The 55,718-nt window shown below is 39.4% G+C and overlaps 1 protein-coding gene across 1 annotated transcript; it reads right to left on the reverse strand.

The window, feature by feature from the left end:
• Positions 1 to 6,115: 6,115 nt before the first annotated feature.
• LOC120533233 (zinc finger protein 585A-like) lies at positions 6,116 to 41,370 on the reverse strand. Its single transcript, XM_039760015.1, has 4 exons — positions 41,222 to 41,370; positions 33,508 to 34,536; positions 21,815 to 23,654; positions 6,116 to 8,816 (listed from the first exon to the last, which is right to left on the reverse strand). Exons 2-4 carry the CDS (start codon positions 33,854 to 33,856, stop codon positions 7,493 to 7,495), a joined length of 3,513 nt encoding a protein of 1,170 aa, XP_039615949.1. The 5' UTR covers positions 33,857 to 34,536; positions 41,222 to 41,370; the 3' UTR covers positions 6,116 to 7,492.
• Between the last annotated feature and the right edge of the window lie 14,348 nt (positions 41,371 to 55,718).

Genomic DNA, 55,718 nt, shown 5'->3' on the forward strand with positions numbered 1-55,718 from the left:
GTGGGCTGGCGCACTGCCCAGGGTTTGTTTTCTGCCTTGCACCCTATGTTGACTCAAGCAGAACCCCATGACCCTGTACTTAGGATATAGTGGGTTGGATACTGGATGGATGATAAATCAAAAAGCAATAATTAGCAAACAAACAAAGATAACAGTGCAAAATTCACAATTGGCATGCCAGTTTGAAATGAAAAGTTTTGAGGGCAGTTTTAAAATGTGTTATTGAATCAAGTTGAGGAGCACTATGAGAGACGCTCGAGCTCCCATAGTTTGATGTGCGGTGCAGAAAGTCGAGCTGCAGATGAGGATCTGAGTGAGCGAGAGGAGTGCAAGTCTGGAGGAGATCACTGAGGTTGTGGAGAGCTTTAAATGTTCAGAGCGGTATTTAGTATTGTATTCTGTAATTAACAGAGAGCCAGTGACATTGAGCGAGAATAGGTGTAATATCCATCCATCTATCCATTATCCAACCCACTATATCCTAACTACAGGGTCACGGGGGTCTGCTGGAACCAATCCCAGCCAACACAGGGTGCAAGGCAGGAAACAAACCCTGGGCAGGGCGCCAGCCCACCACAGGGCACACACACACACACCCCCCAAGTACACACTAAGGACAATTTAGAATCGCCAATCCACTTAACCTGCATGTCTTTGGACTGTGGGAGGAAACCAGAGCACACGGAGGAAACCCACACAGACACGGGGAGAACATCCAAACTCCAGGCAGGGAGGACCCAGGAAGCGAACTCGGGTCCCCTAATTGCAAGGCAGCAGCGCTACCCACTGTGCCACCATGCGTGTAACATGTTCAGTGGATTTAGAACAGCAGGTTATTATCCTGGCAACAGAATTTTGAAGAAGTTGCAAGCGATGGACACGTTTTTGTGGGATGCCAGATAGAATAGCATTACAGTAATCTATATATTGAGGTGACTCGGGCATTAACTGATACTTCAGTACTGTGTTGTGTAAGAACAGGGCGAAGTCTAGAAATGTTTCGGAGATGGAAGAAGGCAGTCCAAGAAATTATACTTATATGGGAGGAATTATTTAATAATAATAATTATTATTATTTAACAATTGCCATTTTGAGTGTATAATAATATAAATAATTGCATGTAAATAATTCACCAAAATGTATTGTATGTAAATGTTACTGTTTTAAACATTATTGTTTTTTCATCAGAAAACCCTAATTTCCACGTCTACCTGTATTAGTTTAAATGGCACTTTTGCCACTCGCAATATGGCGGATGCGCTGACGTATCGTGTCGACTGGGTAACACAGTACACCTATTCTCTCTCAGCTTCACTGGTTCCCTGTTCACTACAGAATACAATACACAATATCGCTCTTAACATGTAAAGCTCTCCACAACGTCACTGATCTCCTCCAGACTTGCACTCCTCTCGCTCACTCAGATCCTCATCTGCAGCTCGACTCTCTGTACCACACGTCAGACTCTGTGCTATGGGAGCTCGAGCATCTCTCATGGTGCGCCTCAACTCGGGAATTCTCTTCCCTCTTATATCCATCAGCTCGATTCAATAACACATTTTAAAACTGCCCTCAAAACTTATCATTTAAAACTGGCCCACCAATTGGGAATTTTGCACTGTTACTGCCAGTTATCTTTGTTTGTTTGCTAATTATTGCTTTTTGATTTACCATTCTCTTGTTTTAATTTTACTAATGTTGTTTAATTTTATTGTAAGATGACCTTGAGTGCTAACATTATACAACGGGATTTTCTAATGGCCAAATATAACCAGAACAATAGTTCAGCCATACCTATGAAATGTAATCTCCCGAGATCTGGTTTGGAGCGTACAGCAGTTTCTACAATCGCAAGCAGCACATTATTTATTACTTCACTCCACAGCAGTGCCACTCGCAATATGGCAGCGACGTTGACGTATGATGCTGCTGGTCATGCGGCATCTAGTAATTCTATGTCCATGGTGGAAACAACCACGCTTTCTCGTTCTTCCTGCTACCCACAGTACTTCACTCAGCGGAAGGCAGCATCTACGTCCGTCCTCCTGATGACTGAACTCTGCCTTTCAGACACGCTCTCTTCTAATTCTTCCATTTGCGATGTCTTCTAACAATGCTAAAGCAGTTATGGTAGTTGGAATAGTTTGGCCATTCCGTGCACCGTTACATTATTACAGATTGATTACAATCAATTGCTTTAAATTTGTAAGCAATATGCAATTAATTTTGGTGTATTTGATAAAGCCAATGTCATGGATGTGAATCTAAAGAAGGAAAGGAAATGACGTAGAAATAGTAGCACTGCTTTGACGCTAGGTGCCGCCCGTTTACAAAACTGAGCACAAAGTTGCATGAGCACAATCTGATGCTGTCGTGTCATTGTGCGTAGCTTTACACCAAATTTACACGGGCATACATAAGATTTTTGTGCGGACACACCATTTATACATGAGGCCCCACATCCCCTTTCCTTTAAAAAAAAAAAAAGTTGAACATTTTATTATTTACTAAAGCCTAACTTCTTGCTGTCAATGCACATTTACACTATATACACATATTTAAATAAATTCTTTTACACATGATTACATTTTTTTCTTGTCTTTCACTACAAACAATATAGATAAAAAAAAAAAAACAACTGATGGAGCAATCCTTCAAACCTGTTTAGTCTCAAGCACAGGTGACTCCATATGTATAAAATCCTCAAAAGCATCAATCAAATGAATCCAGGTGATTTTTTTTTCAATTAAATAGCCAATGTCAAACTTGTGGACACTAGTAAAAAAAATAAGACTGAAGCTAGAAAACACTTGTTATGGTGTATAAAATCTGTACATTTTGGTTTCTATTATATTTTGTTCAAGACAAGACAACAGATGAACTAAGACCAATTAAAGCAGGTTTTCTTCCCTTACACCTTACTTTTTTTCATAGCTTAGTGCTAATTTGGTTTATTGCCTGGGAAAGGATGCTGAGCTGGTACCTCAGGCTATTGATTACTTTATGGATGCCTGGGAAAGGATGCTGAGCTGGTACCTCAGGCTATTGATCACTTTATGGATGGACATCTGGAACAACAATTTGCTTTATAGCCTGGGACAGGAAGAACTACTGATACCTCAAAGTACATCAAAGGTTTTGTTGTGTGGGAAAACGGACATTGAATTAATTCATCAATCATTTGGACAGCCAGCCAATCAGGTGCATGTGTTGTGAAACCAAGGCTTGACATTTCATAATAAATATGCCTTGGTTTGGAAAGAAGAAAGAGAAGCAAAAGAAGAAGAAAGAGAAGCAAAGGGAGAAGAAGAAAGAAGAAGAGGAACGGACAAAGACGGCCCTGGTCATCAGAAAGGCATCATGAACATCGATTGCTAAATCAAACGCCTCCCTGGGACATTCATCCTTGTCATCTGTAACTTTTTCGTAAGCTTTTTCTAAAGACTATATATATTCAGACTTTCCTATCACTACCTATTTTCTAGTATTCTTTGTTCTTGTGGTATTATTATTATTATTCTTGTAATAAATACCATGCTGCTTTTAACTTTCAATGCTTTGTCTTAATGTCTAGAGTGATTGAAGTAATAAGTTAGATTTCTTTGAGCACCTGGTGACAGCCGGATTTTTGCCATTATTTCTGTGCTGCGAGGTTTATATGGCTGAGAGTGAAGAGCGCTATACTCAACAGAAGGAACAAATATGAGAAAGAAGGTATTCTTGGCTGATGAATGGCTTATAGTCAAGAGTGCTGAGTCTTTGTATGTTTAAATGTATTCTTGTAGACCAAAAGTAATATTTAGGTCTGAGATATCATTAAAACATCGTATTGTTGTTCGTGCCGAAAATAAGTAAGTCTCTTGAAGTGCTGAATGACAGGCTGTTATTCCTATAGCACTTGTGTGGTTTAAAGTGCTAAGGGTTAATCAGCGTGTGTGTGTCATTCATGGAGCACTGTTGTGGTTAGGGTCTGTGTGTGTGTGTTCATCTTAAAGTGCAACAGTAGACCAACCCGATAACGAACTTGACGAGAACCCTTACCCTTGAGGAAACAGGTAAAAGGGCAAGTGGAGGGAAATACCACGATAATACAACACTTCTTCTTAAAAATAGATGTGGGAATCTGGAACAAACAACCGAGTCATGGAGTTGAAGCAGAAACCTTTTAAGAGGTATCAAGGTGAGATATTGGCATGGCTTAGCTATTAGCTAACCAAGAGAGCTTGAGGAACTGAATGATCTCCTTCTTATGTTCTTACGAAACACTTCCATATGTGCTGTTGATTGATGGTGTAGGATAGCAGCTCAGTTTGGGTGGCTTTTATACTTGTAAAGCAACTGCAGTGATGTTTTTCATTGCAGCATTAACACAATTTTTCAACATAACCTTATCTTGGTACAACAGCGATTGCCACTTAAACTGGTCATTTGGGCACCACCGTCCAGATTTGAAGTCTTCTGGATTATAGTAGTTGTGAATTTAATACTCGTAGTGTCTCTCTATACTTGGCCTATCCAAACCATTCAAAGTTTGCTTTGGGGTTTGGTCCTCTTATCTGTGGATAACTTTTGCTTTCCTTTAATTCCAAATAATACATCCTGTAACTTTTCCTTCTGGTTTTTGTGCCTCAATTTTTATGCATCATTTGAGCTTCTGTATTTGTTTCTGCAGTTGTAAATATCAGGTGCCTCGGGAATCAGAAAATAATAATGTACTCAACCTGTTCCATTTGACTTTGGACCTCAAACCCTTTGCTCTTAGATCAACGCTGCCTCCCTGTAGTAGTTTTTATTTTTTCTTCTGTTTACATTTTCCAAGGAGGACACCATATTTCTTGATTTTTCTTTACTCTAACAGTAAAAACTTGAAAGATCAAAAGTCTAGTAGCCATACCGCATGCACTTCAGAGCAGATCCTCCACCTGAAGCTAAGCATGTTCAGGCCTGGCAAGTACTTGGATGGGAGACCATCTTGGAAAAGCTTGGGTTGCTGCTAAAATAGGCCATTAGGAGGCTCTTACCCTGTGTCTGAATTTGGATCCCAATACCCCATTGCACTGACGGGGACACCATGCTGTAAAAATGGTGCTGTCCTTCAGATGAGATGTAAAACTGAGGTTCTGGTTTGCTGTGGTCATTAAAGATCCCTGGGCATCCTTCATAAAGAGCAGGGTGTTATCCTGGTGTCATAAATTGGCCACCACAGCCAAGTCATTCTCAACCCAAAATCATCCCGTCTCTAATTGGCTAATCTCCCTCTCACTTCACCACCAAACCGCTAATGTGTGGTAAGTATACTGGCACAAAAATGGCTGCCGTCACATCATCCAGGTGGATGCTACACATTAGTGACGGCTGAAGTGGCTCCCCACTCACTCACTAAAGCACTTTGAGTAGTGAAAAAAATATAATTTAAGTAATTATTCTTATTAAAAGGAGGACCTGTATAGTATGAAAACTTATTTACTGTCCTTTCCTTTTTATGGAAAGTGTTTTATTTTATTATTATTGTATTGTTAGCATTAAATATAAATGTAACATCCTAGAAGTTCGTCTGTTCATTATTTCGGTTCGCCTATGCCACACAATCATAGCTAACTGTGTGTCACGCATACATATCTGCGGACCACTCTCCAGGATCATCTGAAGTATGTAATACCACTCCAGGTTGAGAGGGGGCGCTGAAACTAACATTCTCCTCTCTTGTTCCCTCTGCAGCACAAAGAAGACACCCAGTAAGGGCAACTGACTCCACCCCTTAATGGTCCCTGAGCTATAAATCCCGCTGCTGACGGAAGGAGGTATTCAGTCCTGCACCAGACCCAACACAGCAAAATAAGACCAATCAGCTTTGCATGAGGAGACCAAATAGTTGCTTTCAAACCCGATTGCCACTTAACACCTGTGCCATTTAGCAAAGCAGATGCCCGCTAACCATGCTGCTTTTATTCCCCCAAAGGTGCCCCTTCTAGCCCCTTAGGGAATATGGTAAGCACCCACACTTTTAGATAGATAGATAGATAGATAGATAGATTACTATAACATGACCCAATATAGACAGAATAAAAATAATAAAATTCAATAAAACCAATAACAGCAAAAAAATGTAGGAAACATATTTTAAAAGAGTGTTATTGAAGGATACTTTTTTTAAAGAACACAGATGATGAGTCCTTTCAAATCTGGCTGCTTGAAAATGCCCACAGAGGTCTTATATCCTGCCAAACTTAAAGGGAGAAGCAGATGTCTTCTCAAGGTGGTGCTGAAGATTCTTCTGTCCTTTGTCAAGCATGCATTCCATACTTAAAGTCCTCTCCCCACACGGGCTTAACAATAATTTCAGAAATGACCAATAATTTTAAAACAACTATATATGTTCGTATTGCAAAATTGTGTTCTTTTCCGAGGCTGATGTCCATGCTAATCTTTATCTACCCCAGGCTGATACATAAGGTCATTGTTGCATGTTCTAGCAGTCTGTTTTTGGGGATTCAAAACAAAAATAAATAAATGTATAAATACAAGGTAAAGCAGCAGCTTGTTTGAGCACTTCATTGAGCCATCTTTAGTGTGTCTTGTTTTACATATCACATTTCAGTGTAGCTTGTATAATCACTTACCAGCATGGCTTGTTTACATCAACATGCAATAAGGTTGCATTCAGTGCGATTTTATTTTTGGTACACTGATTTAATTCCCCAGGGAAAAGTGTCATTTTGCATTACCTGTGGAGGTCAGAGACCTGGATCAGCCATTGTACAGTGTCACAGGAGCAATTTTCATGATATCCTCTGGAACGTCCTCTCTGCTTGTCTGTCTTGAGGAAATCCAGAAGACCGTGTTTCATTTCCTGGATCATTTTGTTCTGTACTGATGGTGATGTTCCTACTTTTTAAGTGTGCCCCTTGATTTTTCTTTTTTCCCATAATTTCTGGACATACACATGTAGGCAGTGTTTTTAATCTTTTCTTTTTCTAGTCTTTCCTTGTATGTTATCAGAGATCATCTTCACTCATGATGCCTGCGTAATCTGTGCACAACTGTTTGAGATGTCACTGCCACTTTAAAATCAACTGTGCTTTCTTAATCCCATACATCACTGATCTTTTTTGCTGCTATAGTGACTTTCATTATTATGCTCTTTTTTGAATTCAATTAATTTCTACATCATAATTATATTTCTAGGGTATTCCATCATGTTTGGCTGCTTAGTTCTGAATTTATTCTCTTCTGTGTGAATTATTTGTGTCTTTAAACTCTACTACTGCTGAAGTCTTGTTTGCCACATTCAGAACAGCAGCAGCATGGCTTCTATCACACTATCCTAAAGGGTTTAATGTGCTAACTGTTAAAACAGGAGTGAATCCCACTCTTTAGTTATGATGTGATGTAGCACACTCTTTTTGTTTTTTTAGTGAATTTCTCCTGGTACTTTGTAATATTTACTCTCCTTTCTCAACCCTGAGTACTCATTTGAACCTGAAACATTCATTATATACACTTCTTCTGATTGTTTTCCTTTGCACCAGTGTGAATTGTTGCGTGTAACTGAAGCCTGCATTTTTTTGAGAATTGTTTGCCACACTCACAGCAACAAAATGGTTTCTCTCCAGTGTGAATTCTTGCATGAGTTTGAAGGTTGACCCTTTGTGAGAATCGTTTGCCACATTCAGAACAGGCATACGGCTTCTCGCCAGTATGAATTCTTCTGTGAATCTGAAGATTGCCTCTTCGTAAGAATTGTTTCCCACAATCAGAGCAGCAATATAGTTTCTCTTCAGTGTGAATTTTTGCATGGTTCTGATGATGACGACTGGTGCTGAATTGTTTACCACATTCAGAACAAAAGTATGGCTTCTTTCCATTGTGAATTCTGGTGTGTAACTGAAGTTCAAGTTTTTTAGAGAATTGTCTGCCACATTCAGAGCACACATATGGCTTCTCTTCAGCGTGTGTTCTTGCATGGGTCTGAAGATTGATTCTTTGTGAGAATTGTTTGCCACAGTCAGAGCAAGAATATGGCTTTTCACCAGTGTGAATTCTTCTGTGAGTCTGAAGATTGCCTCGTCGTGAGAACTGTTTGCCACAATCAGAACAGTAATATGGTTTCTCTCCAGTGTGAATTCTTGCATGGATCTGATAATGACGACTGGTGGTGAATTGTTTACCACATTCAGAACAGCAGTAAGGCTTCTCTCCAGTGTGAATTCTTGTGTGTAACTGAAGGTTGAATTTTGCAGAAAACTGCTTGCCACATTCAGAGCAGCAATATGGCTTTTCTCCCGTGTGAATTCTTGCATGGTTCTGAAGACCGCCTCTTTGTGAGAATAGTTTGCCACAGTCAGAACAGCAAAATGGTTTCTCCCCAGTATGAATTCTTCTGTGGATCTGAAGATGGCTATTGGTGATAAATCGTTTGCCGCATTCACCACAGCAATATGGTTTAACTCCACTGTGACTTATCATGTGTTTCTGAAGATAGCCTCTTTGTGAGAATTGCTTACCACATTCAGTGCAGCAATATGGCTTCTCACCAGTGTGAATTCTTGTGTGTAACTGAAGGCTGCGTTTTGCAGAAAACTGTTTACCACATTCGGAACAGCAATATGGTCTCTCCCCAGCGTGAATTCTTTTGTGGGTCTGCAGATTGCTATTCTTGGAGAACTGTTTGCCACATTCATTGCAGCAGTATGGCTTCTCTCCAGTATGAATTCTTGTGTGAGCCTCAAGATGGCCTCTTCGTAAGAACTGTTTTCCACAATCAGAACAGCAATATGGCTTTTCTCCACTGTGAATTTTTTTATGCGAATAAAGACTGTCATGGTCAGAGAATTCTTTTCCACATTTACAACAGGACAGCTTTTCTCTGTAATGTTTAGATTTTTGTGTAGTTCTCCTCTGCTCTTGACCAACATACAAAGCAGCTGATCTTGTGTCATGAACCTGTTGTTGAGTGTTGTTTGCATCTATTCTTATTGATGTAATTTTTTCTAGGTTTTCATTTTGATGTGGTCTAGAGTGAAAAGAAGTCTCAGGAAATGGAGTGGACAGGGTGACATGTTCTTCTGCAGAATCTGAAGAAATATAAAATGCACAATTTCATTTATAAGAAGTTAGAAGAGAGAATCATTTACTGTGCAACATCATATTCATTTTGAAATAACCCTGCAACAAAATGATATGTCAGTCCGAGTATCGTCATTTTATTGTGACCTCAACCATAACACAGCGAGCCCATTACAAACTTAGTTAAAGAACTGGCCCCAAAATTCAATACTGAGTGCCCCCCTGTGGCTGGAGGCTTTTGTCCCAAAAAACAAGCTGTCATTTCCTTGTTTGAATGTTTTGTGGAAATTACAAAACTAAGTTTTGCTAATTTGTTACTGAAACATAGGAAGCATTTCTGTGTATCAAAAGAAAATAATGTAATTATTAAAATCTTGGTTTTTAAGATTGTAATGATCTTCATTTTTATTCCTCCATCCAGGTTTTCTGGTTGTTTAAGCTGTACGTCACTAATGAACACAACAGGGGGTCTGAAGCAGAAGGAACTGCAGACCCTCAGCGTTCAGTCTTGTTTGGTCTATTGTCTGCTTTGCTTCTCACTGATTATCATTAATAGGAGGAAGTTAATGGAGCAGTGTGACAATACGTCTGCAAGATCCACACTTAACTGATATAAGGCCATTAACGTGACCCAGCCAGGACACCCAAGAAGTGCAAGGATAGGGGAAGGCAGCCTCTTTAGGACACTGCTTCCCCCAGAACGTTAGATGGCAGCTCCCCTGGATTGCAGTAGTGCCCTGGATTCCCACAGGGCACTGTAGGACTTGGAGTTCTTTATCTCAGCCCTGCTGGGTACCATGGGTGCCGCCAGGGGATGCTGTAAAAATGGAGGAGCCATGTGGCATGGGGTTTCCGCCTAACCCGGAAATGCTTACAGACCACCTCAGCGGAAGAACAGAAGTACTTCTGGGTTGGACACTATAACATACATGCCAACCACACAGTAAGGAGCCGGAGTTGGGAGTTGGAGGACAAAGCTGAGGAGTGGAGATAACAGAGGAAGAGAATGAGAGAGAAAGATAGAATGACTGTATTATGTTGTGCTTGGTGCTTTCTGTACTGTGCCGTGTAGTGGGGAGAAACAGAAAAACACTTCCCCACTTAAATAAAGGTGTAGTATTGCGTAGCCAGTCTGTGTCAGGTTTGGGGAGCGGTACATCTCTGGGTGGTCTACTCTGTGAATGGTTTCTCATTATTTTTATACATAAAAAGAGATTATTCAAAATGTAAGGAAGTGGAAGCTGTAAGAGCCATAGAGGAGGAACAGACATCCTGACCAGGATGTAGGATGATTTCTTCTCCATTCAGGAGGCCATAATGGATGGACTAGGCTTGGTTACAATGTTTTTGCAGGACCCTGCCAACCGACAGCAAGGAAATCCTGCCGACTACGCCTATGTAGGCATATGGGGTCACCATTAAGCCCCAAACTGTTGACGCAATATCACCCAACACAACTGCAGGTTTAAATAAGGATTTTATTTGCCACCAACAAACATTATTGAAAGGTTTTTATTTGCCACCAACACTTTTCCACACATGCACCAGCCACTATACACAATTACAAAATACTCTCCTTCCACTTCCAGTAGAGTGTCACCCGCTGCCTGACAACTCTGACTCACTAAAATGAGGGTGCGGGCTTCATTTTGAAGTATACCCAGAAACTGCTTCCGCTGCCATACACAGGTCATCCGGAGCATGATAGGTTAGATCATTAAAGCTGCTGAATTTAAGTCAAGGGATGTTATGCTTAAACTACATAAGGCACTCATAAGACCACATTTGGAGCATTGTGTGCAGTTCTGATATTAACATTTATTTATCCAAATGGACTTACATAGGAGGTAAACATAATGGAGGAACATATCACCACAGTACAAAAAAGGACACAACAGCACTTGAAGCTGTGCAGAGAAGAGCAGCCAAGTGCATCCCAGGACTTAAGGTCATGTCCTCTTGTGACAGACTTTGAGAATTAAGCATGTTTAGTCTTGAGCGGGGACCTAATTTAGGTATTGTAAATCCTCAAAGGCCTTGAGAAAGTAGATCCAGGAACATTTGTTCAGCTTAAGGATGAATCATGTACTTGAGGCCATTGGTAGAAACTAAGGAGAAGTGCATTTATGATTGAAGCCAGGAAAGACTTCTTTATGCAAAGAGTTGTGGAACTTAGGAACAAACTGCAAAGACATGGAGTTAAAGCAGAAACCTTGATAAGTTTCAAGAAGGATCTGGATGAGATAGTATTATTATCATTATCAAAAATGTCCATTAAAAATATGATGTTACTTGTGTCACATAATCCATTTGTCAAGTCACCCAGTTGCATGGTTATAACATGCAAAACACATGCATTTTTGGTACTTTTTTTAATATGTGACTTCATACAGTTTGTAGTGATGGCTGAGAAAAAATGGTTAATATATTTGTTTTCATGAAGAATGGACATAACAATAACCCCCCACCCCCCCAATTTGTTTATTCAAAACTCCTGTCTGAATGCAGTTTCAACATTTATGACACAATTGGTTCCATTTCTTTTGGTTTTCCAATTGGAGAACAGGCAGGTCAAGTCACCTGCTCAGGGTCACACAGTGTCAGTAGGGGGACTTGAACACACAAGCTCTGGGTTCCAAAACCTTAAACCCAACACCACCTTGTGTGTGTTTGTGTGTTTGCTATCTGCTTCAACACTATCTGCTTTTCAACTGACCCAGCACATCAACAGAGATATTTCAACCAATCCCCTATTGCATCACCATCTGCAAAATGCAACAATAAAAATGTAAACATTGTGTAAATTAAGCAGTCACCCATTGCCATGGGAAATATCTTCAAAATGAACTGCTGAAAAACTGAAAAAGCAACTACTTCATTTTAGAATTGCAGGGCTTTCAGATGACCAAAGGCAACCCACAATAACACACCCTCTAGAGCATATTTCCACCTCTCTAGGGTCTCCTCAACCTGCTCCCTTCTATCGCTATAGATCACAATGTCATCAGCAAACATCATAGTCCATGGGGACTCCTGTCTAATCTCGTCTGTCAACCTGTCCATCACCATTGCAAATAAGAAAGGGCTCAGAGCCGATCCCTGATGTAATCCCACCTCCACCTTGAATGCATCCGTCACTACTGCCGCAGACCTCACCACTGTCACACTTCCCTCATACATATCCTGTACAACTCTTACATATTTCTCTGCCACTCCTGACTTCTTCATACAATACCACAACTCCTCTTGAGGCACCCTGTCATATGCTTTCTCCAGATTCACAAACACGCAATGCAACTCCTTCTGGTCTTCCCTATACTTCTTCATCAACACCCTCAGAGCAAACATCACATCTGTGGTGCTCTTTCTTGGCATGAAACCATACTGCTGCTCACTAATCATCATCACACTTCTTAACCTAGATTCCACTAATCTTTCCCATAACTTCATGCTCTGGCTCATCAATTTTATCCCCCTGTAGGTACTACAGTCCTGCACATCCACCTTATTCTTAAATATCAGTACCAATACACTTCTTCTCCACTCCTCAGGCATCCTCTCATTTTCCAAGATTCCATTAAACAATCTAGTTAAAAACTCCATTGCCATTTCTTCTAAACACCTCCATGCTTCCACAGGTATGCCATCTAGACCAACGGCCTTCCCATTCTTCATCCTCTTCATAGCTGTCCTTACTTCCTCCTTGCTAATCTGTTGCACTTATTGATTCACTATCTACACCTCATCCAACTTTCTCTCTCTCTCTCAGTCTCTTCATTCATCAGCCTCTCAAAGTACATTTTCCATCTGTTCAACACACTCCCCTCGCTTGTGAGTACATTTCCATCTTTATCCTTTATCATCCTAACCTGCTGCAAATCTTTCCCACCTCGGTCCCTCTGTCTAGCCCACCAGTCCTTTTCTCCCTCCTTAGTGTCCAACCTCTCATACAACTCATCATACGCCTTTTCTTTAGCCTTCGCCATCTCTCTCTTCACCTTGCGTCTTATCTCCTTGTACTCTTGTCTACTTTCTGCATCTCTCTGACTATCCCACTTCTTCTTCACCATCCTCTTCCTCTGTATACTCTCCTGTACTTTCCCATTCCACCACCAGGTTTCATTTTCCTCCTTCCACTGTCCAGATGTCATGTCAAGCACCCTTCTTGCTGTCACCCTTACTACTTCTGCTGTAGTTGCCCAGCTGTCTGGTAACTCTTCACTGCCATTCAGTGCCTATTTTATCTTCTCCCTAAACTCAACCTTGCAGTCTTCCTTTTTCAACTTCCACCATTTGATCTTTGGCTCTACCCTCATTCTCTTCCTCTTCTTGATCTCCAACGTCATCCTACAGATCACCATCCTATGCTGCTTAACTACACTATCCCCTGCCACCACTTTGCAGTCTTTTATCTACTTCAAATTGGCTCTTCTGCATAGGATATAATCTACCTGTGCACATCTTCCTCCTCTTGTAGGTTACTATATGTTCCTCCCTCTTCTTAAAATACGTATTTACCACAGCCATGTCCATCCTTTTCACAAAATCCACTATCATCTGACCTTCTTCATCCCTCTCCTTGACCTACCCATCCCCTCCTCATCCCCTCTGTTCCCTTCACCAATGTGTCCATTACAATCCGCTCCAATCACCACTCTCTCTCTCCCTTGGGTACTCTCTCAACCACTTCTTTCTCATCCATTGCACAACTAGGGTGTATGCATTAACAACATTCACCATCAAACCTCTAATTTCCAGCTTCACAATCATCACTCTGACAACTCTTTTCACCTCCAAAACACTCTTGACATACTGTTCCTTTGGGATAGCCCCTACCCCATTCCTCCTCCCAACCACACTATGGTAGAACAATCAGAAACTGCCTCCGATACACCTGGCCTTACTAATCCATCTGGATGCACAATATATCAACCTTCCTTCTCTCTATCATATCAGCTAACTTTCTCCCTTTACCAGTCATACTGCCAACATTCAAAGTTCCTACCCTCACTTCCACTCTCCTACTCTTCCCCCCTCTACTCCTTCCTCCAGACATGCCTTCCCCTTCTTTTTCTCCTTCAGCCAACAGTAGCCCAATTTCCCCCAGAATCCTGTTGGTTGCCATTGTTAACTCCGGCCTTGACCAATCCAGTATGGAAATCTGTACTGTTGTCCACATATTGATCTGGCAAAATTTTACATCAGATGTCCTTCCTGATGTAACCCTCCCCATTTATCAAGGGACCGGCATGAAGAAAAACACTGGCTTGTCCATTCCCTGTGAATATGGCTTTTATTAATAGTGGAAGCTGGTAAAATGGACCACATGTTCTGGTAAAATCCAAGAATGAACAGAAAAAATGGCCAGATAAACCTGATAGTCTGAGTAAAGATGAGGAAGAAGAAGAAAAAAAAAAACCCTGAAACTATCAATTTGATAAATGTTCAAGAAAACCGGGATATTATTGACTCAACTTATAGAACATTATTCAAATTGGTTATGGCTAAATAGGGCAACTGCACAATTAATAAAATTTAAAGAGATTTTGCTACATCTGAATGGATGGAGAATACAGATTTAGAATATCACCAATCGATCTGTCTGATAAGAAGCAAGATAAAGCAAAGGCATTGCTTGAAGTTTAGAAATAAATTGGGAATAAATACTCCTATAGTAAAGGATGCATCAAATACAGTCCTAGAATTAATTTGTATGTTCAGTTACAAAGATATACAGATGAAATCCAAGTTTAGCTGCAAGCAAAACCTAACGTCAAAAGGACAGTCAAATGTTGACTGGATCCTTATTTACTTTACAAGATAATGTTTCCAGCTCTGTAGTTCTGCAATACTTTAAGAAAGCACATCTAGTAGGATGTTTGATATCTACTAGAAAGCAATGTGTAATGCACTAATGTTAAGAATTCTATAGCAAATGCAACAGACAACTCGACAGTATAACTTACTAAAGGTACATTTAAATAGAAAGAAATATAGGAGAAATAAAATGAATGACGGAGGGAGTACTAATCTCATTCAAGTCTCTCAAACATTCTGCCCCGATTAATGTAGCAAAGTGAGAGAAAGAATACATTGTGTAAATAAATAAGAAAATCTGTAACAACTATGGCCTCCCAGGGTCCAAATTTGAGACCCCACAATTAGACCATCAGCTACTTCTTGCAGTGTGACAGTCAACAGACTCCAGTGGGATTAACACATTCTTTGTCAGCCTTGTGTTATTTTTTCTATTTAAATTTTACTTTATCAGATCACAGCGTTGGTTGTAAGTAACATTTGTTGAAATGACAAATGCAATGTATTTTATTAGCACATGTGACAGAGTGATGCTGTAGGTAAGGCAGGCTGCAGTTCCATTCTGTTGAATTCATTTCAGTTAGATAAGGCTGCTGCACTTAGAATTTAAGCGCTAAACTAATAATCTTATCATTTATTGTGGAGTTGGCAAACTAGTAATAATATACTGTATCACACAAAATCACTAATATATAAAACAACTAAGAAGCCAGAATTGCACTTGCATTAAGTAAAATCAAGCAATTATATATAAAATAAATAAGAATAGGTAAAGATGTTTGGAGATCAGAAGAAGATTGAGATGACTGCAATAAGGAATAAACTGTTAGCTTACTCAGGCAGTATAAATCAATTATCAGACTTGCTGAGTTTATTGGCGGATGTTGCTTAAGATGAAGAATAGAAGCACATTGATCTTTAGGCTGTGTGTCTGCATTTCCAAGCCAACGGTTTAGGATCATCCTCCCTCTCTTCCAGGATAATTTTTGTGTATTTTTGTAACTTAAAAAGTATATTTTGAATGTTAAAAGCCTATGCCCCACTATGGGCTTATGCAGGCTAAAGCCAACCTGTTGAGTTTGGGGTCATGCTGCCTGGGGTGAGACAGTCCACAGAAGGTCCTGGTTTGGTTTATGGGTCCTTTTCAAAGCCTTTCACCCTTGGCACAATGTTTGTATTGTCAGTTCACAAATTAGTTACATTAACTTTGTTATTTAAACTGTTAAAAAGGTCAAGTTCAAGTTCATTTACAGGGAAAATTACATACTGTGATAGATGGCTCGCATGCATGGACATCCCAGCAGGAACCGAATAGGGATCCTTACCCAGCTGGAGGGCCATTATAATGGAAGGTCGGGGTATGACACCTTGCTCAGGGCATCATCTCCCCTAAGTCACTAGGTGGAACAGAAGGAACCAACGAGCTCTATGTCATAGGCTACAACCTCACCCAGAAATGTTCCCAGGCCACAGTTCTGATACACCGAAAATAGTCCCAGGCTTTATATAAAAGGAGCTACCTGCATCAACTCAGGGAACCAGAGTTGGGAGGAGGACAAATCTTCTGAGAGAACAGAGGAGATGGAGACAGGGCGTGGAAGGAGCAGAGTATTACTGAGTGTTATGGTACATTACTATTGTAATGGTGGTTGTGGTGTGAAAAACTCTTCCTTAAAGAGTTTCACACAATTAAAACCTGTTGTTATTGAAGAACTTGTGCCCAAGCCTGTGCGTTTTGGGAGTTTGTGCAGCAGCAGCGCCCCCTGGTGACCACAATACTTATCATGAAACAAATCTGAAGAAGAAGGAAAAAAAATGCAGCCACAGCACAGCCAGGAATGAACTTGATAACCAGTGAATTAAAGTATTTCCCAATGTAAAACAAATAAAATATTGTAGTCCTACACTTCACTAGTTGTTTTTCTAACTTAATTGCCTTGGGTAGAAGTAAGGCAAGTCTTCAACACAACTCCGGGGCACTGCAGTATAATTTTTCCAAACCCGTTATGACTGTAGATGTGAGTCAATGATTTTACAGATGCAGACTGAATCCACATCCATAATGAAACTAATTTAAGGATTTACCTTGAGACATGCAAATATCAACACACTGAAATCTGTAAACGTGACTACTGTGGAACATTCATCAAGTAACAATTGGTCACAAATTTATAATAAATTAGAAGAGCATTAATTAAACCAAAAACATGATAAAGCTGGGGGGATATTTTGTGCATTTCAAGAAGCCCACTGAGTCAAAAAGCTCATTTAAAAGGGCAGGTTCAGTTATAGGATGCATTCTGGACTTCCTGGAGGTCACAGCGAAGGAGAGAACTAAAACAAAACCAAGTGTCATTATGAACAACGCTGCACATCCTCTCTCTGACATCCTACAACTGAGGAATTTCAGATAACAAATTGTTTAGCAGAAGTGTGTCAAGAAACAATACTGGGGCTCCTTTATACCAACAGCAATACAATTCTATAGTGCCTCACAAGGACTGGGACTGCTAAGAAAGAAGTTTCCTTTATTTTAAGTTTCTTCCCTTTATGTAATTCTGATGTGTGTCTGCGTGTGTATTTATTATCTCTTAATTTATTTATCTTTCTGTTTACTTAATGGGCTTCTGTAAAAAGCCATATTTCTACCTAACGTTCTACCATGTTTCCCCGAAAATAAGACCTACTGTGAAAAAATCAAGCCCTAGCATGATTTTCAGGCTGCTCTGTAATATAAGCTCTACCCCAAAAATAAGCCCTAGTCAAGATCCTAGTAAGGCGCCTAAGGCCAGGATTATACTTCACACGATGCAACACGTGTGCCCGAAGCATCCATTAAATTCTTAGAACACCTTGCCACAATATCTCTGAAAAGGATGTTTAATAATTACATCCATCAATCCAGGGATGCGCCCATTCCAGTAAGCATCAGCGCAAGACAGAAACAAAATCCCTGGATGGCGCATCAGCTCATCGTAAGGTGAACACAAGCACTCATTCACTGGCATCATTGTAGCTTGACCCCAAACTTTCATGTATTTGGATGGAAAACTGAGCACACTGTGGAAACACACCAGGAAAAACATGCAAACTCCAGGCAGGGATCACAAGGGACGTGACTCCCTGCAAGACAGCAGTGTTACCGCTCTGCCACCCCCATATGTGTCACTATTAAGAGCATTCATTATTTAAACAAAGTTAACGATTTATCTGTAAAATGTAACATACATATTTTAATACATTTTATCATGAAAGTGATATCAAGTATAAATCTAAAAATTCTAAATATGCAGAGAGCTGGAATATCATAAATGTAATGTGTTCTGTGTGGCGATGCTGCTTGCCGCTGCTGTCAGGTCAGGAGGAAGCCCTAGAAGCGCGTAGCGATTTAACAACTGGGTCGCTTTTAATATGACGTTTATGACGGTCTGCTTTAATGATAAAATAAACTATGAGGTTAAAGTGGACATTTCGAGTTTATATCCGAAATTTAAACTTTAATCACAAAATAGACATTTTCATTACGACATTATTTTTTTTAATCTGTAGCTCAAATACGCCGCCATACATTCTGATAGTATTGTGAAGGTGCAAAAAAAAAAAAAAAAGATTGCAGAGAAGATGGTATGTGAGACTTTTAAAATATGTTGTGTCATTACTTTGGGGAATACGCAACACTTGAATATCAAAGTACCACGAATGCATTTGTATGTCGGCATTTTGCTTCACTACATCGAACCATTCATCAAACATTGAAGTGCGAACATCGATCTGCAAAACGGCCGGAGTAGCAAGAAATTCAGGCTGGAATTCCAGGTTTGAATGTGGACAGTTATGATGATATTCCAGAAGAAGATGACATGACTGTATTTGGATAAACGTACATTGTTGTAAATGAATAAATATAAGATATCTCCTGAAAATAAACCCTAGTGCATCTTTTGGAGCAAAAATTAATATAAGACCCGGCCTTATTTTTGGGGAAACACGGTATCTATTAAATTAAATAACAGCTGTATATGCAATTACTATTGACTTCTTGTACTGAAGATTTTGTTCTTACTGAGTTACAGTTTAAAGACTGACAAATTTAAACATAACTTACAATATATTGGTATCTGTAACCTTACTGAATTATTGGAAGTTTTATTTACATTTAAAATTCAAATCTAGCAGGTATTTAACTTTTAAATTGTTACAGTTTGAACCATAAATTGCTGCAAATAATAATAAAGCAATTTCCAGTAATGTTTTTCTCATATTGTTATAAATATCATTCTCAGAAAATACCCTGAAATATTGAGATATAATTTTAAGGCTGTATTGCCTAACCCTACACTTAACATTGTACTGGCACTCTTCTGCTTGTGAAGTTGTCAGACTTGATGAGGTCTTGCAGATTTTGTTATCATTTCCTGGGTTACTTTGTCTGGTATTGCTGGGGCTGCTCCTGCTTTTTCCAGCAATATGTTCTTATTTAACTCTTTATTTGGACAGAGGTGTGTTTATGATTTTTTTTTTAGGTTTCTAGCTCCCACTTCTCTTTTCTTGCGTTGTTTTCAGTGTGTGCACAACTTATTATTTCACCGTGTGTTCATCCCTAATGTGGTAATACCTCAAAATATCTGTCAGTATATGATTACTATGGTGTTGTACCGTGTTAGCCATTATGAATGTAGTGAAAAGTCAAGCAAAAGGACACCTTTTATTGGCTAACTAAAAAGATTACAATATGCAAGCTTTCAAGGTAACTCAGGCCCCTTCTTCAGGCAAGATGTAAAACAGAAACTGAAGTCCCCTGTGTTTATATACACACACTAGAACAAATAACAACATTGGAAAACCTTTACGTGAGACATCTTAAATGTAATAGACCTCTTCAGGCGAAGATTATTACATCGTGCCTGAAGAAGGGGCCTGAGTTACCTTGTTACTTGGGATAGAGACTTTAATTATCCATGCATTTTTATTTAAATACACTATTTTGTCTAGTTTCCTAGGTTCTTGTTCTTTAACCTGTTGGAATCAGTGTGTTCCAAGGGATTTTTGTTTTCTGTTCTGCAGTCATTTTTTTCCAATAAAGTAATTGAGCATCTTAGTTCTGTGCATAACCATACTCTCAACTGGTAACCACATGAGTTACTGTCTTCAGCTCTGTTTGGCAGAATAAGCACATGTTTAATTTTCCAACTTCTTTCTCTTGTTGCCCTGAACCACCTTATTAAGGCCATTGGATCTTACGCTTATTCTATGTTAATTAATGTTGACATATTTTATTTTCTGTGTCTTTTATTCTTCTATTCTTCATTATGTAAAGCGCTTTGAGCTACATTTTGTTTTGTATGAAAATGTGCTATATAAATAAATGTTGTTGTTATTCACACAATGCTGTCCTTTGTGGCCACAATGAGGCATTCATTCTTTAGCCTCATTTCTACTTTGCGCCACAATACTGGAACAGGAGTTCTGCATACTTTCTACTGTATTACTAATCTTGTTTTATTCCTGGTCTTTTGGCCCAGCTTTTTTAAATTTTCTGCTGTCTAAAAAGTTGTATCACCATGGTCTGTGCATAAATATGGGGAGTTTCTGTTATACGATCCCCCTTTTTTTTATACAGTATTTCACAAAGTTTTATAATTGAGGTCTTTGCTATTAAATTTCATGTTGAAGTACCTTCTGTATATGTTAACAATGGGAATGTATTAAGTATGTCTGCAGTCGAATGACTGTTGTACTGTACACGTAGTCAATTTCAGACTGGAACATGCCTCCTTCAGATCTCGAGATGCAAAGTCCTCAGATTCAATGACTCTTAATGATTGTATATGTAGTGTTTTTTTGTGTATTATTGTCCAGTTTATGTAATTTGTTTTGTGGCCAGTGAAGGACATCAAAGCTGTATGATAAGACGGGAAAGGCTAGCTGGTTTGTGGCCTGAATTTTTTGCATGTTGTAAGGGAACTCTTGAGGATCATCTCTGGTTGGCCGGTGTTCTGTCTTTGTTTTTGGTTCTTTTCTGCACCATCACCATGTATTCATAGCCTTCTTCTAGTTTTAGATCTCTTCTTTCACATTCTGCATCAAGGCTGACAAAAGTTGCCTCGGTACACTTACTGAGCCTGAGTATCATCTGATAATTCTTTTATCAAGTGTGGCTGTTGCTGGAGCTGTACAACTTCAGGTCACTTACAATAAGTGAGTAAACATTTGAGTGTTTGTTTAATTTAGAATGGTGATGGTGGATCCAGGATGTTGAATCCAAGTTTACTGAGGAGAATGCTTAGTGGATTTAATGCTACACAAAACAAGAGAAATGATAACAAGCCTCCTTAAATATTCCTCTTCATACTTACACATTTGGGATTGTGCTCCATCCTTTGTTGCAAAAGAGCTGTAGGGCTGTCTACCGGTGGTATATGGTAGTTGAGATGACATTTATGAGAGCAGGGTGGAGTTTTTACAGTTCCAGACATGTGAAGATCCAATTTTGGCATACACTTCTAGTTTTAATCTATGCCACAGTTCTTCTTGTAGCACCCCATTATCACTTTATTTAGTTTAGTGTTAAATAATCTTGTTTAATTTCCCTTCTGTTCTGTTGCTATGGGAATACTTATGTGGTTATAAAGGATGTGGTTAATTATTCTAGTGTGAATATTTATGTGCTTCTGAAGACTGCGTTTGCTAGAATATCCTTTGCCACATTCAGAACAGCAATATAGCTTTCCTCCTGTATGGGTTATTCTGTGGGTCTGAAGATCACGATTATTGGTGAATAGTTTGCCGCATTCAGAACAACAATACGGTTTCTCTCCAGTGTGAATTCTTGCGTGGGTTTGAAGGTTATGTTTATTGAAGAATCTTTTGCCACAATCAAAACAACAAAATGGCTTTTCTTCAAAATGAATTTTCATGCGAGTCTGTAGTTGGCCTTTCTGTGAGAATCTTTTGCAGCATTCAGAACAGCAATATGGCTTTTCCCCAAAGTGAATTCTTGTGTGGGTCTGAAGGTTGTGTTTGTTGGAGAATCTTTTGCCACATTCAGAACAGCTAAATGGCTTTTCTCCAGTATGAGTTCTTTTGTGGGTCTGAAGATGGCTATTCTTGGTGAATTGTTTACCACATTCAGAACAGCAATATGGCGTCTCTCCAGTATGAATTTGTATGTGAGTGTGAAGATTGGATTTAATAGAATATCTTTTCCCACATTCAGAACAAGAATATGGCTTTTCCCCAGTATGAGTTCTTGTGTGGGTCTGAAGATCGCTACTATTGGTGAACTGTTTGCCACATTCAGAGCAGTAATATGGTTTCTCACCAGTATGTAGTCTTGTGTGGGCCTGAAGAATGTGTTTATTGGAAAATCTTTTGCCACATTCACAACAGCAAAATGGCTTTTCTCCAGAATTAATTTTCATGTGGGTCTGAAGTTGACCTTTTTGTAAGAATCTTTTTCCACATTCAGAACAGCAATATGACTTTTCCCCAGTGTGAATTCTTGCATGTATCCGAAGACTGCTATTCCTGGAGAATTCTTTGCCACATTCACCACAGCAATAGGGCTTTTCCCCAGTGTGAATTCTTGTGTGGGTATGAAGATTTTGTTTGTTGGAGAATCTTTTGTCACACTCAGAACAACTAAATGGCTTTTCTCCTGTATGAGTTCTTTTATGGATCTGAAGAAAGCTATTCTTGATGAATTGTTTGCCGCATTCAGAACAGCAATATGGCTTTTCTCCAGTGTGTATTCTTGTGTGCGTGTGAAGATTCCTTTTGTTGGAATATCTTTTGCCGCATTCAGAACAGCAATATGGTTTTTCTCCAGAGTGAATTCTTGTGTGGGTCTGAAGATTGTGTTTGTTGAAGAATCGTTTGCCACATTCAAAACAGGAAAATGGCTTTTCTCCAGAATGAGTTTTCATGTGGGTCTGAAGTTGGCCTTTTTGCGAGAATCTTTTGTCACATTGAGAACAACAATATGGCCTTTCTCCAGTGTGAATTCTTGTGTGTATCTGAAGACTGCTATTCCTGAAGAATTGTTTTCCACATTCAGAACAGCAAAATGGCTTTTCCCCAGTATGAATTTTCATGTGAGCCTTAAGCTGGCTATTTTGTGAAAAACTTTTGCCGCATTCAGAACAGCAATATGTCCTCTCTCCAGTGTGAATTCTTGCATGGGTCTGAAGATCAATATTCCTGAAGAATTGTTTGCCACATTCAGAACAGCAAAATGGCTTCTCTCCAGTATGAATTCTTGTGTGGGTATAAAGTTGGCCATTTTGTGAGAATCGCTTGTCACATTGAGAACAGCTATATGGTTTCTCTCCAGTGTGAATTCTTCTATGAATCTGAAGATCGCTATTCCTGCAGAATTGTTTGCCACATTCAGAACAGCAAAATGTCTTTTTTCCAGTGTGAATTCTCATGTGGGTCTGAAGTTTGCCACAGGAAAAGAATTGTTTACCACATTCAGAACAGCAGTATAACTTCTGTGTTATATGAATCCATTTATATTTCATTTTAAATTTATACTTATAAGATTTCATCTGGTCCTGGATGACATGCACAACTGCTGTATTTTTATCAAGCTCCCTTTGGTGAGTGTTGATTGTGTCTATGCTTGTTAACTTCCATGTACTTTTCTGCCTTTTTTGAAAAGAATTTGAGAAAATCTCTGCTTCAGTTTCCATGTTTTCATTTTGTTGTGGTCTACAGTAAAGAGATGTTTGAGGAAATGACGGAGAGAAGGTGCCATTTTCTTGTAAATCTGCAGAAATAAATTAACATTAAATTGTAAATCTATGTACAAAATTTGGACAGAGAAAGTTGAGAAGAGGTAATCATTTAGCATACAATGTCTTATTCCTGTTGAAATAAATTTGACAATGATTAGCAACTCCAATATTTCCATTTTATATCTGATTTTTTTTTCAACGAGCAAGAAGCAAACACTTGGATACATTGAGAGACTAAAACTATAAAGAGGAAAAATAATTGTGAGCCGTCACATTTAATGGCCATTACTTTGTTTCAGTAAAGGGACATGGTCTAAGAAACTGTGCAAAATCCACATATCGTTTAATTTTCTCCGTTTTTTTTTTTATTATTATTATTTATAATCCATCCTTGAAGGCATAAAGGCTTGGTTAGTTGGGGATTCTCATATGATAGATTATGGATGAGTGTGCCCTGGTATCAATTGACTTCTTGATCAAGATTTCTTCCCGATTTTGTGCCCAAGTTCAGAAAGATAAGCCTGACACACTGAAAAGATGTAAACAGAGTTCAGTAACTGATGGACAGATGCTTCTTCAAGTTACATGGACTATGTGAAAGGTACAGCGGAAGTAGAAGAACAAAGCAGTATGTGAATTGTTAAACAATTTGCTTTCTACCTTTACTTTTTGTATTATAATCACAAGAATTCGGTTTCTTTAAAATACAAGGCCAAACACTTAGACAAATTAAAATTAGCATGGAAAAAAATATAATGATTATGTTGAAGAATGTTATAATTGAAGAAAATGCAACATTTGATACATTAGTGAAACACAAGGATGGCAGAAGTACAAATAAAAACCTCCACAGTCCTAATAGTTTTTTCCAAAATAAATATTAAATATTAAAATACAATATAGGGTTTGAACTTGAAAAAGTGTGGCAGAGGTGGGAATCCCTCCTAGTGTAAGAACAGGAGTTTAAAATCTTGAGCGAATTTAAACAAAGTTTATAAAGTATGATATATCATGAACTATCTGATTTATCTTAGCAAATGCACATTTTATATTTGCTATTTTGAGATTTTCTCTTCAGGAACTAAAAAATACTGTTTAAAGTCAATACTAAAATTAAAATTCAAACATTATTATATCTGTACTGTTGAATTAGTGAATTCCAATATAATTCAAAATATTTCCATTTAAACAAAGTTTTCAAAGTTGTTTTGTAAAAACATACTTTTAAAGTCAGAGAAATGTTAAGTTTGTAACATTTGTTACTGTAAGATTTATATCTGTATCATTAGTTGGTAAAAAAAATATTAATTGAGAGTAACATTTATTAGACGAGTCAAATTCATTCCAAAATTTGATGTCACAAATCCATTCCAGGGGATTTAATTTTCCAAATCTGTCTCAATTTTAAAGCTCCCTTGGTGAAATTAAGCTTGTCAGTTTTACACAAATCTTTTATTTCAGCCTTTGTTTTGCTGTTTTCAATGTTCCTTGTGTGAGTAATCACAATTTGCTATTGCTCATGCTTATGTACAAATCTAGAATTTGAAAATGACTTGAGCTGTTATCACCTGTACTAAATTAATTTATAACTTTGAGAAAGCACATGACATATGCTTTCACCTATGGGTTACACTAATGAACATTAGTTTGCCTTTAAAAAGGTATCGGGATGAAATCCTTGGACCCATTGTCAGACCCGATGCTGGTGCAGTGGGTCCTGGGTTCCACCTGGTGAATGACAAAGCCTGGCCTCATGTGGCAAGAGTGTGCAGGCAGTATGTGGAGGATGAATGAATTGATACCATTGACTGGCCCCCATGCTCACCTGACCTCAATCCAATAGAACACCTCTGGGTGTGACATTATGTTTCGCTCCATCCGACGATGCCAGGCTGCACCTCAGACTCTTCAGAAGCTCAGTGATGCCCCGGTCCTGATCTGGTAGGAGATCCCCCAGGACACCATCTGTTATCTCATTAGAAGCATGCACCCCCCTCCCCCTGATGTTGTCAGGCATGCATACAAGCATGTGGAGACCATACAAACTACAAAGTACGATTTGAAGTTGCTGCAATGAAATTTTGGCAAAATGGACTCGCCTGCCTGCTGCATCATTTTTTTACTTTGATGTTCGGGGTGTCTTTGAATTCAACCCTCTGTAGATTAATAATTTTCATTTCCTTCAATCAATGTGGCATCCATTTATTCCTAACACATTACCCTGTCCATATCAGTAGATATATCCAGCAGGATTTTTTTTTTCCCCATTGAGATCTGATGTGTTTTCAAAGTGTTCCTTTAATTTTTGGAGCAGTATATATTTTATATATATAAAAATCAAATTCAGATTAAATCCTTCTACTGACATTGTGTGGAAATGAGCAAACCACGTCTCCTGCCTGTGTTCAAATTACAAAAAAAAAGAAATGGAACCAATTCACATGTCGTAAAAGCCTTTGGATAATGGCCCATGTGTTTTATTTCATTAAATAATATACTATATGACGACCTGCAGCAAACTCCTATAACCAAATCTCAGCATAACCAACAGTAAGTCCAAGATGTTCCCTTCCATCATAGAAGGCCACTTCAGAATAATCCAATGTTTTGTTTTTAGTTATTCTTGGGTGTTTTAGCCGTTTGTTTTGGCTCATTATTCTGTTGGAGGATCCATTAGCTGTCACTAAGACTGAGGTTTCTGACACTGAGCAGTACGTTTCACTCCAGAATGTCTTAATAGTTTTGAGATTTCATTGATCCCAGCACACCGAGTACACTCTGTGCAAGATAAAGCAAAGCAGCCCCAAAACATAACTGATCCTCCTCAATGTTTCACATTATGTATGGTGCTTTTTTCTTTGAAAGCTTCATTTTTCCGTCTGTGGACAAAGAACTGATGTGACTTGCCAGAAAGCTCCAATTGTGTCACATCTGTCCAAAGGACATTCTCACACAATCATAGGGACTTGTCAATATGCATTTTAGCAAATTCCAGTCTGCCTTTTTCTTTTATGCTATCAACAGTGGTGTCCCCCCAGGTCTTCTTCCATTGAGTCCACTGTCCCTCAAAAAGCGACGGACTGTGCGATTAGAACTTAACATTGAAGTTTAGCTTTATTCTCTTTGGAAGTTGTACTTGGCTTTTTGTCTAAAATTCTCACTATTTTTCTGCCCATTCTGGGATCGATTTATCTCTTGCAGCCATGTCCTGAGAGACTGGTTACTATCCCCATGGACCTTGAACTTCTTAATAATTTGCAACTGCTGTCACAGGAACATCAAGCTGATTGGAGATGGTCTTCTAGCCTTTTCCTTTAACATGCTTGTCTATCACTGTCTTTCTGGTTTCCTCAGACAACTCTCTCCTTCCAGAAGAGTGATAACTTTTCCCCATTTAAATTGTCTGAATGACTGATAGTACGATTGGAGACATATGTGACATATGTGACACTAAAATTAATTAAAACAGCTAGCTTGAAAAATAATTTGAATCCAATTATTTATGATCTTGTTTTGTCTTGGTAGAGTAATAAATTGCTCTACTTTCCCCTATTGTATTATTAATATGTAGCCTTTGTCAGAATGCCTCAGATATCACAGACTTACCACTGTTTATAAGGTATTATAGTATATAACTTCTCTCCACCTTGCCTCCTACATCTATAACCTCAGGCAATTAGGTGTAGTAAAAGACAAGCAGGAGTTAAGTTACAATTTAAACAATGTATTATTGATAATATAAATAATAACAATATACAAAGTATGTTTGAATATTGGCAACCACACAACCTGATTAAATGGTGATGTGTAGTTTCGGGCGGCACACAGACTTGTTTGTTACTTAATGTCTAGAGTTAAGGCATCACTTGTGGTCAACTTTCTTCAGAACAGGCCACATGCCTGTTTCAATATGGCTGCCGAGCTGTGCTCTCCATTGTGTTGTCCTTTCAGTTCATCAGTTTGGTAAGAGAGAGAGAAGCTCCTTCATCAGATGTTAGTAAGAGAGAGAGTAAGGGAGTGAACAAATTTATAGATTCTCTGTCCAACCCCTAGAGCCAATAGTCCGTCGTGGTACTTAAAGGCTTCTAATACAAGCCAGTTCCAAACAGCCATACTTCAGACCAATGGTGGAATAGAACATCTTCACACCGGACACCCAAAAAAAAAAAAACATTTTTTTAGGTAAAGCTTGGCAGTTAGGCAATCTGGCTTTGTGTGGAGGATGAGAGAGAGACTCTAGCAGAGAAACATTTGTTTCAAGCACTTCCCCCAACTCTGTCGTAAAATTCACTTTCCTGACTTAGTTTTGCCTAAGTTACAAATAAAGACATACAAATTCTCACATCACAACAGATCTTTTCTAGGGGTACCAACAAATATGTCCTGGCCATTTTACAATATCTTTGAAGAATAAGCAATACTTGATCTCTACTCACACCTTGCAGTAAAACTGCTTTGTTTCACTCTATGACATGTCAAGGGCATGCAGGTATACATCACTTTTCACGAGGCATGAGGCACTTACCAAAAAATTTGGCTACGTCAGTACATAGATAAAAGACATGGTCAGTAGAGTCAAAACAATAAAGACCGGAAATAACTTGGTAACCAGAATTCCAAGAGCAAGAAGTTAATCATAAATAGAAGTCAAAGCAAAAGCAAACAGAAAACCTAACACTAGGGCCTTATTTTCTTACAGTATCTAACTATTTATTTATTTAACAAACTTTTGTAAAAAGCTAAAAAAATTCCCCTTGGGGACAAGTAAAGTTCTATCTGTCGATCTAACTTGGAACATAAGCTAACTGTGCTAATACCTGAGGGACACAGATTCATCCACCAAGGGACAGGGAGCATTTAGAACATCACCACACTCCTGTGACAACGCCAACATGACAGATGCAGTCACATAAACAAAAAAAAAAACAAGATGATAATCATTTTAAAGTTTACAAAAAAAGTTAGTGAAAAAACAAACAACAAAAACAGAATCCTTGTAATAAACAAACTATAGAATACATAAAAGACTAAATTGCTCACAGATTGCATAATTACAGTTTGTTATAACACATTACTATAGATCATTTATTAAATAGAAAAGCTTTTATTATGTTATTTATGCACTGATCTATAGCATATATATGTAACTATTATTATTATGTTACATTGTTTGTCTTTCCTTTTCATTACACTTTCATGTTTTTTGTTTTCACCATTATGCTGCATTATTTTTCAGGCTCTACCAAGAAAAACACCAAAAAAAGAGTTTTGTTTGCAGACATTTCGAGCAGACGGGGATGAAGCTCCTAGTTAAGAACAAAACTTGTTGAGTGCTCCCAAATGATATCTTAAAGTTGTTAAAAATGTTATTACACCCTGGCTTTGGTTAAGACCCCACAACCATCAGACTTTGAACACACTGGAGTACTACACTTTTGAATTGCAGCCCTCTTAAACTTTCCACCTTCAAAGACTCCAACAGCATCTGGAGAAGATAAGGGCCATAGCACCGAAAGCGCCTGAGCTAATGGAGAAACAAGGAGACAACAGGCACCCTCACTGCTACAGCAGAGTTCATCTATGCTAACTTTGAAATGTTTTTTTCCCAGCAGACCCTGAAACGGAGTGGATGCTGAATGACTTCTACATCTTTAGTGGGCTTCTTTACACACAGACACACACCAGAGCATTTCTAAAGTGACATTATTTATTGTTTTGAACTGTAGTGAGATGATAATGCTAAAATATGGGCTGAAAATGCAATCAAGGTTCTGCACATAATGTAAAGAAACATAAAAACATAATGTTTTGATAAATCATGTAATACAACTTGTGCCTGCACATTAGCTATTACCAAAAACAAATATTTTGTAATGCCACAACACACATACTGAAATGTTTGAGTATATAATTGATATAGACCTTTGAAGATTACAGTAACAGCCCTCATTATTATGCAGATTAATTTGGCTTACAATGAAAGTTGTTCATGATGACAAATAAGTTTATTTTACCAAGCAACATCACAAATTTCAGCTGTTAATGATATCAATCTAAAAATATCTGAAATAATCGTAACATTAATATGGTGTTTTTTTACATTTTATTCTTGGCTGATACTTACAACATGCTCAATATACACTGCATACTTAGTACGAACTGTAACTAAATAGTCCCCACTCTTACAGAAGAGACTATTGACACACCACAAATTCACTTCCACCCTTAAATAATATATTTTATGTGGAATGACCTGACCGAAGAGTTTTATTAATTATACCAGATGGGCCCAAAAGATTATGCATTTAACTGTAACTTCAGTAAATTATAAAAGGGAAAACAAACTTAAATAATTGAAGAGTTAAATTATGTCATAAAACAGTAAAAAAAAAACAACAAAACCATATATACTTGTATGTGGCATTACCACCCTAAAAAAGTGTGCAGATCACTTGGAGGGAGAGGGGAGGGTAGGCTGCAATTACAATAAAAAAGAAAACACACTCATAATCAAACCAGCCAGAGCCAAATCAGACTCAGAGAGGAGCTGAAACCCATCCTGGCATCACTGGACAAGGCAGGAAACAGGATAGATATTAGGATTCACCAATCATAATAACTTCTATGACTTTGGGGATGTGAGAAGAAAACCTGAACACTCACAGGGGGAAACTTCATATGGACAACACAAGAATCTGAAGCCAGGATGCAAGAGCTGTGAAGCAGCAGCATTTGCCATGGCACTACTGTTCTACCTATAAAGAAATTAATTAAAAAGACAGACAACAGCAATGACGCAAACACAAATAAAAAAATACATCGAGTTAAATAAGGACAACAACAATAAAGCAATAAAAACACATCTTTCAATATAATATGCTACCGTGGCTGTCCGTTTGTCTGTCCAGGATTTTAAATCACCTGTAGCTCGCAAACCCGTTTGACCTAATTGACCTGAAATTTTGTACACGTACACTACGTGACGTCTACTATCCGCTTTTGGGGTGATGATTGACCTCCAAGGTTTTTATTTTTATTTTATTTTATTGTAGAATCAACTCTCGGCAGCATGCATACAGGCGCCATTCTCATCCCTACCACCTTTGTCGTCACTTCCCCTACCTCTTCATCTCTTAAATCATTCCTGAGGCAGATTGAACACTTAAGTGCCAGCTTAAGTGAAAAATTAAAGAAAACATACTAAGTAATGGGGCGGCACGGTGGCGCAGTGGTAGCGCTGCTGCCTCGCAGTTAGGAGATCCGGGTTCGCTTCCCAGGTCCTCCCTGCGTGGAGTTTGCATGTTCTCCCAGTGTCTGCCTGGGTTTCCTCCGGGCGCTCCGGTTTCCTCCCACAATCCAAAGACATGCAGGTTAGGTGGATTGGCGATTCTGAATTGGCCCTAGTGTGTGCTTGGTGTGTGGGTGTGTTTGTGTGTGTCCTGTGGTGGGTTGGCACCCTGCCCAGGATTGGTTCCTGCCTTGTGCCCTGTGTTGGCTGGGATTGGCTCCGGCAAACCCCCGTGACCCTGTATTCGGATTCAGCAGGTTAGAAAATGGATGGATGGATGGATACTAAGTAATTGCAACACAAAACACTGACTTAATCTGTTTTAATGCGAAAAGATGCCGACAAAAGAAGAGAAGATGCAGGTCACTAGAATGGAGAAAAGAAGAGTTGCTCTGGAAGCAGCAAGCACATCAACCTCTGAGCAAACGTATGCTAAACATACAGAGAAAGAGAATGAAAACTAGAAGTCAAGTGTATTCACTGCACGTTATCGTGCAGTGCGCCGTTCCTGGTAAAACAATAAAACCAAAACACAAACCACATAAATTTTGTGCACTCAGTAAGCTGCTTATCCAATAGAGCCTCATAAACTCACAAAGAATGTCAGCATTTCAACAGGATGACGACATTAAACTTTGCTAAAATTATTATTCATTTACCCCCAAAACAGGTGGCAGCAGCTGTATACCCGCAGTGGTTCATGGGAATTGGAGTTCCAGTGGGCATCCCTGCTGGGTCTTGTGTGAGCCACCAGAGGGAGCTGTAAGGAGGAGGAGATTCCTCCTTACCTGGAAGTGCTTCTCGGATGCAATGTGAAAGCACCAGAAGTACTCCCAGGGCCGGTATAAAGGAAGACACTCCCCCCGCACTTGGTGAGTCAGAGTCGGTCAAAGGTGAGGATGAAGCTCACTGAGGAGGAGTGGAGGGAGAGAGAAAGAAAGAAGAGAGAAAAAGAATGGTTTATTGTACTTAACATAACATATGTATGACTATTGGGAAGGAAGAATATGAAAAAGAGAACGAAAAAGCAAACTCTGTAATTGTAAATATATGGTGTTACAGCATGATCTAGGCACAAAACAGGACAAACACAGATGACTACAGAAATGCCTGAAATGGATGAATAAAGGAGTTATTAAAATATTAAATTGAAAAGAAAATTAAAAGAAGACAACTAAAATATTCAGACTATTATTTGGAAAGCAGTGTTTCACTGACTCTCCCCTTACACAGGCAAACAAAGGTAATTGTTGCTGGTCTGGTTGATATTAACTACAAGCAGAATTTATACAACTTTAGTTGAAAACATCCAACAATTTTTTCAAAACAATTTATGGCAGCTGCATGCCACAATATGGAGTTAATCTGGCACAAAGCAGGAACCTGGTTGCCAGTCCATTTCAGGGCTGGGCAAAACAGACTCACATTCTCTCTTTCAGGAAAACTGTAAATGTAAGCATACATATTTGACCTATTTAATGTTTTCTTGGTTGGTTAATTTGAGATCTGACAAAGAAACAAATTTTTATTCTTCAATTGCATCAAACAGATTTGAAAAGGGTCTCAAAAAGATTTGTGAAGTGAAGTAGTCATGTGTGCTCAAAATAGCAGCGATTTACACTGCCGTTAAGCCGATGTCACATTATGTGGCTTTCTGTCTAGTGGTATGTCAGATTTGCTGCTCGCAGTTTCTCACTGGGCCATGTTATGTTAAATGAGTGAACATTGCTGACTATGTCATGTTTAGCAATTGCACGTTAACTGTCCAGCACTGCCATGCTCCGCCATTTTCCAGACAGCCAACAGTGTGCTGCCTGACGAAGCTGGCATCATACAAAGGATTAACACAAGTTCAGCAGTAATATCTGCCCCCCAATTCCATCATTGGTACGTAAAACACAAGACATCACATAGACAAGCTTCTCTTCTGTTAATGATGTCCAAAACCCCAGTTCTATATACCTGATGGCTGCCTTCAATGCATTCACTGCTTGCCAGCTCTCCTTGACACAGAGTCCCTCCTTATGACTGAAGACAAACTCAGACCCATTTGATTTTATTAGAGCGAGTCACAGACTAGTCACACTGAGTCGCTGGCTGCGTCACAGTATGCGATTGGCTTCACAGGAGTACATACCCGACTCCTACTTGCTAAGCTTATGTAAATGACTGGCACTGAAAAGCCTGTTTAAAATAGCAAAGGAGTGGACAGATTGAGTATCTGACTAGAGTGCATTTCTGACAAGTGCTTCAATAAGTCCCCTTATCATTCACAGAAGTTTAAGTAACTCTGTTAAAGGATTTTGAGTATGATTAGTTAAAAATGTTGTGTTACATATCACATACCACTAGCGACAACCTCCTTTGTTAACTTCTAATACCTACAATCAGACTACTGTACATTCATGGTTGGAAATTTTTGGCATAACACTGATTTCATTGTAGCACCACAGCATTTCCTATCATTTTAGGGGAAAAAATGCATTGTCCTATTAAAAAAAACTGCACCCACATTAACAAGTGTTTACAACATCTTACTTTTTTAGTTCAGAATTCAAAAACATCACCAAGCTTTACATTTTTACATCAGCTCTTACCTTCTCCAGGATACGTTGAACACGATGCTTTCTCAGCCTCTTTCACCTCAGAATCCAAAGATTCCGTCTTCACCTGGGCAGAATGATTCTGGAGGTTAGGAAGTCGACACACATTTTGAGGTACAGACTCCGATTTAACCTCTTCTGCCTTGACATGGATTACAATGTCACTTTTTTTGAAGTCACTACGTTCAGATGCTGATTCAGACTCATCTTTAATGACTGTTGGTCTCCACTTACAATCCTCCTCATCCTCCTCCTCCTGAAGTCCATAAATATTTGTCTGATGTTGCTCAGATTCCCATTCAGAGTCTTCTTTCTTAATATCCACATTAATTTTGTTCTCCATGGCACGCCTATATAACAGACACAGGTTGCATGTGATATTCCCCTGTTACTTGCTGTATTATGAAGAAGGCATTTGCAATCTCACAGATTCTTTGATAGCTTATGACACAAAGGACATAGCATAAGTGGATCTTTACTGAGTTATGAGCAACACAATAAAGTTCAAGACTACTGGCAATGTGCCCAACACTTGGTCTCTGAGTTGAATTGCACAGCCATTACAAGTACATTGTCTCTTGGGTCCCTGATGGGTGAATTTCAGCTTTACAGGGCCCAGTCAGTATGATTTATACAAAACACACCAGCCAGTCACATTCAGCATAATGCGTTTCCTTCACGTTGATTCACAAACTGTCTCGTCAGCTGCTTACTGGCAGTCTTTGAGGTTGCTGCTCTTTTTTGTTCTTGGTTTCTCTGCTCCTCAGAATGTAAGTTGAGTGTCCAAACCCCAACACACAAAAAGGAAATATCAAACACCGTAGAAGCACAACACAATAAAAACTGGAGTGGCTGCACCTATCAGCACAGCATCTCACACTTAACTAGTTGTTAACTGCTGTTTTCTCAGGTCACTTATTCAACGTTCACATCCCATCTCTAGAAGCTCCTGAACAGCCAGACATTTTCCTTCTATTTTTTTTTTTTTTATATGTTACCCTACATGGAAACTTCTCATTCTTTCTGTAAGAAAAACAGAATAGAATATTTTTAGAGCCACAGCAAAAAGCACTGAACACATTGACACATTATCCCATATTAGCCATACCAAGCATGTAACATAGTTTAAAAGCAGCCAGTCTTCTTGTACTCGGGTTTTTATTCCACAAAAGGTAACAATTTCATGAAGTACTGTGCCTCAAAGAAACATCTGCAATAATATGTTTTTCCAAACTATTTTGTTCTATGCCTCGTGTACTTTCTGCCAGTAAGAGGTCGCTGTCTCACCATTTGACTATTTAATACAAGAAATGACAAATCTCTTGATTCAGCACTCTGCTAATTACAGACCACTGTACCTGTGTGTATTATATATATATAACTATATATAACTATAACTATATATAACTATAACTATAAATATATATATAAATATAATATAATATAATATAATATAATATATATATATATATATATATACACATAAATGTTTACATGTGGAAGTGTGTGTGTCCGGCCTGGCAGTAAGAGGTGGAGTCGGGGTTAGGGCTGTGAGGAAACAGAAAACTCGCTCGGCCACTAATAACACAAGCAGGGCCAGCATGTCAGCAAAACTAAACCTCAGAAGAAAAACAAACTCGCTCAGCCACTAACATCGGCCAAACTGTATCCCTTTTACTTTTCCTCCTGCCATTAATGCACAAGCGAGGCGAGCACATCAGCAAAATGAGTCCTCCTAGGAGAGAGATGCCCAGAGTAGTTCCTTTCAATTACCTGACATCTCTACGTTTCAGTTTTTTTCCTGATGATTTCAATAATTTCTAGGACCCCAGGCTTACACAGCTAGTATATAATGATTGAGATCCCTTGGATCTGCATTATGTATTTGCATATAAATGCTTTTTCTTGTCTTTAGCAGTCTGTATGAGGCAGGCAGTTATTTATTTTACAATTGTCAGCATAATGAGTCCTGTATGTGCAGGTGGGCAATTTATATTTTACATTAAATGTTTTATAAAAGTGTTCTGAATCCTCCTTTCTCTACAATACAGAAAAGTATTTTATAGGACTGGTGCAAGGAAATAATCTCCAAGAGATTCTTGAAATTGAGAGGAGGGCGGTGATATTTCGGTAGACACTGAGCCGTTTCAACTGCCATGCAAAACTTTCCTTTCACTTTCTAACACAATGAAGTCATTGTCTCCCTATTAAATTTTGGCATTACAAAATTACACAGTTTTTCATTACGTTAACTGATATTTTATTACCCTACTACTAACCTCTCCTCTCAAAGCCATAACATGGTTGTATAATTTATTAACTGATATTTTATTATTCTATTGCTCACCTCTGTTCTCAGTTTAATACAGTTGTATACTTGACTTTCTCCACTACTCAAAACAGATTCAAATTTCACCCGGACAACATACAGTATGTCTAAATGTTAATGCAAAATGAATGCACTGTACATTGAATATCCATTACTGTCATTAGGAAGCTCATTTCACTTGCTAAGCAAAATACAAACTTAAAATAAAAACAAAATGGGTGGTAATGCAGTTTACCCTGTAACTGATACATGAGCATTTTGGTCCGAACATTTGTGCATGGATCAAACTACTGTATAACAGTCCAGAAGCCTCAGTTTGTATTAAAAATATTCATTCAGATTACCTCAAACTAGAATGTGACAAGGATGCCCCATTTGCAATCACCACTGAGCCACTGGCAGTTCGTTGTCAAAATGTTTATGAGATAAAGGGGATTATCATAGAAGGACTGGAACAGAAAGTTTCTCTATATGCAGATGATATGGTACAGTATACAGGGAGTGCAGAATTATTAGGCAAGTTGTATTTTTGAGGATTAATTTTAATATGGAACAAACACAGTGCTATCAGTCAATCCAAAATGTTAATAAACCTGAAACCTGAATGTTTCACAACGGAAATGTGAGTGTGAACATCATCAGGGGAATACATATGTGCACACAATTATTAGGCAACTATTAGTGTGCAGATTTATTATGCAACTAAAGGAAAAATGAAAATTTTCCCATCTCACTTGTTTATTTTCATCTGTTATAGTGAGAATAATAAACAAACACCTCAAAATTTACAAATAAACATCTCTGACATTTCAAAAAGAATAAAACAATCAATGAATGACCAATATAGCCACCCTTCTTTCCAATAACAGTCATAAGCCTTTCCATTCATGGAGTCTGTCAGTTTCTTGATCTGTTGACGATCAGCTTTTTGGGGAGCAGTGACTACAGCCTCCCAGACACTCTTCAGAGAGGTGTATTGTTTTTCTCCCCCGTAAATCTAGCGTTTAAGAAGTGCCCACAAGTTCTCGATAGGGTTTAGGTCAGATGAGGAAGGGGGCCATGTCATTATTCCTTCATCTTTAAGGCCTTTACTGGCTGGCCACGCAGTGGAGAACTTCGATGCAAGTGATGGAGCATTGGCCTGCATAAAATCATGGTCTTTTCCTGTATCACTGTTTGAAGAAAGTGTCTTGAAAAACTGGCAGTAGGTTTGGGAGTTGATTTTGAGTTCATCTTCAATGCAAAAGGTCCAACTAGCTCATCTTTAAAAATACCAGCTCATACCAGTACCCCACCTCCACGTTGGAGTGGAGCTCTGTGCCATTACTGATCCACAGGTCCATCCATCTGGTCCATCAAGAGTCACTCTCATCTCATCGGTCCATAAAACCTTTGAAAAAATCTGTCTTCAGATATTTCTTGGCCCAGTTTTGACGTTTCAACTTATGTTTCTTGTTCAGTGGTGGTTGGGTTTCAGCCCTCCTTACCTTGGCCATGTCTTTGAGCACTGAACACCTTGTACTTCTGGGCACTCCAGGTAGGTTGCAGCTCTGGAATATGAAAGTACTGGAGGATAATGGGTTCCTGGTAGCTTCACGTTTGATTCTTCTCAAATCTTTGGCAGCTAATTTGCGTCTTTTGTTCTCAACACGTTTCTTGCGACCCTGTTGACTATTTGCAACAAAATGTTTGATGGTTCTGTGATCACACACCAATATCTTAGCAATTCCAAAAGTGCTGCATCCCTCTGAAAGACTTTTTACAATTTTTGACTTTTCAGAGTCAGTTAAATCTCTTTTTTGGCCCATTTTGCCTGAGGAAAACTAGCTGCCTAATAATTCTGCACACCTTGATATAGGGTGTTGATCTCCTTAGGCCACACCCTCCCTCATTACACAAATACACATCACCTGACGTGCTTAAATCCAATAAGCATTCAAGTTAATACAGCTTGGAGTTGGAATATACGCATTAAAAATGATGATATGGTCAAAATACTCACTTGCCTAATAATTGTGCACACAGTGTATATCAGATCCACAGAATACTGTGCCTGCAGTCTTAACAGCACTAACAGAATTTCAAAAGATCTCTGGTCTCAGAATTAATTTGAATAAAAGTGTGCTCTTTCCAGTGAATTCTCAAGCACGCAATATTAGAATGGACACCTTCCCTTTTATCATTGCAGATCAGTTTAAATACCTCGGGGTAAACATCACAAGTAAACATAAAGCTCTTTATCAACAAAATTTTGCCATTTGTATGGAAAAAATTAAGCAAGACTTGCATAGATGGTCAACCCTTCATCTCACTCTAGCTGTAAGAATTAACGCTGTTAAGATGAATATCCTTCCTAAGCTTCTTTTGTATTTCAAAACATTCCAATACACATCAATAAATCATGTTTTAAGCAATTAGATTCAACAATAACCTCATTTATTTGGAATTCAAAACATCCACATATCCAAAGGGTGACCTTACAATGACCTAAAGCAGAAGGCAGCATGGCTGTACTTAACTTTCAATTTTATTACTGGGCAGCAAATATACAAGCTATAAAAACCTGGACATGGACACAAATAGGTCTGCGATAGGAATAAAATCTTGCAGCACTTCCTTTATATTCCTTGTTTTGTACCCCAATAAGTACAAGTCATTGCCAATATACGAACAACCCAATAGTGTGTCACTCACTCAGAATATGGAACAAAAATAGGAAGTATTTTAAGACAGAGAATCTTTTATCTGTGGCACCTCTGCACGAGAACCACCTTTTTCCACCCTCGCAAACATATGCAGTTTTTAATGTCTGGAAAACATCTGGGATTAAATCACTTAGAGATCTGTACATAGACATCGTGTTTGCATCCTACGAACAATTACACTCCAAATTTAAATTTCCAGCAACATATTTCTTTCACTATCTTCAATTTTGAAACTTTGTTAAACAGAACCTGCCCAATTGTCCTCACCTCCCACTATGTCGGAAAAAATATTGATCGGTCTTGAGGACTCAGGCAGCATTTCTGCAATATATAAAACTATTTTACAGTCCCTCGCTTTCAAAGATCCAAGAGGACAGTGGGAAAAGGATCTCTCACTCAGCATCTCAGAAAAGGAGTGGAAGGTAGCAATGCAGAGAATTCACTCGAGCTCCATATGTGCAAAGCATAGAATTATTCAACTCAAAATTATATATTGAGCACATCTGTTTTACTTAAAATTGTCCACAATGTTTCCAGGGCAAGATCCAACCTGCAAACTCTGCAATCAAGTTCCTCACTGAGCCACATGTTTTGGGCCTGCACCAAATGAACATCATTCTGGACCAACATTTTTAAATGCCTATCTGACAGCCTTGGTGTCACAATTCCTCCTAAGCCATTAACAGATGTGCTTGGTGGACTTCCAGATGGGCTTAAAGTGGAGGAGGACAAACAAACTGTGATCACCTTCACTACACTATTGGCACGCAGACTTATTTTGCTAAACTGAAAGAATCCTAACTCTCCTCTTCTAAGTCAGCGGGTCACTGATCTTATATACTATTTGAAATTGGAAAAAATGTAATTCTCAGTTAGAGGATCTGTGCAGAACTTTTTCAAAAGCTGGCAGATTCTGATCAATAACATTTTAGAATAAGCATTTAAACTGAGGAAGCAGGTTCTCTCCCCTCTGTTACTCCATTTATCTTTATTCATTTATTAATTTAATGTTTACTTATTTTTACTAGCTTAAGCTTTTACTCTGCTGGCCTAGCTCTCTTTCTCGGGTGGGGGGTTGAACGGTTTCAAACCTAGTTTTGTAAAACTTGAGTTATTTGTATGGAATGATATTTGATTTTAATAAAATCAAATAATAATAATAATTTACATACACATACACAAATAAAACGATGACGGCTGCAGTTTTTAATAGTGCTTGTAATGTTTCAATAGCAGACATGATGTGGAATGGATTGATGAGGGCTTACATCTCATCTGGTGTGATTTGAATTCATGGTTGGCATAATTATCTGGCCCCTTACAAAGAACGAGTATTTTCTGGGTGCAGTACAGAAAATCAATGCAGTTGTTATCTCCTTCCACCTGCTGCTTGTCCATTCATACGTCATAAATCAGAACAGCAAACATTTTATGGAACTCATTTTGTTGAGGAGGTGAGAGGGCACATTGCAGGCAACACACGTGCCTGGATAGCTTCTTCATACTACAGTATATGTCATAACATGTTTTGTCTTTAGATAGCATCCTGGGGCAAAACCAAACATCTTGCAAGCAGCAGAACAAACCCTACCTGTTCCAAACGCTTTCTCTTCTGAAACTCACCCAATTATTATTTTTTTTTTTTTTTTGTATGCTCATCAACTGGCAGGCAATATGGTTGGCGTGGTCTTAAACATGCTTAGAAAATGGGCTGGGAATGTTGTGAATTTTATTTAACTTTCAGAGGAAGTTGTGGAAAATCAAAAAAAAACATGCTGCACATTGCGATATTTTTTGAATTTTGATTTTTATGAAATATTGTATAAAATTGAAAACTCAACATATTGCCCAGCCCTACTCATATCCAGAGACAGCATTCCATACACTCCCTGCACCTTTCAAACATGACTTATATGCACTCTCATTGTGTTTGTTACAGTTTACTTATTAATCTAATGAGCATTACTTTGGTCTCTAAAATACAACAAATTGCACAAATTTAATATGCACAAACACGTTCAAACCGAAACTTCCTCCTATGTCATTCAATTCCAATGATCGATCTCAATTGGTCAGGCTTCACTTTTTGTGCACTACTCTGATTTTCCAGAAGCATTTATATAACAATATTTTAGCAAAAAATGCACAATAGAATCTGATAACATTTTTTAATTATTTTTCGCTGCTTCAATGAATTTTTGTCTGTACTTCACAGTTTACAGAGAAACCTGTACAGTATATAATTAGTACAGTATGTGACAAATAAAATTTGATTTGGTTGACAACTGTTACCTTATGGAATAAAAAAAAATCTTTAAATTGACGAGCTATGAGGTGAACCTTGTTAAGGTCCATTTCGTTATGATATGATGTGATATATTAGGATAATAAAGTGTATGCACAGTAGAGAGAGGGCAGTTACTTTTCTGATAATCCGACAATATTAGTAATTATGGACAGGAGTTTTTTTGCCAAGATATGGAATATTATAATGCTTTCTGACATTACACACAGATTTCCAATGAAATTAAAAGCACAGAAATAAAAGTAATTACTAATTTGTGTCCAGAATTAAAGTGGACACGTTTGAGTCTCACGGCTAGGACTACGATCTGGGTTTTTAGTGTCAGCGGACTCGCTATCATTTTATTCCTTACATTACGGAAGTACTTACTCGTTTTTTCTTTCATGGACCTACTTTTCCGGACAGCGCGATATCATCATCGGGCACTCAATATGCCACTTCAACGTTACCGCCGTACAGAAACGTCGTTCTGGTTGACGTATGTCGTGAAAACAGCCATCGCTCGATCTGCGTCGTAAAATGTAATATGTACGCATGCGTGAAAGTAGGGCGCTTGTGTGAGGTGTAAATCTGCGGTGGCCCAGCTGGTTGTTGTTAAGAGCTACCAGACACTTCGGCTTGACCAGGGCATTCCCGATTTCAAGCCGGTGTTCCGATAATTAACTTAAATATAACAACATGTTTTGTTTTTAACAGGATGGACATATAAAAAGTACCGTGCAGCAGACATGGCTCAGCCGATACAGACGTCAAATCATGAATGACACAAAAGAAAAATAACATCCGCTACGCGTTGTACAGCTGTCAGTCACAGTTGTCAGCCACAATCGGTCGTTTATAATTCCAGGTAATGTGGGTATATCCTTAAAAAACACGGAGACGAGGGTGCTTACACGTGCTGTGGATCTTACGAATCAGTCATCCCGAAGAGAAAATGCTTTTCAATTAGGGGCTGCGGCAAACGTTCCCATTTCTCAGACCAATACCTGATGATACGACTTTGTGCACTCATTGTAAAAGCATTTTCTTCTGTCGCACACATAGGAAAAAGCCAGATATTGATGACTACCCGTCCACAAAAAGCTATTGATTAACATCCATTCTTAAGGCACATATTCTACCACACCAAGTCAGTAAATTAACATAAGAAATTAACCTGATGTTTAAAGAAGATTATAACGCAATGCTTATAATAGCGCATTTCTATTCAATATGAACTGATGAAAACAAGCAAAATGCACCCGGTTTCTGCAAAAAGATAGGGTGAATATTTACATCTACATTTATAAATATGGTGACATTTAGCCAATAAATGCATGGTTGCAAGGGAAAAAATGAAATGTAATGATTTTGTTAAACTTTCTGAATCGCAAACATTATGTAATAGGTTGTGCTGACAGAAAATAATAATAATTACTTGATTTACTTCAGCTTACTGTTAGTAATTTAAACTGCAATTCATTAATTCACTGATAAAAAAGAACAAAAATGAGGTTAAGGTAATTTAATTAAGTGTGTTGGCTAATGTGATTTCTCTCTACCTTCACTTGCAAACAGAGTATTGAAGTTCCCAGGCACTTACCACATCTGCAGAAGTTCATGGCACAATGCCTGACTGCCAGAGATCACAATCTAGAGTGCAGAAACACTTGCTTACAGTCAGAATGACTTTATTTGCAATTACTTTCTTAAGATCAAAGCAATGTTTGTAAGCCATGCTTTTGTTCATGTTATAAATGTTTTCTGCTGATGTCACAGTTTAACCTGATAATGCTAACAAATAATGGTATAAAAACTCTTTGAAACATCATACATGTGTGAAATGTTGTCAAATTTAAAACTCATATTCCTATTTATATTACATGATATGATAAAGGACAGCGTAGCACCGCTGCTTTGTTTAAGGATACAAGGGTCCATGTTATGATTGCTCCCTGCGTGGACCTTGCATGTTCTTTTTGTGTCCATGTGAGTTTCTTCCCACGGTGAGGTGAACTGGGGTTGCTAAATTGGCCCATGTGTGTGTCTTCACCTTATGATGGGCTGGAATCTTTTCAAGGGATTGTCCCTGACTGTGCCCATTACGTGCTCGGATAAGTGCCAGCTGCCTGATCACCCTGCTCTGGATAGGTGTGTTTAGAAGATGGAATATGCTTTAAATACCTTTACCTATTGAGAAAAAGGTATTTTGCAGCAACACAGTTTTGTATGTGTATGCGTAGTGTTGGAAAAATTGGGCACTGCCCATCCTGCTAGGCTTTTGTGCCACACCATGCCTATTAAGAAAACAGATTTAACAGGGATGCAGACATCCAGTTTTCACAAAACCACCATTTGTAATCCACACTAACTGATTGAACGCCAGCTTCTACCAGGATCTTCCAGGACTTCATCTGATAGCAAATTTGTAAATCAGAGGTGACCTGACATCTCTCCAGTGGCGACTCTTGAGCCGGAATTCACAAAATGGACTCAGGCTAAGACAAAGGCCTATAATTCAAGGGATGACAACTAAGGTGAAGAGAAGAATTTGCCTATTAAAAGACACTGATTTTGTAATTGGAAGTGATTTTAATCCTATCAGGAGAAGGTTCAACCTTCCTTTAATACCACATGCAGCTCATCTCTCGAAGAATGGCAGAGAAGGGGGAGAAACAAAGAGAAGTACTGTGAATTGAACACACTCATTGAAATTCTCTAGGGAATCCAAGAGAACTCTGGGACTCTTTCCCTCTGTGTGCATTCTCCATAATGACTTTCTAAAATCTTCTCTCAAACTAAAAGGTATTTCTTCCTTCCTCAGTCTTTGTAGACTTGAAGAAGGCAAAACTGTTAATTAATTAACCAAGTTAAAAATTCTTTTTCAAATCATACAATTTTATGGTGTCCTCCTGGGTTGCCACCCTATTGATTATAAATCATTAAAAATCTTACAATCCAAACATTTGGGATTTTTCACATGGTTGCCTTTATCCACTGACTTCTTAGGAGAGCATCCTGATGGGAGAAAGGTCTGGGAAATTTCTGTGAGCTCAACCCCCTGTACATTTTAATGAACTCATCTTAAAGTGCTGAAAATACTGTTTCCAGAAGCAAGTTTGAAGGTCTGCTGACTAAAACAGAGTATCTGCGAGGGGCACGCCAATGTAATTTTTAAAACATATAAAAGATTTTTGAACTTCAATGAGAAAGATAGTGTTTCCAGCCAGGGAAGTCCTTGCCATTGATGCTTTGTGTTAATTCTTTCTGCTAGTTACCAGTCATTAAAACAGTTTTTTTGTTGAGTTTTTCAAGTCTCAGGTGTATCTTCTGTCCACCTCAGAGACAATCATTGAACATTGTAAACCTAGGATGGCATCAGGGGTGTAAGCATGGCACACTGAACCCATTCGGCACCGTGCTGATTCCATGCATCAAAGAATTAAGACTTTTCTGGAGACAAAGGACATCCTATCCTGATTTGTAGGTGGACCTACAGTAATAAAGTGACTTCTGAATGGATTTTTTCGCCTTTAAAGTACAATATAAAGAATAACAAGATTAGATAATGTGAGATAAAAGAGACTAAGCTGGGTCTACTTTAGTAAAGAAGAATTGAAGGCCATGGGAGCAGATGGAGTAGGAGGTGATAATTTAGTAGAATATGTGAAATTTGTACAGGAGGTTCTAAGTTGGGGATATAGTGACAGGTGTGGTCAGTTAAATATGTGAGAAGAGGTGAGTTTTGAAATGGTGTGTGTGTGTCCACTGATTGCACAGACCTAGACAAAGAATTACATGAACCACATATTACATGACTGTCACCAGAGTCTTTGAAATACTAAACAGGCCTGCTGTCAGAAGCTCATAAGAGTCTGATGTGGCTTTGTATGCCTGTTTTTTTTTTTTTCCAATAAAGAGTGGCGCACCAAAACAATGAACCATCTCTTGCCAGCTGGCTCAAGCTATTATACAAGCAGGTGCCATCGCGACATGAATAGCGCGACATGTCACACTTCTCGCGAGTCACTTTCTCAAATTTATAACGTCTTCACAGAAGAATGAACTGTCAGCAAAGGTTTGTGGCCACCAAGATCACCGGACCTATTCATTTGCGACTTTTACCTGTGGGGCAATCTGAAAGGAAAAGTGTATGTCAATAATCCAAAGCCATCAGAGGAACTGAAGGACAATATTTGGAGTGAAAGTGGAAAAACTGAAGTGGCTGACCTGCGTTGCATCTATGATAATATGGTGCGGCGTGCAGAAAAGTGTATTGACGCACAAGGAAATCATTTCCAGCACCTCCTCTAAGCAGTAAGTGCAGATTTTTGTATTGCATATCTTTCGTTTCGTGTAGGGGCTCAGAAATGTACATCAATGTTGGAGTCAGAGATGGTTCAGTTTTTCGTGCGCCACCCTGTATAATATGAAACCTGTCAATGAGTGGATGCTAGGTGACGCTGTTGCCCTTTTTTTCCAACAGACAAATGCAGGACACAGGTTGAAATACCAAGAAGTTACTTCAAGCACCACAGCCACCAATAAACAGGCAAGAAAACACCAATCACAATCCTAATAAACATAAATCTCTCCTCCACATCTCCCAGCAAGTTCTGTCCTACTCCTCCTGACACTGGCTCCCTTGCTGGGTTCACAACAGTCCTTTAAATAGTTCTTGACCCAGAAGTGCTTCTGTCCTTCCATCCACGTGGCTTGCTAGCACTTTCGGGTCAGATGAAGAACTGGCTTTTTCTTCAGCCCAGAAGTACTACTGAGCTTCCATCCTCGTGACTTCCTAGTACTTCCAGGATACGAGGTGAGATACAAAAATAACTGGACTGGGCTTGGGGCTTTCCTGGAAAACCATCTGGAGGTCGCATGGATGTGAATCATAGAACTATACCCCCTCCTACACACCCTCTCAAACTGCTGACCGGCTAGGTATATCCTGTGAAGGGCCCGGTCAGTATTTGCACAACAATCGCTGCACAAGTTGCCGCTATAATGTTGTGTGAAAAAAATCCAACAGCGAATCAACATCAAATTTCTTACGAAATTGAACAGAACAGCCACAGAAACTTATGAAATGATAAAAACCGTGAACGGTGATAACAGTTTGTCTCGCATAGAAGTTTTTGAGTGGCACAAACATTTCAAGGAAGGACAAGAAAATGTTCAACATCCAGATCACCCACTCTTGTTTTGGATGGATGAAAACATCAAAACGGTGAATCAGTCTGTTCGAAATATTCGTACTGCTTTTTCCGTAAAGCAGTTTTTGACTGACAAAAACATTCCTGTCCTCCATCATCCTCCCTATTCACCCGATTTAGCTCCTTGTGATTTTTACTTGTTCCCGAAAATTAAAAGTGACCTGAAGGGAGCACATTTTTCTTCAATGGATGAAGTGAAGACAGAAAAACAAGCCTGTTGAAGCGCCTCAAGCAAGAAGATTTCCAGCACTGTTTAAATCGATGGAAGATATTTATGGAGCGGTGTAGAGATCGGGAGGGGGAGTATATAGAAAGTGACAATGTTTAGAATGTTGTAATTTATCAATAAATATCCATCCATTCATCCATTATCCAACCTGCTATTTCCTAATTACAGGGTCACGGGGGTCTGGTGCAGCCAATCCCAGCCAACGCAGGGCGCCAAGCGGGAAACAAACCCCGGGCAGGGCGCACACACCCACACCAAGCATACACTAGGGACAATTTAGAATTGCCAATGCACCTAACCTGCATATCTTTAGACTGTGGGAGGAAACCAGAGTACCCGGAGGAAACCCACGCTGACACGGAGAGAACATGCAAACTCCATACAGGGAGTACCCGGGAAGCGAACCTGGGTCTCCTAACTGCGAGGCAGCAGCGCTACCCACAGTGCCACCCATCAATAAATATATATATATATATATTTTTTACCAATCCGGTTATTTTTGTGTCTCACCTTGTATAAGGGAAGCATCTCTCCCTAGGTCCTTGCACAGCACCCCCTGGTGGCACCCACAGTACCCAACAGGGCTGAGAAACTGCATTCCAAGTCCCAGGATGTCCAGCGGGAATCCAGGGCACTGCTACATTCCAGGGGAGCTGCCATCTAGCATTTCGGGGGAGGCAGTGTCCAAAGGTAGCTGCTTCCCCCCCATCCTTCCATCCTCAGGGCATCCCAGCTGGGGTTGAGCTGCCAGCCATCTATCGCAAGCCAAACAGAGAGAAAGTAGGTAGGGTGATGATGTTTTAATTACATGCTGGCCATATCAGACTGGTTTACATTACATTTGAAATATGATAGATAGATAGATAGATAGATAGATAGATAGATAGATAGATAGATAGATAGATAGATAGATAGATAGATAGATAGATAGATAGATAGATAGATAGATAGATACTTTATTAATCCCAAGGGGAAATTCACATAATCCAGCAGCAGTATACTGATACAAAAAACAATATTAAATAGTAATAAAAATGCATGTAAAAGCAGACAACAACTTTGAATAATGTTAGCATTTACTCCCCCGGGTGGAATTAAAGAGTCACATAGTGTGGGGGAGGAACGATCTCCTCAGTCTGTCAGTGGAGCAGGACAGTGACAAAAGTCTGTCACTGAAGCTACTCCTCTGCCTGGAGATGACACTGTTCAGTGGATGCAGTGGATTCTTCATGATTGACAGGAGTTTGCTTAGTGCCCGTCGCTCTGCCACAGATGTTATACTGTCCAACTTCACTCCTACAATAGAGCCTGCATTCTTAACAAGTTTGTCCAGGCGTGAGGTGTCTTTCATCTTTATGCTGCCTCCCGAGCACACCACCGCATAGAAGAGGGCACTCGCCACAACCGTCTGGTAGAACATCTGCAGCATCTTATTGCAGATGTTGAAGGACACCAGCCTTCTAAGGAAGTATAGTCTGCTCTGACCTTTCTTACATAGAGCATCAGTATTGGCAGTCCAGTCCAATTTGTCATCCAGCTGCACTCCCAGGTATTTATAGGTCTGCACTCTCTGCACACAGTCACCTCTGATGATCACAGGGTCCATGAGGGGCCTGGGCCTCCTAAAATCCACCACCAGCTCCTTGGTCTTGCTGGTGTTCAGGTGTAAGTGGTTTGAGTCACACCATTTAACAAAGTCTTTGATTAGCTTCCTGTACTCCTCCTCCTGCCCACTCCTGATGCAGCCCACAATAGCAGTGTCGTCAGCGAACTTTTGCACGTGGCAGTACTCTGAGTTGTATTGGAAGTCTGATGTATATAGACTGAACAGGACTGGAGAAAGTACAGTCCCCTGCGGCCCTCCTGTGTTGCTGACCACAATGTCAGACCTGCAGTTCCCAAGATGCACATACTGAGGTCTGTCTGTAAGATAGTCCATGATCCATGCCACCAGGTGTGAATCTATTCCCATCTCAGTCAGCTTGTCTCTAAGTAGCAGAGGTTGGATGGTGCTGAAGGTGCTAGAGAAGTCCAAAACATAATTTTACAGCACCACTGCCTCTGTCCAAGTGGGAGAGGGATCGGTGTAGCATATAGATGATGGCATCCTCCCTCCCACCTTCTCCTGGTATGCAACTGCAGAGGGTCGAGGGCTGGCGGACCTGTGGCCTCAGGTGGTGAAGCAGCAGCCGCTCCATGGTCTTCATCACATGTGACGTCAGAGCAACAGGCTGGAAGTCATTCAGCTCACTAGGACGTGATACCTTTGGGACTGGGGTGATACAAGATGTTTTCCAAAGCCTTGGGACTCTCCGCTGTTCCAGGCTCAGGTTGAAGATGCGCTGTAGAGGACTCCCCAGTTCCAACGCACAGGCCTTCAGCAGTCGTGGCGATACTCCATCTGGACCCGCTGCTTTGCTGGCACGAAGTCTTCTAGCTCTCTGCTCACATGGGCTGCTGTAATTGTGGGTGGGGATGTCTCACCTATGCTGGTATCAGCAGAAGGATGGTTGGAGGATGCAGTACTCTGAGGTGAGAGTGGGTTAGGGTGATCAAACCTATTAAAGAAGTTGTTCATTTGGTTTGCTCTCTCCACGTCTGTCTTGATGGTGGCACCCCGCTTCGAGCTGCAGCCAGTGATAATCTTCATCCCATCCCACACTTCCTTCATGCTGTTATTCTGCAACTTCTGCTCCAGCTTTCTCCTGTACTGCTCTTTCGCCGCCCTGAGCTGGACTCAGAGTTCCTTCTACACGTGCTTGAGCTCATGCTGATCACCGTCTTTAAAAGCCCTTTTCTTCTGGTTCAAAAGGCCTTTGATGTCACTTGTAATCCATGGCTTGTTGTTAGCATAGCAGCGTACTGTTCTTACTGGAACTACAATGTCCATACAGAAGTTGATGTAATCAGTTGTGCAGTCAACAGCCTCTTCAATGTTCTCACTATGTGACCCCAGCAGTATATCCCAGTCTGTAGTTCCAAAGCAGTCTCTGAGAGCCTGCTCTGCCTCAGGGAACCACTTCCTGAATGATCGTATATAGCTTGAGTAGTAGGACCAATAGGAAATTTTTACAGCTCAAAGGTTGATCTTTGACGGCTCACAAGACGTAAAAGAGGTTCTCATTTATATTTTATTGAAGAATTAACATTGTTACAGATGTTTCTTCTAAAATTTCTTATGAGAAATAGCTTCAGACAGAATGAACAAATGAGATACAACTGAGGTAAAAGGAGTCATGCTTGAGAATTTGATTTGAAAGGCATGCTATAATTTGTGAGGTCTCTTTTTTGCCTTGTTTAAATCTCTTTCAAGACTTCATATTGTTTGCTTTATCCAAGGTGACTTACAACCTTTGAGACACAATTAGATCCATTTTTTTTTTCTAATTGAGGCACAGGCAGCTGAAGTGACTTGAAATGGTGTCAGAAGTAGGATTTCAACCCACAGCTTCAGGGGTTGAAGCCCAACGTTTTAACCACTATGCCACACTACAATTAACCACTGTTTAATTTTAACCACTATGCCACACACCTTTACTTGTAGAATGACTATGACCTAATTGGAGCACAGCAATATAATTGAGAGCAACTAACAGTAGTATACATAAGCAAGGACCATAGTTTTGTAATCACAGTAAAATGTTTTATATACCACAATGCAAATTCTCTTAAGTTGCAAACATTGGAAGAGCCGAGCCCATTGTATCACTTTGCAGAGATCTCTGCTGAAACTCAAGAGGAGACCCTTGTGAGACTACTGTGGTATTTTTTTTTTTCTCAGGAGGAAAATCTGAGAAGGAGAAGACAAAAGAAAATATCTCATTTTTTTTTCTTTCTGATTTAATTTTTGTCTAGGAAAACCCAAATAGACATTATGGAGATCTCTTTTTTGATTTTTCATTCCTATAGGGACCATATAAGTTAAACAGCAGCATTTGAATCAACAGGTAATGTAAGTGGAGGAACAGGGGGAAGAATCAAACTCCGACAATTTCTAGAAGGCAATAGAGAGATGTGCAGAATACTAATTCTAAAGCGGGTGACCTTGGACAATTGGTAATGTTTAGTGATAAAGGGGTAAGTTGCTGGAGTAGTTTGTACATATTGTTAAGTTTCTGTTCAAGTATATTAAGTAGGCAGACATCTTTGCTCTTAATTTATGGAGGCCAGCAGTGAACTTCTTTCCATGTGATTTCTACTTAGCAGTGGCATTCAATTAGAACTTTGTGTTGTCTGCATACTAGTAGAAGATTTGCTTGGATTCAGTGAGAACATGAAGGTAACTAATCACATTTGCCAAAATCTTTGTGAATATTGGGGATTTAAGGATGCAGAACCTATCATTTCTGTGTCACATGTTGTCCTGTATATGGCTCTATTAGCTTGGTAAACCACCCTCAGTAGTACCAGCCATAAAAAGTACCAGACGACTGTTTGAATTTCATTCTCAGTTTATGCAAACACAGACTGAGAAGACACAAAGGAAGTGTTTAAAATGTGGGTGCCTGGGAGGAGAGTTAAAGCTTAAAAATAAAACTGTTGAAAAAGGACATGGAGCACAGATGTCAGAAAGTGACTCTTCACAAAGATAACAATAGATATTTGGGAAAAAACAAGCTGGCATCCATCCAACTTTGAACACTCTGTAATATGGGGCTCAATAAGGCCCAGGACTGAAAGCATCGAGAGATGGTATGGGACAGTGACATACAAGGTCCTTGTAATGCATGTAGGCTACAAGAAGGGGCACCATTAAGGAAAGAAAATAAAGGGGTAGTGTTCTCAGAATGCTGGCAATCGGGCACTTGAGAGGGTCAATGGGCTTTCTAATTAAAGGAAGAAACCATTCTGGATGGTGTATTTACATCTCTGCTAGATAGAGAATTCTGGGAGGTACAGAGGTGTGGGTAATTAACCCAGTTGTGTTTAGACAGGGGGCATAGAGTATGTTGTTTTGTTTACTCTTTGTGTTATTTTAGATACTTTTACATTTTACCCTTCTTTATGTACTTAATTTTGTATGATAAATTGTATTTTTAAATGAAATCGGACTGGCCATATACCTTCATGCGGCTGGGGGATAACTCTACAGCATGCCATTTGGTTAAAGTTATGAACAAATGTTTAAAGTCTTCTCACAAAATGCACTCAGCTGGTTCTGAGTATTACACGATCAACTCCCTTCTATATTTAACTTCCAACAGAGATCTCCAGAGCCTTTCTGTTTGAGTTGCTCTGCAGGCCAACACCAGCATTATGCCAAAGGTGAATAAGGGAAGCTCAGCACACTACCAAAAGGGGTAGCCATGTAGAAGATAAGTGATAATGGAAGTCTTCACAAGATGAGGTCTGTGGGCAAGGAGGTCCAAAAACCAGTTGTGGTTGGCACCAAGACTGAGGTTTAGAAGCCTGATGATCATCTTTTATAGTACACTAGCTATGTAAGCCCATGCTGTTAAAATCCCAGCACCCTAGAAACTATTGAAATCATCAGAAAAAAAAAAACTGAAATGTAGAAATGTCAGCTAATTGAAAGAACCTACTCTGGGCATCTCTCTCCTAGGAGGTTTCATTTCACCGACGTGCTGGCATTGCTTGTGCATTAGTGGCTAAGCGACTGTCTTTCTTCAGATGTTTCCTTTTGCCTACATGCTCGCCTTGCTTGTATATTAGCGGCGGGAGGAAAAGTTAAAGGGATACCGTTTTACCAATGTTAGCGGCTAAGCGACTTTGTCTTTCTTCTCAGGTTTTGTTTTGCTGACATTGCTTGTGTTATTAAGCAAATTTTCTGTTTCCTCAAAGGTGGAGCCCTTACCCCAGCTCCACCTCTCACTTCTGGGCTGGACAGGCACAAACACTTCCACACGGAGATGTTTATATATATATATATATATATATATATATATATATATATATATATATATATATATATATATATATATATATATATATATATGTTTATATGTCCAGGTATTGTTCCTGCTTGGTGGCATAGGCTCCAGTTGCCCCTCAACCATGAACTGGATAAGCAGTTGGGAAGATATGGATATTTATTTATTAAAAAACAAAAAAAAAAAAACACTAGCTTGAAGACAATGCAGGAATTTCTAACTTTTACTGTACAAGTCTCAAACAAGTAATAATACTCTCACCTTTTCTCCTTTCATGTGCCTTGGCATTCTTGTCTCCTTCCCTTCTAATATACGTTACCTACTTTCTACTTTTCAGTTGCACATTTACTAGAGGCTATATAGCAAACAGATTGTGTTTTTCTTTCTCAGCATGGGAATAACTTTTAACATTTTTTCTTCTTTTGCAAATACTCTCTGATGCAACCCTAAACTTAACTTGAGTGTGTGTGTGTATTTTAGAAATATATAAATGACCTCTGTATGTGTGTATGGAGTAGTCCACTTGGCTCATGCCCAACCACAGCCAACAGATGGTGTAAATATTTCTGGCGCTTGCATGCACCTCGGTTCTCACTACAAAAGATGTGTGTGTGTGTGTGTGTGTGTGTGTGTGTGCGTGTTTGTGTATGGAGCAGCCAGCTTTGATTTTGATCGAGCATAGCAACGGTAGTTGGTGCAAAATCTGCAGAAGATGTAGAAGCTTATACAAGTGTTACTTGCACTTGGTGAAATGGCGCGTGCAGGCACTTTTAAATTTTTTCAGCACTCGTAAGCACTTCACTTCTCACCATTATACGTTCACACAATGAGCTACCAAACGTTTGCCTGAGACAGGTTCCAGCCTGTCCTGCTCAATTTGTACCACTGCTGCACTCCACTAAACGTCTGTTTCGGACAAGATACGTTCAATCCCAGCCCACTTACCAGACGCCCCTGCAAGTTTATCAGCATAATAAAACTGCTAAGGAGTCTTCGGATTTCTTTTTGTCCCGAATACCACATGCAGCTAGTGTGTGTGTATGTGTAAATATATGAATATATATATATATATTGTGAATGATAAGGGGCGCCCTCGCTCCCTTGAACCCCTGTCCACGACTCCAGACACCAGGTAAAAGTCCTCAAGTTGACTTTATTTTGTCGCCACAGTGCACAAAGCACACTCTCCACCACAATACTCATTAAACTCACAATACAATCAATAATAACCAATCCTCCAGCTCCCAGACGCGTTGCCACCCTTCCACCCAGCTCAGCTCGTTGTCTGGGAGTTCCCACAATCCTTTTATACCTCCTGACCCGGAAGTGTTTCTGCCCAATACTCCACAAGTCCTTATTCCTTCCGGGTCAAGGTAAATAGTCCCTTTCTTCAACCCGGAAGTCCGTCGCTCTTCCTGTGACGAACCTCCGGGTCACAGGGCACGAAGAAGCCCTCGGTCCTCCCTGCAGCTCCCTCCTGTGGCCCCCACGGCATCCAGCAGGGCTTTGCATAAAAACTCCAATGTCCATGATGCCCTGCTGGTCTTCTGGGGACCTCCACGTTGCAAGGAGGGCCTCACCTGGTGGCTTGGAGGTATTGGCCGGGATAAATGGCGGCCATCCATTACATATATATATATATATATATATATATATATATATATATATATATATATATATATATATATATATATATATATATATATATATATATATATATGTCACACGCGCATGGGAGGCAGCTAAAGGGCTTGAGTGAAGGCAGTTGGAGGCATGCGGGGTGTGGCAGAGTGCACTGACTCTTTTTCTCCCTTGCCTGTAGACCATCCCCGGAGGATTTCACCTGGCTCTCCTGACATCACTTCCGGGACTGAGCCAATGGAAGTCGGCCACACCAGCTCCAGTCCCTCTGATGTCACCTCCGGCTACAAACCAATGGTGGAAGACCATGTGCCAGATCCATATGACCTCACTTCCTGTCTTCCCCTTTAAAACCTGCCCCTTTTCCTTTGTTTCCTCAGTCTTGTTTTGGACTCGGTTGTATGCACTTCAGTGCTTTGTGTTTAAGAAGAAAAACGACTTTTGCAGCCAGGATACCACAATATACGGGTGGCTGCCCCAACTCTTTATCTGTCCATGTCTCGTTTTGTGACAATATATATATTCATATATGTACACACACACACACATATATATATATATATATATATATACATTCATTGCATTCGTAGTCTGAGTCCTGCGTCAGACTATGAATGCAATGAATATACTGTAATTAATCCGATCTACAGGCTGTCAAATAAACAAACCACACTCCGTGGTGCAGTATAAAGGGACTGTCTCTGATGCTGACGTCCGAGGTTCGATCCCCGCAAGGGGAGCAGTGGAGTGTGTACGCCTGATGAGCCCAAATAAGGGCGAGACACGTGTAGCATACTCTTTGCATTATTTGACAGTAAACTATACTATACTATAATATATATATATATATATATATATATATATATATATATATATATATATATATATATATATATATATTTATATATATATACTGTATATTAGTAACCAGTAGGGGTACCATAAACACACCCAACACAGTCATGGGTTCAAATATTGACTCAGCTATTAATAACATTACTATGACAAACACAGAAGTACAGTACCTTGTCTCTTCTCTTACTCATTCAAGACATTTGTCCTCGGTCTCCCAATGCTAACTCCCCGGTTAAGGCAGAGCGGCTCCTTTTAAACTGGACCTGGAAGTACTTCAGGTACCGGAGATAGCCCGTTGGAAGCACTTCCAGGTCAAGTGGAAGTCTGCAAGAGAAGGGAACCATGAATCTCCGTAGCACCCCGCTGGTGGCACCCACTGAACCCAACAGGGCTCCCAGCATGCCGTGTAGGTGTCTATATGGGTGCTGAATCCCAAGGATGCTGTTATTTAATGTACTGAGGGAACAGATAGTTTGAGTTGATTGCCTCTCCTTGTCTTTCCATTACACTGGCTTCCCATCTGGTTAAAAATCTTCAGTCTATCCCGGCCTGGACACCAGAGAACCATCTTCCACAAGGGCATCTTTTGCCTGCCTCCTGACTCAGGCAGGATGATCCTCACCATTCTTCTAGTGCCTCTGATGGACTGACCTCCTGTCCAGGTAAGGAACCTCACCCCAGCCAACACACCCAAAACACCATAATTCATACGTGAGTATTAGCACTGTGCTAATCTTGTTTCCATCATCGAGAAGGAAATGAAAGGATGCTTTTAACCCATAATTTTATTCCCAGCTTTTTTATTTTGACCATTAACCTGGGTTTGAGCATGGGAAGAGTCTAACCTGTAATCTTAATACATCTGAAAACTGGAGTAGAGAGTGACTGGAAATGAACCCAGCACTACTGTTATATATCAAGAACAGAAAGGCATCCATGTCGACCATTTGACAGCCTTAGTCAACACTCTGAAGGAACGCTTTCTGATCTGCAGGCAGGAGTGGGTGCAATGAAATATTACATAAATAATGAACTAACAAATGAATTTGTTTCGT

Source organism: Polypterus senegalus, chromosome 8, assembly GCF_016835505.1.
Source record: "Polypterus senegalus isolate Bchr_013 chromosome 8, ASM1683550v1, whole genome shotgun sequence".
NCBI lineage: Eukaryota > Metazoa > Chordata > Cladistia > Polypteriformes > Polypteridae > Polypterus > Polypterus senegalus.

Coding starts and splice junctions, on each gene's coding strand:
- LOC120533233 (XM_039760015.1), bottom strand. CDS start 33,856: ATGGAGAACAAAATTAATGTGGATATTAAGAAAGAAGACTCTGAATGG. Junction 23,655..33,507: donor TTCAACGTATCCTGGAGAAG/GTAAGAGCTGAT, acceptor TTATTTCTGCAG/ATTTACAAGAAAATGGCACC. Junction 8,817..21,814: donor AGATTCTCACAGAAAGGCCA/ACTACAGACTCG, acceptor TGACCATGACAG/TCTTTATTCGCATAAAAAAA.